The sequence below is a fragment of the Nicotiana sylvestris genome, chromosome 6 (assembly GCF_000393655.2).
Source record: "Nicotiana sylvestris chromosome 6, ASM39365v2, whole genome shotgun sequence".
Classification (NCBI taxonomy): Eukaryota; Viridiplantae; Streptophyta; class Magnoliopsida; order Solanales; family Solanaceae; genus Nicotiana; species Nicotiana sylvestris.
In genome coordinates this window covers 192,783,225-192,855,313 of record NC_091062.1, presented here as the reverse complement: position 1 = coordinate 192,855,313, position 72,089 = coordinate 192,783,225, and the positions used below count along the sequence as shown (strand labels likewise).

Here is a 72,089-nt window from a genome sequence, read left to right as displayed (position 1 = left end):
TTATCTTGAGTTGAGTAACTTGAATGATGTTTTGTATAAGATCATTGTAGGTACACCTTGATCACATTACTTAAAGTGATGTGAGCACTTTAGTTGGTCAGAGAATAAGTGGGCGCTAGAAATAGTGCAGTGCGGCAGAATCTTCGTTTCCAGCTGTGTCCAATTGACTTTGTACTACCATGAGGAACCCACGAGAGTATCAAGTCCTTGTTTGGGTTCCTACCTCCTGAAGCTGTAGCAAGTTCACATTTGGCTGGAATCCGTTAGATGCAGTGTAATCCAAATGAGTCAAGTTCCCTATCTGTTTCTTGACATTAAGTTTGTTAGATCATCAAAACACAAGGCAAAGATATTGAAAACCTATCAATTTTCCCCTTTTTGATGATGACAAACTTAGCATTGAATACGAGGAGTTAGAGTTCAGAGAACCATATTGAATAACAGGAGACCATATGTTCCCCCTAACTTTATGCCCTTACCTACACATGTTTTCCCATATGTTCCCCCTGACGTTTTACTATCATTATTAGTCTTTTATCTGGTTCCATACAGAAAGTTTGCTAGATCATCAAAACATAGCTTAAAAAACCTTAAACCCATCAATTTCCCCCTTTTTGATGGTGACAAACTTTTAACATTGATGACTATTTGACTTAACCAGATAAGGTACCAGCAACTGCATATGTTCCCCCTGAGTCTATTCTTCCCCCTGACATATGTCTGTATATGTTCCCCCTGACTCTATTCTTCCCACTGACATATGTCTTCATATGTGCATATTTTTCCCCTGATTATATTCTTCCCCCTTTTGGCATCAACAAAAAGACACAGTTAGACAAAAAGGTATAAAGAAGTCCAACAAAGCTATTCATGCCATATATGTGCACACAATTATGATAGAAAAGAGAAGCAAAAGGGAAAACAAGCATTGTACAAGCAAAAGAAGAGCTATTTTATTGATAAGAAATTTGACTGTTTCAACAGGAGTAGCAACGGTGAAATCCAACATGCCATCACAAAAAGACAACAAAAAAGAAAAACAACAACCACAAAATCATCAGAGCAAAAGATAACTGGCCACTGAGAGGAGGCAATAGAAGAGAAAGGATTAGAATATGAGGCAGCAATTGTTTTGAGAGCCAGGTCCATGCGAGCATTTGCAGACAACTATTAGTCAAGCAGTTTCTCCCGCAAGTTCTCCACTTGTTGCGTAAGTGCAGAACTTGTATCATAACTGCCATCTCTTAGATTGTCAGGTGAGCGTGCGACCCCACAAGACTTTTCTTAGTTAGCTCTCCTGCCCAAGGCCACTAGCACTTGGAATGGTCTTCATTGAACCAGGTCCTCCTACAATTTACCACTTTTGTTTTTCTAGACATTTCAACAAACTTCCCATTCCTGTTTGCAACAGCCACAATGTCACCTTCAAACAAATCTTTCTCAACCACAAACTTTTGTAGATCTTTTCACTAAGGAAATAGGTTCCTTCACAACATCTTTATCAATCTCAACCACTAAAATGTGTTTATCAGCCACAGTTTCCCCCTATTTCATCAACCTCTTCTTCTTTTTCTTAATACTCTGCTTACTCTTCTGCAAGGCAGAATCAAAAGCCTCTTTCTTCTACAACCACCTGGACGCACAGTTTCAGCTAAAAGAGAATTAGGTTCTTCAATAGGGTTTTCGGTGACGGTGTCACGAACCGGAGACTCAAAGAGCACCAGAGTCCTTTCATCCCCTAAGAATGGAATTTCTTCCCCCTGAGATTCAGGAATAGATGAGAAGTAGGGTTTGCAACACATGGAAGTGAGACAGGGTTTGATGGATGAGTAGAGGTGATTGGAGATGAGGAGGAAACCGGTATGGGTACAGTAGTATCAGGGATATGGAAGAAATGGGTTTCTAGTGATGGTGTTAAGGGAGGAGGAGATGTGGGAGTGATGTTGATGGCAAGAGAAAAAGACGATTATTCGTTGGTCATGGTGAGATAAGGGGTAGAGAGTTCTGAAGGAAAAATTAAAAAGATGCAAAGGGAGACAATGATTTAGAACTGCTGGTCTTAAAATTCGGATGATGTGGCAGTTGAATTAATTTTGCTATCTTTTTTTTTTGAACAAGCATGCAAAAAATACATTACTACTAACCTGTGGTGCAGGAACTAGGTTCCTGACCTATTTTTTGTAAAAGGGTTTTTACAGCTCTCCTCCGAAGTTCAACACTGTACCTTTAGCTTCTATGATCATCATGTGTGTTTACCTGCAACGGTGTAGATATGAGTTAGACCTAGTCAGAAAATACTTTAGCTAATTTTACCTTAGTGTGACTATCATAGTCGTGTCAGCTGAACCAGGTTCTCAATTAGGTTTGAGTAATCCCAGTGCCATCTTGTTTCTCAAAGTGTTCCCTGCTCAGTGCTTTGGTGAAGATATCTGCAATTTGATCTTCTGTGCAACAAAATCTTATACAAATAAAACCCCTTTTCCACATTGTCCCTGAGAAAATGGTGTCTGACATCAATGTGATTGGTTTTCTTGTGTTGAACTGAGTTCTTTGCCATGTTGAGAGCACTGGTGTTGACACATATAAGCGGTACACAATCAATGTATACACCAAAATCTTTCAATTGTTGCTTGATCCACAGTGAATGAGCACATCACGAGGCATCTGCAACATATTCTGCTTCAGCTATTGAGAGAGCTACTGAGTTTTGTTTCCTTGTACCCCATGAGATAAAGCATGATCTAAGGGAATGATCCATTCCAGATGTGCTTTTTCTGTCCACCAGATAACCTGCATAATCAACGTCGGCATAACCAATAAGGTTGAAACTGTCACCTGAAGGATAGTACAGAACTAAGTTCTATGTGCCCTTAAAATATCTCAGAATTTTCTTAGCAGCCTTCAGATGAGATTCCTTAGAATTTGATTGGAACCTTGCACATAATCTCACGCCAAATACAATGTCTGGCCTGCTGGCAGGAAGGTAGAGTAGAGATCCAATGATTCCCATGCTTCCATGTCAAACTTTTTCATGAGTTCATTGATGCATTTCTGCTAGCTGATACACATTCCCTTTATGGAATGCTTCACTTGAAGACCCAGGAAGACATTCAGTTCCCCCATCATACTCATTTCAAACTCACTTCCCATGAGTTTAGCAAATTCTTCACATAATGAGTTACCTGTAGCTCCAAATATGATGTCATCCACATAAATCTGATCAATGAGCAAGTTCCTTCCCTATTTCTTCAAAGATAATGAATTGTCAATCTTTCCTCTTGTGAAGCCATTTTCCAAGAGAAACTTGGATAGTCTCTCGTATCAGGCTCTAAGGGCATGTTTCAATACGTACAATGCCTTATCCAATTTAAATATATGTTCGGGATGTACATGGCGTTCAAAAACCTGGAGGTAGCTTGATATAGACTTCTTCCTTGAGAAAACCATTCGGGAAGGTACTCTTCACATCCATTTGGAATAGGGTGAATTCCATATGTGAATCAAAGGTAATGTGAATCCTAATAGCTTTCATGCGAGCTACTGGGGCAAAAGTCTCATCATAATCGATCTCTTCCTCCTGATTGTATCTTTGGACAGCAAGCCTTGCTTTGTTCCTTGTAGCATTTCCATGTTCATCCAGCTCATTCCTGAATACCCACCTAGTCCCTATGATGGTTCTGTCTGAGGGTCTAGGTACCAGGTGCCATACCTTGTTTCTTTCAAATTGATGTAGTTCCTCTTGCATTTTAGTAATCCAGTCTGTATCCTTCTAGACTTCCTTGATATTTTTGGGTTCTATTTGGGATAGGAATGCTGAGAAGGCTAGGGAATTTCTGGTTTTTGATCTTGTCTGAGCTCCAGAATTAAGGGGTGATTATATTATCAAGTGGATGGGAGCTTTTGTGTTTCCAATTTGGGACTGAAGTTTGATTGGTAGAGAAACTGGGTAAGTTAAATGAATTTCCCTACACTCTTTGTTCTATTACTTGGGGAGTGCCTTGCACTGCATCTCCAACTCTTTCTTCTGCTTTAGGGGTAGTAATGGAAGTACCAGGTTCCTCTTGAGAAGTAGAAGAGGATGTTGCATTGTCTCTCACCTGTCTCCTTCATCTTACTCATCAAATCAGCCTTCCCATTTGAAACCCCAGATATTTCCCCAGGAGCTAAAAGTGGTTCATTATTTTGATCATCAGTGTTTCCTCCTTTGTCAAAAGAGGGAGTCTTGTTGAATAGCTTATGACCACTTTCTTCCATACATTGTGTCCTTTTGTTGCAGCCTTGTAGACTTTGTTTTAAGAGGAATATCCCATAAAGATTCCTTCATCACTCTTGGCATCATATTTACCAGGTTGATCCATTCTATTGTTGAGAACATAGCATTTGTACCCAAATGTTCTTAGGTGAGTCAACTTGGGTTTCCTTCCAGTCAGCAACTCATATGGGGTTTTGTTTATGAGAGGTCTGATCATGTACCTCTTTTCACTCCTGCTCAGTAGTCCCATAGGAATTGCATGCTCCGTGTTCTTTGAACTTTGAATTTGACAGACCATGGATCAGGTCCTTCTTCATCAATATCTCCAAAAGTGAGAAACTTATATCCCCCCAATCCTTTATGCCAAGTCTTCGAATCATTATCAACTGCATTAAAGCAGCTCATATCACCAGCTTAGACATGAGTTTCTACCTTGTTTTCTTCCCCATACCTAGAATGTACCCTTTCTTTCCATTTTACAAAGGGTACATCCCTTACTTGCAAGACTTTCGGTGAGAGAAAATCCATGGTATTTCCAGTCATGTGCTTTGAGCATCTACTGTCCATGATCCATTGTAGTCTGATTCCTCCCACTGTTCCCTGCATATCTAAATTATGGGTTAGATTTAGGAACCCAAACTAGTTTGGGTCCCTTGTTATGATAAAAAAGGTGGATAAGGGCTTTTCTAGTCCAAGCAGGTAATGTGTGTTTTCTGTAAAAGGAACCTGGTCCCTTTTTTGTAGTCACCTTTTCAGCAAACACCTTGTTTTCCTTTTTAACAGATTGATTCCTAGCCTGGAAATCTTCCTTGAAGTCCCCATTGTTCCCACATTGGGTACAAGGTCAGTTATTAGAGGCAATGACAGACTTGTTGTGAGGGTTGTGAGAAGTTTTCTTCCTTAGGGACCCTATTCCCTGCCTATTTTCACAATCACTAGTATGCATGGTAGTGGTAGCTTCTGATGACCAGGTCCACTTTAGGGACTTTTCAAGATCATTCTTTAATCTTTCCAGATCAGTTTGGAGTTGTTCGTTTTTCTCAATTTCAGCATACATCCTAGTTCTCATAGCAGTTATCTCATTTTCAAGCCTAATGTGTTCCTCACTAGCTATATCCTTTCCTTTTCCAGAATTTTTAAGTTTTAACTTAGTCCAAGGTTTCACTATTGTTTCCCTTAGGTCTATAATTTCTGCCAAAAGATCATTCTTTTCTTTTCTGAAAATTTCAATGGTTTTTTTATGTTCAGTAACTACAGCCACTAAGTCGTCTTCAGTTTGTTCAGATTCTGCTAATTCTAAGGTCAAAGAATCCCTATCCTCCACAAGACTATGAAAGGCATTGATTAATACATTAGCTAAAAACTTGAGTTTTCTTGGAGAATAGGATTTCAGATTTCTCTGAACATCCCTGAAATTTACCTCTTTGTTGTCATCGTCTTCATCATCATTTGATTGAGCCATTAAAGAAAAAGTTGAGTCATATTCAATCTCCTCGCCTTCAACTGCCATCATGGAACTATCACCAGTACCGGGTTCACTATCTTTCTCACTAGAGGAATCCCCCCATGCTGCAAGAGCATGTCTCAATCATATTGTCAGCTAATCTTTTTCTCTTGAAGTTCTTGGAGAATTCTTACTTCAAAATAGGACAATTTTTCATGAAGTGTCCAGCCTTTCTACACTTGTAACAAAGATCATTGTTCTTTGATATTTTAGAGTTGTCCCTTTTTAGCACTTCACCATTTATTCTGACCATCTTCTGAAACCTTTTGGTTAAGTAAGCCATGTCACTGTCTTCCTCACTCGAATCATTGTTATCGGCTTTAAGTACCAGGTATTTTTCCTTCTTTGGTTCTCTCCTTTCAAAAGTTGGTGAAGCAGCCATGAGAATCCTTCCTAGGTGTTAGCTTTTTAGAAAGGACATGCATTGATACCACTTGTCATAAACTATGTGTCCACCAGACTGTATAGAAACCGGGTTCTCTATGTGGTTCCTCTGAAAATACTGATGAATCAAACTGTATAGCGATCTGGTCCTATATCAGTTTGGTACAGTGCTAAGTTTGTGTGAGTCCACCAAATAGTAAAGTACCTGGTCTTTTATGGGGTTCTGCTGTGAATGCTAGTAAAGTTGTATGTAAATAAAGCAGAATATTTTTACGTGGAAAAATCCCACACAAAGAGATCAAAAAACCACGACCTACACTTGTAGGCTTTTAACTTCACTAACTTGCAATCTCCCTATTACAAGCAACTTTACAATAACCCTATTGCAAAGACTTAAACTAACTTGTGATGCTCTCATCACAAGCACTCTATAACTATCCTAGTTACAAAGGCTTTGACTAACTTGTGATGTTTCCACCAAAAGCCACTTTGTCACACTACGGTTACAAAGGCTTTTGCTTATGACTAAATCTAGCCACAACATAAACTCAAGGAGTTTACGGATTTAGAAAGGTTTCCTAATCAATGCTTCTAAGAAAGCCGGATAGGAGTTACAATGAAGAACACATAACAAAGACTCAACAACCCTAAGGACTTAAGATATTATCAATCTTGGATCAGGTCCTTGAGGTTGCAGCAACTTTGTTCTTGAGAGAGGTTCTTGAGCACTTGAGAGAATTTTCGTTTTCTGTATTTGCAAGTGTTGATCCAGAATCGTGTGCCTTGCATGAGGTTTATACCTCACAATACATTACCTTAGTGATGTCAATTCACAATGGTGATGTCCAATCTCAATAGAAAGTGGTTGATGCACTGTCTGTTGTATTGTTTGTTGCACTGTTGCAGGCAGTCATTTTCTGCAGTTTCTTTCCAGCTGTAGTTGACTTGTACTTCTATCAGAGAACCCTAAGGGACTAGGTCCCTGTTGTGTTCCTCTTTTTACGTTTGCATACAGTCACTTTCTGCAGTTGCGTTCCAACTGTATAGTTTACTTGTACTTATGTTAGTGGAGCACCAAGGGATCAGGTTCCTAATCTGGTTCTTGTGCACACTGCCCAGATTGTCTTGAGTGGAGTAACTTGAATGATGTTTTGTATAAGATCATTATAGGTACACCTTGATCACATCACTTGAGGTGATGTGAGCACTTTAGTTGGTCAGAGAATGAGTGGGCGCTGGAAACAGTGCAGTGCGACAGAATCTTCGTTTCCAGCTGTGTCCAATTGACTTTGTACTGCCGTGAGGAACCCACATGAGTATCAGGTCCTTGTTTAGGTTCCTACCTTCTGAAGATGTAGCAAGTTCACATTTGGCTGGAATCTGTTAGATGCAGTGTAATCCAAGTGAGTCAGGTTCCATATCTGGTTCTTGACATTAAGTTTGTTAGATCATCAAAACACAAGGCAAAGATATTGAAAACCTATCAGGCACACAAATACGACCATGTATCCTCAAAAATCCATCATCTCCAGCTGTAACCTACTTGGCACGTCCGTGCCGCACTGTGTCTTTAAGGACACACAAATAAAGGTCTTCATACTGTCGATCTCTGATACTCTCAAATAATAAAGAACGAGCGACTGCACAAGCTAACACACGGTTGGGCTCAGAAATATCCAACCTCATGAACGGATTGGCTAAAGCCTGAACATCCAAAGCAAGCGGCCTCTCACTGAACGGAATATACGCAAGACTGCCCATGCTGACTGACTTTCTACTTAAAGCATCGGCCACTATATTGGCGTTCTCCGGATGATATAAGATGGTGATATCATAGTATTTCAATAGCTCCAACCACCTTCTCTGCCTCAAATTTAGCTCCTTCTGCTTGAACAAGTACTGCAGACTCTTGTGATCCGTGAACACCTCACATGACACGCCATATAAATAGTGCCTCCAATTCTTCAGCGCATGAACAATGGCTGCTAACTCCAAATCATGAATTGGATAATTCTTCTCATGGATCTTCAACTATCGCAAAACATACGCAATGACCTTGCCATCTTGCATCAATACCGCACCAAGTCCAATACAAGATGCGTCATAATAAACTGTATATAGCCCTGAACCTGTGGGCAAAACCAACACCGACGCCGTAGTCAAAGCTATCTTGAGCTTCTAAAAGCTCACCTCACACTCGTCCGACCACCTGAATTGGGCACCCTTCTGGGTCAACCTGGTCATCGGGGTTGTAATAGATGAAAACCCCTCCACAAACCAATGGTAATAGCCCGCCAAACCCAAGAAACTCTGGATCTCTATAGCTGATGCGGGTCTAGGCCAGTCCTTGACTGCCTATATCTTTTTCGGATCTACTTGAATACCCTTTGCTGATACAACGTGACCCAAGAATGCAACTAAACTCAACCAGAACTCACATTTTGAAAACTTAGCATTTAACTGACTGTCCCTCAAAGTCTGGAGAACGGCGCGAAGATGCTGCTCATGCTTCTCTCGGTTGCGGGAATAGATCAAAATATCATCAATGAAGACTATCACAAAGGAATCCAAATAAGGATTGAACACTTGGTTCATCAAGTTCGTGAAAGCTACTGGGGCATTTATCAATTCGAATGACATCACTAAGAACTCATAATGCCCGTACCGAGTACGGAAAGCTGTCTTAGGGACATCGGATACCCTAATCCTCAACTGATGGTAGCCCGATCTCAAATCGATCTTAGAAAACACTTGGGCACCCTGAAGCTGGTCAAATAAATCATCAATCCTCGGTAATGGATACGTATTTTTGATTGTGACCTTGTTCAACTGCCGATAATCTATACACATCCTCATCGATTCATCCTTCTTCTTAACAAACAACACCGGCGCACCCCAAGGTGAGACACTAGGTCTAATAAAGCCTTTATCAAGCAAGTCTTGAAACTGCTCCTTCAATTCTTTCAACTCTGGCGGAGCCATGCGATATGGAGGAATAGAAATAGGCTGAGTGCCCGGAGCCAAATCAATACAAAAGTCAATATCCCTGTCGGGTGGCATCCCCGGCAGGTCTGAAGGAAATACCTTTGGAAACTCACGAACAACGGGCACAAAATCCATAGAAGGAACCTCGGCATTAGAATCACGAACATATGCCAAATAGGCCAAACATCCCTTCTTTACCATATGCCGAGCCTTCATATATGAGATAACCCTACGGGTGGAATGACCAGGAGTCCCTCTCCACTCTAAATGAGGTAAACCTGGCAAGGCTAAGGTCACAGTCTTGGCATGACAGTCCAAGATAGCGTGGTAAGGTGATAACCAGTCTATTCCCAATATGACATCAAAATCAACCATATCCAAAAGTAGCAGATCTACTCGGGTCTCAAGACCCCCAATCACAACTATACATGAATGATGGACACAGTCCACCACAATAGAATCACCCACCGGTGTAGACACATATGCATGAGCACTCAAAGAATTACTAGGCATGACCAAATACGAGGCAAAATAAGATGACACATAGGAGTATGTAGACCCTGGATCAAATAGAACTAAAACATCTCTACTACAAACTAGAACAGTACCTGTGATAACTGCATCAGAGGCCTCAGCCTCGGGCCTGGCTGGAAGAGCATAACATCAGGGCTGGGTCCCACCACTCTGAACTACATATCTGGGACGGCCTCCTGCTGGCTGGCCTCCACCTCTAGCGGCCTGACCTCTACCTCTAATACCTCTACTTCCACCTCTAGCACTTCTACCCCCACCTTTAGCTGGCTGAGCGGGAGGTGGAACACCCGGTGCCTGAACCATGGCACGGGAACCCTGATGCTGCGACTAAACACCCACTATCTCGGACAAGCCCTCCGGATATGGCCATACTCACCGCACTCAAAGCATCCACCTGAGTGCTGCGGCTGAGGAAACTAAGACTAACCTTGGTGGGCCGACTGACCATGATGATAGCTTTGAATATAAGGTGCTCTAATAGGGATGTCTTGAAGGAGGTACATCACAACCATGCCCCCCTGAAGCTCTATGAGATGCCCGTAGTGTTGAATGAAACGGCCTGGAAGGATGACCCCTACCAAAAGAATCCCTGCCTCCAGACGAAACACCACTGAACCTGCCAGAATGACGGGGCCTCTTGTCAGACCCCTGACCACTCCCCTGTGATAAAACCATCTCGACTCTCCTGGCCACATTGGCCGCTTCTTGAAAGGAAATATCGCTCCCCGTCTCCTTAGTCATCTGCAATCGAATAGGCTGAACGAGTCCCTCAATGAACCTTCTCTCTCTCTCTCTCTTGGTAGGAAGTATCAGAATAGCATGACGGGCTAAGTCAATGAATCTGGTCTCGTACTGAGTGACAGTCATAGAACCCTACTGGAGACGCTCAAACTGCCTCTGATAGTTCTCCCTCTGAGTGACAGGAAGAAACTTCTCCAGAAATAGCTGAGAAAACTGATCCCAAGTCAAAGCATGTGACCCGGTTGGTCTAGCCAAACAATAATCCCTCCACCAAGTCTTGGCGGATCCTGACAGATGAAAAGTAGCAAAGTCGACCCCATTGGTCTTCACTATCGCCATGTTCCATAGAACCTCATGACAGCTATCCAAATAATCCTGGGGATCCTCAGAAGATGTACCACCAAATGTGGTAGTAAAAAGCTTGGTGAATTCCAACCTCCACAAGGCATCAACAGGCATAGTTGACCCCTCACCGGTTTGTGCCACAACACACGGCTGAACTACTCTAACTGGCTGAGCTGCTGGAGTCTGATACTAGGGATCCATCTGCTCCGGAGTGCAAGTAGCGGGAGTCTGGGCTCCTCAGCATGAGAGACAGCTGGTGCTACAGGAAATATGCCCACCTGAGTGACGCTCTCCATAAGGCCCACTAGATGGACCAGAGCATCCTGAAGTACCGAGGTGGCGATGAACCCCTCTGGGACCTGAGCTGACCCTGCTGGAACGGTCTGGGCTGGAGTCTCATCCTCAAACTCTACCTGAGGCTCCGCTGCTGGTGATACTTCTCTGGGCTGAGCCCTGCCCCTACCTCGGCACCTAGCACGGCCTCGGCCTCGCCCTCTGCCCCTCGTAGGAGCTGTCATTGGGGGATCGAGCTATTGATCAGCGAATGAAGAAGCACGCATTCTCACCATCACGAAAGAACAAAGTAGAAGTTCAATTAGCATTGAGAAATCAAGTCGCACGACAAAGAAGAATAGATGTGAAGTTTTCCTAAACTTTGTAGCCTCTGGGGGATAAACACAGACGTCCCCGTACCGATCCCTCAGACTCTACTAAGCTTGTTTATGAATTGTGAGACTTAAGCAACCTAGAGCTCTAATACCAACTTGTCACGACCTAGATTTCTCACCCTCGGGAGTGGTGATGGTGCCTACTCGTGAAAGCTAGGTAAGCCGAGTGTTATAGATTTTATTACCCTTTTTCCTTAACCTTTTAACAATTTCAAATTAACATGTGATCAATAGCGGAATAATAATAATAATAAAAGAAGTGCGGAAGACGAAATATGCTAATTTAACTAAATACTAGTACAAAAATCCAAAATACAACCCTACCCAGAACTCGTGTGGACCATCTATGAGTACTACAAACAGTGGTCTGAATAGAAAAATACAAGTTTGTCTCTGAAATAAATAAAAACAAAATGGAAGGATAGAAGGGGACGCCAAGGCCTGCGGACGTCTGCAGGACTACCTCGAGTCTCTGCTAAACTGAAGGCAGCAACCTCGCTATGGTCCAAAAGCTCCAGTACCGGGATCTGCACACAAAGCAAAGTGTACTATCAGCACAACCGACCCCATGTGCTGATAATTGTCGAGCGTAACCTCAGCGAAGTAGTGACGAGGCTAGGACAAGACTACCAAATAAACCTGTGCAGTTAAATCATATACGACAAATAATGATAACAGAAACTAGCATTTAAAGATGGAAAGGGGGAACATGCTGCGGGAGATATCAAGTACTAACAGAATTTCAGTAAATAAGCATAAAGAACACCATAATTTCATATCAGCAAGAATAAGGAAAATAGTAACGAATTAATATTCACTTTTACTCTTTCTTGTTGCCGCGTGCAACCCAATCCCAAATCATATAATGATGTTGCGGCGTGCAACCCGATCCCCATATACAAATCAACACCAATCACAAAAGAATCCCGACAAGGAAACAATAGTATAACAACAATATCCCGACAAGGGAAATAATATCATAAGCAATAACATCCCCGCAAGGGAAACAATATCATAAACGATAACACCCCGACAAAGAAAACAATATCATAAATAATTACATCCCAGCAAGGGAATTAACAATATATCTCATCTCGTTTCCACAATCATTTCACAACCTAAGTCTCAACTTGAGCCAATGCTCCACAATGGTCAATTACCAAGAATACTTTCATAAGCCTTGTTCAACATTTGAAATCATCATATTAAGCATGGACAATACATAATGGAGTCACAACAATCATAGTATAAGACTCACGGGCATGCTTGATACCAACGTATAGTTACTCGTCACCACACCTATACGTCGTACTCAACACTTAACACATAGCAAATAAGACCACAACTCATATTCCCTCAAGCTAAGGTTAGACCAAACACTTACCTTGATTCCACGGACAAATTAAGCCTCAACTACCGCTTTACCCCTCGGTTCCACTTCCACTTCTCTTGTATCTGGTCACAATTTACTTAATAACATTACTATATGCTAAATAAACCAATTCTAATGCATGAAGATAGATTTCTCATTGATTTCCCCAAAAAGTCAAAAATCGACCCCGGGCTCGCTTGGTCCAAACTCAAAATTCGGACCAAAACCCGATTACCCATTCACCCCCGAGCCCGTATAGACAATTGGTTTTGGAATCCGACCTCAATTGGAGGTCTAAGTCCCCAAATTTCGATGTTCCTAAGTTCTACCCAAAATTCTCAATTCGACAATGAAAACCCTAGATTCTGGGATGAAATCTTGTAAAAAGAAGTTAAAGAGTGAAAGAAATGAGTTTAAAATCACTTATTTGTGTTTTGGGGAAGAAAGAGTGTTTGAAAAATCGCCTCTTATGTTTTAGGGTTTTGAAAAATGAAAAATGGCTGAAAGGTCTCGTTTATATATATCCCTCTCAGATTCTCATCGCTGACCGCAGATAAAGGACCGCGGCCGCGGAGCTTCACCGCGGACCGCGAAATATCGAGCGCGGCCGCGGAGATTTGGCCTTACCCACCGCTGACCGCGAAAACCCCACCGTGGCAGCGAAGTCCCCAGCGTGGTTGCGAAGATTCACCGCGGACCGCAAAGCTCAGTTCAGAGACCTGCAACTTCTCTGAACCTGCAACAGCTATTTTCTTAGTCTAAATTCATTATGTGGCCTATCCAAAACTAACCCGAGCCCTCGGGGCTCCAAGCCAATTACGCACGCAAGTCTAAAATCATCATATGGACTTGCTCGTGCGATTAAATCATCAAAACAACATCAACAACTATGAATTAAACCTCAAATTCATGAAATTATCCAAGAACGGTGAAATTTTCATTTTCTCAACTATAGGTCCGTTTTATACCCAACGAACTCCGATTCTTACCAAATTCCACAGATTCAACCAAATTATTATTTTAAACCTGTACCGGGCTCCGGAACCAAGATATGGGCCTGATACCATCAAGAAATCGCATCAATTCACTTCTAAAAGCCTTTACATTTTCTAGCAAATAATTTTCTTTAAAAATTCTTTTCTCGGGCTTGGGACCTCGGAATTCGATTCCGGGCACACGCCCAAGTCCCATATTTTTCTACGGACCCTCCGGGATCGTCAAATCACGAGTCCGGGTCCGTTTACCCAAAATATTGACCGAAGTCAATTTAAATTCAATTTTAAAGGCAAAATTAGCATTTTCCTTAAATTTTCACATAAAAGCTTTCCGGATATACGCCCAGACTGCGCATGCAAATCGAGATGAGACAAAAAGAGATTTTCAAGGCCTCAGGACACAGTTTTGATTTCTAAAACAAGAAATGACCTTTCGGGTCATCACACATTTACTATGTAAAAATATTAATTTGGAACTCAATAACTTAAAGGGATTAAAATTCTGAACTCATAAACTTGAAATCCTAGTTCCGCATCTTTTTATTTACACTGACATATATAAGAAAAATCTTTTTGCGAAAGTCCGATACCACTTACTAAAGGGATATTTTTGCTATTGAGTGCAAAAGCACTACAAAAGAGTAATTTCAGCTCAATCTTGAATATATACCTTCTAAACTCATTTCCGTACCATGTTTACAAGTTTTAGGGCGTACACATGTATAAAATGCACGAGTCATCAGCCTTACCAACTAAACATATGCTTTGAATTATTTTCAAGTAGTATTAAAATATTTGAATGCATACATATTATTTTTAGAATAAAGTTATTTACAAGCACACAAATAAGAATATGAAATTTTGAGGCAGTTGGGATAATACCCTTTACTATAGGGTGCATAAGCACTTAAAAAAAGAGTTTTGAGCTCCATATGCCATTAGATATTTACTTGCTCAGCTCATTTTCGTACAGTTTTCATCAGTTTAGGTCATAAAACATGCACAGAGAACACATAGTTAATAGAAATATCAATAAAGAAGACACAAGGATCTTAAACCAAATCAATCAACTTCATTTCAACTGCAGTTAAGTAAACTGCACGGTTCATAAATGAAATAGGAATAGTAATCAAATTCATTTAGTTGAGAAAAGAGATCCAATTCAACAGAAGTTACAAGGAAGATGGCAACTGAAATCAAATTTAAAGAACCTCAGACTATTCCATATTGACTCCCTACAATAATTACTGCAAAAACTCAGATCTTACAACACAACAAATAGCATATATAGGACAAACATCCACTTCTCAGGACTACAATCTTCACCTGAAATAATTCTATTACAGCATACAAGAGAATATACATAGGAGAAGACATCCACTTCATAGGACTAAAAAAATCACCTTCCCGTCGGAAAATCACCAGGAATTCAACATAGAGATACTAAGTTTCCTAGATTTCATGCATCTATCCTAAAATATTGTTTGCAGAGCATATAAAACAACCTGAAGCACCCCAAAAAACTAGTGTCCCAGGCTTTTGCAGCATTACACCTTAATGGCTGCCCGATTGTCCCTCATTTCTCCGATGCCTTAATGATTTCTGCCCAGTTGGTTGTTTCGTCGAATGTCCTACTAACGTTAAGCGGGACATAACATATGCCAGTAGTTCTTCGCGATGAGAAAATGTAAAATCCAAATGCGCATATTCAAACTCATTATATGATACCTCTACACCTGCATGTGTCATCAGCTCATAATGTTTCCTGACCATCGATGGCCTAATGACCTTGTCCTTCTGCCCAGCGACAAGATCTACAGGAATATCAATAAGCAAATAGAACTCCCCCAAATCCAAAGGCTGAGAGGCACCGTAGACTTCCATGTTTGCAGCTGCACTCCCATAGTCAAACATGATAAACTTACGACCGTGTTTGATCTGTGCCATGTGAAGTGCCACACGAAATGAAACAGCTGGCATATCATTCATATTGTAGTGTGGTAACCCTAAAGCTCCAATCCAGTTTGAACTGTCGCCACCAACCCCATAGCTTATCAGGGTTTGCACGAGACCTCCAACTGCAGGTAAGTTATGGAAGTCCCGAGCCAACTTATTGACCAACATGCGGAAAAACCGAGTGGGTATGTAGAAAGCTGGCACAAAGGGCATCAGCAAAGGAGATAAGACCAGGAACAAGTACTCCATCACAGTGAACACAGGATTCGAATCGTGATGGAACCCAGCAGGTGATAACAAGATTAATCTTGAAAGCCTGTGGGGTTTCTCCCAAATCCGCTGTGTTATGGCATACATCAGAATAGCAGCTCCACCCAAACTATGGGAAATTGCACAGAGTTCGTAAGGTTGATCACTGTCACACTGTTCCTCAAGGCCTGCTTGGCTAGTTTTCAATTCAGAAACTTTTATTTCATGGATCTTCGCTGTCATCGCAGGTATATCCTCTGTCCCGTGCTCATTTATGGAATACTGCCAGTATCTACAAAAAGTAATTTGAGAAAAAATTAGCAATGAAAGATATATACAAAATCAATACTATTTCGACAAAAAGATAAGGATAAATGTACTTCCAACATTAATGGGAGCTGCATGAAATTGTACACTTACTGTGTTGAGGATATATTGCTGTCAATATGTTCTCTAGAAACCAGTCCGCGAAAATTTCCAAGGAAAACGTCGTACCCTGAAGAATAAAGAGATGTATAAATCGCGTAATTATCTCAGTACAATAATAACCATAGTAACTACACCTAAAGATGTTGTCCCACAAATTCAAAGGACAAACCTTGATCATAGGCTGCAAACGCAGGAGAGCCAACAACTCCATTTGACACCCAACTGTAAAGTTAGGTCACCGTTTAAGATGTAAGATGTACTAAATATCTATGTAGCTGAGAGTAATAGCCGATCAAAATACAATTTTAGCAATTGATAAAGAAGACAAAAACCCAAAGAACCAAAAGGTTATTATGTCTCAAAATCTGGAATACATGCATAGATGCACTGATCAGTTTTCTAGCGACTTGGATGGGATACTTCAGGAAGGTACAAGGTTCATGATCCACAAGATCAAAGTGACAATAATTGTTGATCTCATGCTCAGACAATTTAATCAACTTTGGCTACAGATCTCAGAACTTTCCAAGGGCTACTGCAGAATATACACCACCATCAAAAGTATAATTTGAAATACCTTGCTTATGCAAAAGCTTGTTCAGTCACAGTAGCAAAAGTATCTTGCTTTCAAGATCTGTCAAATTTTGACAGTAGCAAGATTTAGTTAAGAAGCAGAGTAATGAATTTCAAATTTTCATAATCCAAGTCCAGTATTCCAGCTGAACTAATAAGCACATAATGCAAAGAAATGTTTGACCTACTCATACATGCTCATGCCAGCCAAATTATTAAGTAAAATAGTTTTTTTTTTTAAAAAGAAAAAACCATGGCTCTCGAACTGTTGCTAATCACATACATGTTCCAGGTCCAACAACATATCGCTTCTTAAATTCTTGTAGCCAATTGATTAGTATGCCTTCCAAAACTTCATCTATTTAAACTAGTTACCGACTTGAAGGACCTGAAAGGACAACTTAACAATTTGTCAACAATATACATCACTGGTCGTTGTAACCCCTAGATGATAAGTATAACAATATACACAACGGCACATGTGATATTAAGAGTTAAGGCAGATGTTTAGCTCACCCCATGGATGAATCAAAAACCCCATGTTGCAGATAAACAACTTTCCGAGCATCACGTCTGCAACATCAGATTTAAATCATCACGTCACACATTCATAAACATGCATCCACCCAAAAAGCTCTGGATACACAGAGACAGCGATGGTAAAACAGGAATCTAAACCTTGGAATTCTCTCCAAAAGAAGAATATATCCATCCCTAGTTACCACACGAAGAGCTTCATATGGGTACCTACAAAAGAAAGGATTCATATCTGAGAATAATTATAATGCCAAATCTCATATGAAAATATCAATTGCTTAGTTAAGAATACAAGAGTTCCTGTTGAAAGCCAATGCTTCAACTCTGTAACGAACATTGCAGTACCCCTGAACAACAAAGACTTCCCTATTTCCTAAAGAAACAGAGAACCGAAAGAGGACAGTATAAAAGAACATCTTGTCTACCACTGAACAACAATGAATTTCCTACAAAGAAAAAAAATCAAAGATGGCACTAGAAAGATCCTCTTTCCTACTTTTTGTTTATGACCGAGAAATCCATCTGGGGCCAGGGCCAACCCCTAGGACTAACCACAGACTTCGAAACTCTGAATAATGGACCTGTCTTCTCAACTTAAATACCAGGGCTTAGTTCGCATGCCGCAGGGCATGAATCTGTGACTTAAAAAAACAAGTCCCTCAACCTTTTCCTCTAGAACTAAGCCTGGGGCAAGATTCTTTTCCCACTGAACGATGATTTCCCTAAGACATAAAAAGACCAAAAGAGGACAGTACAATAAACTTGAAACTCACTGAGGTCTGAAAATATTGTAAGACATGCTTATCTACCCAAAAACAGTTGACAGAAATTCTTCAGTTTGCACAACGTCGATCAATTTACACAGTATACCAAAAGCTTAACCTGTAGAAATTAGCATTCTCTAGGCTCGATGCAGCAACTGAAATACAGATGATATGCTAGTCGTTTTCAACACATATCACACACTGAACAATTTTGTGAAATATCATCACAGTCTATGTGACGAATTTGGGAGTCTTTTAAAGAAAAGTTAAATTCAGTTGAGCAATTTATCTGTTCGGAAACATCTCAATCCAAGTAAACATGCACGTCAGATTTGATGAGTGGAATCAATTCAACATGCCTTATAACCCAAGCTCCGTTATGACATCTTGACATGTCCTAGCATCTATATTAAGGGAATGATAAAAGCTTGTCTGCCGTTCCTTAGGCGTAGGATCATTCTCTGAAAGAGTATCCACAGGTATAGATACACCTGAACCATCAGCGCGAACATCCTCACAACCACTCATATGAGAGAAGAACCATTTCACCACTTTCGTAAATGTGACTATTGGTGAAAGTAGACAATGTGCTGCCTTGCGAACAAATTCAAAGACAGCCTCAATGATGATCTCAATAGCCAGATGGAGATCCTACATAAAACAAATCAGAACAAATCATAAAAGCTGTAATGGGAGTGCAAAAGAACAATAAGATAATTACTTAACTGACCAACAAGCTGTCAAACCAGAAAACCCCGCGCAATGCCCCTTACCCCATGTCCTAAACCAAAAGGATGAACATAACGAATGCAACAGGCAGACGAAGACGAAAAATGCAGCATGTTGATCAAAAGAGAAATATGTCTAAAAATACAAAATCATATTGCATGATTTATGAATGTTAAGCCAACTGCTACTAGTTTGAGATTGAGGCATAGTTCATTGAGACTATAAGAAAAGAAAGTGAAGTTGTAAAACCTCAACAACGCCTCGCCTTCTGTCAGTGGCACGTTGGACAAAGTGGTCCCTGAGTGACCGCAATCTCTTGGTAGCTTGTATATTAGAAGGCTGGAGGCTCCCAGACGTACTAGAGGCTCCAGTACTTCTACTTGAACCATACAGATACAAAGGTATGCCCACCATAAATTTAACAGGGAAAAAGAACCACGAGAAGATGTATCCGAGCAAATGCACCCAATGGCTTCTCTGCATGGTAAAACTGCTCGCTCTGGATGCTCGAGGACTTTGTAACAGAGGAGACTTAGGACAAATGTTTTCATCACAATCTTCTTCCTTTAATGAGCACTCTAGACTTGAGGAAGCATTGGAATCAATAGAAAACTCATGGATGAATTGGTTAAAGGATGAGACGCCACTGAAATCACCAAGAAGGAGTATGTTAACCGAACTCGCAGATATAAAACATTAAGAAAAGAGTAGTAAGATTTTTTGTCATTTTGGACATACTTGAAAATTGAGTAGACTAAAATAACACATTTGTCATGCATAACCTGAGAGACGGTAAATTTTCTCAATTTTAAAGCATAGGGGAAGAGGAAATGAAGATCAAAACTTACTTTTCCATCCAGCGTGGAAGCCTAGGACCACGAAATGTTGGGCGAAGCTCCCAACCATGAATACCTTCAAGAATAGAAGAGTTCCCTGGCAATATTGTCAATAATAGTGCTGACACCCCGTTAATCAACCTCACAACATTGTTTAGTGACTCATAAGTGAATGTCTTAACTGACCTGAGAGAATTAAGAAAGAAATATAAAAATCTAATAATACATCCATTCTAGCAATTGCTGAATAGAGATGCATTTATCAATATGCATACACACAATCAATCCACCATAAAAACCTTAGAAAGGAAAATAGTTGGAATAGCTATATTGTTCTTCTCTAAGTTTTCCAAAATTCGGCAATTAACTCCGCCTCCCCCCTCCCCACACCCTACCCCCAACCGAAAAAGAAAAAGAAAAAGAAAAAAAAAGGTTAACTCCAAAATGACCATTTTACTTGTCAGCTGAACTAGCACCTTCAAAATTCACGTCATGGGCAATAAATAAAGGAACTAAATTACAGGTACAGAAACATTCAAAAAGAAAGTAGACATCCATGTATATGCACATTAATTCACATACTTGTATAATTTTATAAATACATAAACATAAAGAAGGAGAAATGAAATGAAGAAACATACTCTTTGGTAACAGCAAGGACTGTTGTTCCTCTGTACTTGTAAATAATGATTCTGGAAATTAGAACTTTAGCTTATAAACGTAAATATAAATAAAAAACAGAAATTAATTCGAGCCCACTGAATTCACAGTGTTTCCTTAAGGAATTTAATCCCCTCCTAGTACCCAAGGTTATAGATTATTTCCTCCCAGGATAGAACGAATTACACACTGGTGTAGCGGTACTTCAAACCCCAGTGTTTCAGCGAACACAAAGTTCGGCAACAAATCACACTTATGGATGCTTTGTTTGTAGTTAAAAACAATGCAGAATAAGGAGGACAACTCAGAAGTCGAATGGAAATTCTGAGAGGAAGGAATGCAAAGTATAGCCAATGTTGAATTCTTACTGAAGAGAATATCAGATTGCAATTCGTTTTTCCAGTGTATACGCAGTATATACAGAGTGTATATCCAGTATATGCATAGTGTATATCCAGTATATGCATAGTGTATATCCAGTATATACAGAGTGTATATTAAGTGTATACAGAGTGTTTCAAGTGTTTTTTCCGATGTGTTCTTCTTTCTCTCCAACTTATGCTCTATTTATAGCAGTTATTTGAGAGAAATACGCCCCTTACATGGTGCAACAAGCACTAGATCATGGAGAAAGCACTTACATGGTGGTATATACACTTGCTTGGTGGGAGGAGCACTTGCACCATTGTGGGAGGTGCACTAGGCTGCTTATTGCTTAGTGTTGCAACACAATACACGGATTGGAAAACATCTGTTACAAACACGGATTATATCACGTTAATATTCACTATTAACAAATAAATTTGGTCCAAAAAATTAATCAATTGATCGATCATTTGACCAAATCCGAATCCAAATCCCATTTCCCATTCACTCTAATTTTAAGACTATTTCATATTAAAGAAAAACTCAACAATCCCCCATATGAATGGGGAATGGTTATATCACGGAAGTATGCATGAAAAAACTTGTGTGATTTGCAAACAAAGATTAATTGCATCTGAATGAGTAGGTTTCCTTTGAACTTTCCGTAGTGAACTTATGTCGGATATACTCGATCAATCGGTAGATTTGATATCTTTGAACCGTCGAACTTTAGTGTATACCTAGACAACCATAAGTCACACAATCAACCCTTAACCGTCTTTGGTTCTCATTGTTGTGTTCGTTTCAGCCATGAACACTGCCTGGTTTCATAAGTGCGTAGAGAATTGGCCTTGCAAAATTCTCCTTGAAGCGGCTAACACTTCACACTTACATAGGTGATTCCTAAACGTGTCATCCCGTAGATACACTATTTGATATACCCTGTATCAAATTTAGAAATCATTAAAAAGCCTTAATGCTTTATCCTTGGTACTGAACATTGTCTCATCACGAGAATGGACTAAAACAAATTTTGTTGACAATGTTGAACCTTCATTAATGACTTTGTTTGATCTACTTGAACCTAGATCTTGGGATCTCCAGTCTTCTAGGTAGAGTTACCGCCACAATGACTTGTTCTTGGCCATAGTCCCATTCCCCTCGATGATTTCTCAACTACCTCTCTAGTTAGGCCTTTTGTAAGTGGATCTGACACATTATCACTTGACTTTACATAGTCAATCGTGATAATTCCTCTAGAGAGAAGTTGCCTAACGGTTTTATGTCTTCGTCGTATATGACGAGATTTACCGTTATACATAACGCTCCCAGCCCTTCCAATTGCCGCTTGGCTATCACAGTGTATGCATATTGGTGCCAACGGTTTGGGCCAAAATGGAATATCTTCCAAGAAATTCCGGAGCCATTCAGCTTCTTCACCGGCTTTATCTAAGGCTATGAACTCAGCCTCCATTGTAGAGCGGGCAATACATGTTTGTTTGGACGACTTCCAAGATACCGCTCCTCCACCAATAGTGAATACATATCCACTTGTGGACTTCGAATCAGTTGAACCGGTGATCCAATTTGCATCACAATATCCTTCAATCACCGCAGGATATTTACTGTAGTGCAAATCAAAGTTTTGGGTATGTTCTAAGTATCCCAAAACTCGTTTCATTGCCATCCAGTGAGATTGGCCTGGATTGCTCGTGTATCGACTTAGTTTACTTATAGCACAAGCTATATCTGGTCGTGTACAATTCATGATGTACATTAAGCATCCCAACACACGAGCATAATCCAATTGTGATATGCTTTGGCCTTTATTCTTTGCTAGTGCAAGATTTACGTCAATTGGAGTCTTTGCAACTTTAAAGCCCAAGTGCTTGAATTTTTCAAGTACTGTCTTAATATAATGAGATTGTGACAATGCCAGACCTTGAGGAGTCTTTTGGATCTTAATCCCCAGAATTAAATCCGCAATTCCCAAGTCCTTCATATCAAACTTGCTAGTTAGCATACGCTTAGTAGCATTTATGTTGGCAATGTTATTACTCATTATCAGCATATCATCCACATATAGGCAAACAATGACTATGTGATTTGGAACATTTTTAATGTACACACATTTATCACATTCATTTATCTTAAAACCATTTGACAACATTGTTTGGTCAAATTTCGCATGCCATTGTTTGGGTGCTTGTTTTAGTCCGTAAAGGGACTTAACAAGTCTACATACCTTATTTTCTTTACCTGGAACCACAAACCCTTCAGGTTGTTCCATGTAAATTTCTTCCTCCAACTCTCCATTTAAGAAGGCCGTTTTAACATCCATTTGATGAATTTCAAGACCATACACTGCAGCTAATGCTACTAACATCCGTATGGACGTAATCCTTGTAACTGGGGAGTATGTATCAAAGTAGTCAAGACCTTCTCGTTGTCTATACCCTTTGACAACAAGTCTTGCCTTGAATTTATCAATAGTGCCATCATCTTTCATTTTTCTCTTAAAAATCCATTTAGAACCCAAAGGTTTATTTCCAGGAGGAAGATCAACCAATTCCCATGTATGGTTGTTCAATATGGATTCTATTTCACTATTGACTGCCTCTTTCCAGAACAATGATTCCGAAGAAGACATAGCTTCTTTAAATGTTCGAGGCTCATTTTCCAATAAGAAAGTCACAAAATCTGGTCCAAACGAAGTAGACGTTCTTTGACGTTTACTACGTCTTGGATCCCCCTGATTAAATGTACTTTCTTTTGTTTCTTCCCGAGGTCGTTTAGATCCTTCACCAATCGACTCGCATTCCTTTTTATACGGATATATATTTTCAAAGAACTCAGCATTATCTGATTCTATAACCGTATTATTATGAATGTCGGGATTTTCTGATTTATGAACCAGAAATCGATATGCTTTACTATTAGTTGCATATCCTATGAAAACACAATCAACTGTTTTCGGTCCTATTTTTACCCTTTTGGGTTTAGGAACTTGCACCTTTGCCAAACACCCCCACACTTTAAAATAATTCAAGTTGGGCTTCCTTCCTTTCCATTTTTCATATGGAATGGATTGTGTTTTACTATGGGGTACTCGATTTAGTATTCGGCTGGCCGTAAGAACGGCTTCCCCCACAAGTTCTGTGGCAAACCAGAACTTATCAACAATGCGTTCATCATCTCCTTTAATGAACGATTCTTTCTTTCCGCAATCCCATTGGATTGGGGCGTGTAAGGGGCTGTTGTTTGATGAATAATTCCATATTCTAAACATATTTGTTCAAAAGGAGATTCATATTCACCACCCCTATCACTTCTTATCATTTTGATTTTCTTGTTAAGTTGCGTTTCAACTTCATTTTTGTATTGCTTGAATGCGTCTATTGCTTCATCTTTACTATTAAGTAAGTAAACATAGCAATATCGAGTACTATCGTCAATAAAAGTTATGAAATACTTCTTTCCACCGCGAGATGGTATTGACTTCATGTCACAAATATCTGTGTGAATTAAGTCTAAAGGATTTGAATTCCTTTCAACCGACTTATAAGGATGTTTAACATACTTAGATTCCACACATATTTGACATTTTGATTTTTCGCATTCAAACTTAGGCAATACTTCCAAGTTTATCATTTTTCGCAAGGTTTTATAATTGACATGACCTAAACGTACATGCCATAAATCATTTGACTCAAGTAAGTAAGAAGAAGCTGAAGTTTTATTATTAGTTTCAACAACTATTACATTCAGCTTGAAAAGGCCCTCAGTAAGGTAACATTTTCCTACAAACATTTCATTCTTACTAATCACTACCTTGTCAGATACAAAAACGCACTTGAAACCGTGCTTTACAAGAAGTCCAGTAGAGACTAAGTTCTTCCTAATCTCGGGAACATGAAGGACGTTGTTCAAAGTCATGACCTTGCCAGAAGTCATCTTGAGAAATATCTTACCGTATCCTTCAATTTTTGCTGTAGCAGCATTTCCCATAGAGAGCGTCTCTTCGGGTCCAGCAGAAGCATATGTAGAAAATGCTTCCCTCACAGCACAAACATGGCGAGTGGCTCCAGAATCAATCCACCACTCCTTTGGGTTTCCTACCAGGTTGCATTCAGAAAGCATGGCGCACAAGTCATCAACATCATCATGCTTTTCTACCATGTTTGCTTGACCCCTTTGCTTGTCTTTCTTCCGAGCACGACACTCCGTAGATTTGTGTCCGGTTTTCCCACAGTTGTAGCAGTTTCCACTGAACCGCTTCTTGCTTGGGTTGTATTTCGGACCAGAAGCCTTCTTTCTCTTTTTGTTATCTTCAACAATATTTGCTCCCATTATTGTTGAATTTCCACGGCCTCTTCTCTCAGCAGCTTTGTTGTCCTCTTCGATTCTCAATCGAACAATGAGATCTTCAAGGGACATCTCCTTTCGTTTGTGTTTCAAATAATTTTTGAAGTCCTTCCACAATGGAGGCAACTTCTCAATTATTGCTGCTACTTGGAATGCTTCATTGATGACAAGACCTTCAATGAAAATTCCGTTAGTAAAATTACTAAAAAATTTACTTTCAATATCAGTATTTATTTGAAACATACCTTCAGCAAGTAGATCATGAATAATCACTTGCAATTCCTGGACTTGGGTAATAACAGACTTGCTATCTACCATTTTGTAGTCCAAAAATTTTGCGGCGACGAATTTCTTCATCCCGGCATCTTCAGTTTTGTACTTCTTTTCAAGTGCATTCCACAATTCTTTTGACGTCTCCACGCCACTGTATACATTATACAGATTATCCTCCAGTACGCTAAGAATATAATTCCTGCACAAGAAGTCAGAATGCTTCCACGCCTCAATCACGAGAAAGCTATCATTCTCTGGAGTTTCATCTGGAAGATCAGGAACATCTTCCTTGATGAACTTCTGTAGACATAACGTAGTCAAGTAGAAGAACATCTTTTGCTGCCAGCGCTTGAAATCCATCCCGGAAAATTTTCCGGGTTTCTCTGTCGGTGCCAACGCCGGAGTTCGACTTGTCGATGCGTTGGCAGTCATCATCGGAACAGCTTGATTTCCGCCATTCGCCATTTTTACTGTAAAAATGACACATTCAAATGTTTAATAAACGTTTAAAACTGCAGTGAAAAATCACGTAGATTTTAATCTCCAACAAAATGCCACGAAGGCTTTAAAACTGGAGTAAAAATCACATAGATTTTAATCTCCAACAAACCGCCACGAAGGCTTTACTCTCCAAACGGGAGTACACAAAAAACCACAAAGGTTATAGTTTCCAGAATAATAAAAGTAACACAAATACAGAAATTAAATTATTAAATTCCTTAAGATTGTTGTTCCTCTGTACTGGTAAATAATGATTCTGGAAATTAGAACGTTAGCTTATAAACGTAAATATAAATAAAAAACAGAAATTAATTCGAGCCTACTGAATTCACAGTGTTTCCTTAAGGAATTTAATCCCCTCCTAGTACCCAAGGTTATAGATTATTTCCTCCCAGGATAGAACGAATTACACACTGGTGTAGCGGTACTTCAAACCCCAGTGTTTCAACGAACACAAAGTTCGGCAACAAATCACACTTATGGATGCTTTGTTTGTAGTTAAAAACAATGCAGAATAAGGAGGACAACTCAGAAGTCGAATGGAAATTCTGAGAGGAAGGAATGCAAAGTATAGCCAATGTTGAATTCTTACTGAAGAGAATATCAAATTGCAATTCGTTTTTCCAGTGTATACGCAGTGTATACAGAGTGTATATCCAGTATATGCAGAGTGTATATCCAGTGTATACAGAGTGTATATTAAGTGTATACAGAGTGTTTCAAGTGTTTTTTCCGATGTGTTCTTCTTTCTCTCCAACTTATGCTCTATTTATAGCAGTTATTTGAGAGAAATCCGCCCCTTCCATGGTGCAACAAGCACTAGATCATGGAGAAAGCACTTACATGGTGGTATATACACTTGCTTGGTGGGAGGAGCACTTGCACCATTGTGGGAGGTGCACTAGGCTGCTTATTGCTTAGTGTTGCAACACAATACACGGATTGGAAAACATCCGTTACAAACACGGATTATATCACGTTAATATTCACTATTAACAAATAAATTTGGTCCAAAAAATTAATCAATCGATCGATCATTTGACCAAATCCGAATCCAAATCCCATTTCCCATTCACTCTAATTTTAAGACTATTTCATCTTAAACAAAAACTCAACAAGGACGTGGTCAACGAGTCGTTGCATTTAGTTGCGATAACTAATTTGGTAATGGCAACAATATGAGAGCAGAATCTACCCAAACAAATTTACTATTTCTCAAATGCAAATATGCAATGGAAACAGAGAGAGAGAGAGAGGAGAAAAGGGTCAGAGTCAGATGCAGTCGGTTTATTTTCTCTGTCGGATACAGTAAACGACTATCGCTTTCAAAGTCCTATGCCTACTGACTCCGGGTGTACCTTTTTATTTATTTATTCCTCAAAAAAGATACACAAATGTGTGTAAATTTTTTTTTAAATTGCAAATGCACTCCCTAGATTAACCTAGAATGACAAAAGGTTCCCTTCTTTCTTTCAACTACAGAGGGAAAGTGGACACCTATTTAAAAGAATAATCCACGTTTATAAATATTTTAAAGTTTAACCGCCTCAGAATTAACTATATGAACTTTAAACTCGACAGTTTAAAGTTGACGTGAAGGTTTTAAGGAGAAAAAAAAAAAGTTTAATGATTTGACGTTTGTCAAAATTGAATAAACATTAAATATTGAAACTCCATATTGACCAAAGCTTTGAAGAAAAAGAAGAGAAGCATTAGCGATATGAAATTTGTCAAATTGAGTAATCTTTACTGAATAGTATGATTTAACTATAGGAGCTCAAACCTACTACATGGTGTTGCTCAAAACGACTACATGGTGTTATTTCTACTAAACTACACTATCACAATCCGGAAAATAGTCGGCTCATTTGACCATCTAAGCTCCTCTAGATTATAAGTCGAATCAGAGTACAATTTTTGAGACCATTAGGCATGTAACTTTTTCTAGTTATCGCTTTAACTGTATGGAAAAAGAATTATATGTTGAGAATATGTTGAAATTGATTGGAAGTATGTTTAATATAAAAGATTCTTGTTTGTGATTTTCCCTAAGTAATGACGAATGACCACAAATAACGATAAAGGTTGGTAATATAACAAAGTTATCCTTTTTAATTTGTTGAATATTAGCGAAATATTTTCATATCAATGGAGATGCTACAAGCTCAACAAGATAATGATATTGTATAGTCGCTTTCAAATAATAACTAATAAATATACATACAATATCTTTGCCCAGCATCAATTGGATTGTGACCCACCCAACACAGTAAAATGAGAATTTACGAAAATCTTTTTAACCAATTTTTTAATTGTCTTTAAGCAAGATAATGATCATATTAGCTGTGGGATCTCTCATGCCTAAACCACCTAACGTTTTCTGTTTCTTCCTCTAGAGAAGGTTCGACCCAACAAGTGATCACAATACACATTGCATCATCGAAAAGCGAATGAGACCAACTTTTGTCTGAGATATCATACAATCATTTCACCACTCGATTGGATTTGCTAGAACTTCTTGCTTCATCACTTGAGGTTGCCAGTTTTCAACCTTTAGACATAGGAATGCAGCGTGATTGACCCATCGCCAGTGTTCCCTCGGTAAACTTCCAATTGTTACAAAGGGGTCCTTGTCCACTTAGTTGTCAAACAAGGTCTTAGCAATTAGCACAAGGTGTTTAATCTAGCATTTCCATTGAACAGCTGCAGTAGTGGTACAGCTAACAGCCTACCACAAATAGCAAGTCACTCTGATTCCTACTATGTTAGTCGTCGGTGCAAGTCCGATATGGATGTACCTTGGTACTACCAGTGCATTACAGAACAATGGTATAAAGTGATACAGATTCCTAATGGTACAAGACTTGAGCAGAGCAAGTCCACTTGGAAAAACATCTTTGCTTGATGCTAGTCAAATAAATACAGAACGGCAAGAAATCATCTTAAGGACATTTTCTTTGAACGTAAGATGCCCCATGCTCTTCGTACCTGTCATCAGCATAATGAAAAGGTGTACTCATTAAAAACCACTGTAATTATGCGGCGTAGGAACAGCTGTTTTAAAGGAAACAAAAACTAGGAGTACTGTTGCTTGTCAAAACTGAAAAGTAGCATTGGTTTCAAAGAAACATGCAGAACTTACTCGGACTTTGAAAACCACATTTGTTGAAAGGAACCAAGAGATGCCAATATGCTGCCCCCTATCCAAACACTGCACAACGCCTTTGTTAGATCAGAACTGTGTGAAGAAAGCCTCCAATTGCTAAGTGCAAACCATTATTTATGGAACAACAGATATATGCTCTTCAAACTAGCATTTCAAGATTTTACTAAAAGCAGTAACAAAAAGAGTATGTTTACGTTTTCTCAAATCTGCACTTATACGGTAAGGGAAAGGGGAAAAAGGATATGCCAATAGTACTTGAAATTTTACTAGGCAAAATGCTTCAGTTATATGCTGTCAGCTTTAAACTTAGAAATAGCAAATATCGGGAGAAATCCAAACGAATCCGTGAATGTTGCATCCAGACGAGAAAAGTCCAGAAAACACACTAGACAGTTGAAAGCTTCAACCTTTACTTTATACACTCAACACCTAAAGGAACTATTACCATGAAGAGAGGCTGAGAAAGACGAAATGAGAACTACAGAGTAATAGTTTAACCTGAATCTCCTTTCTGTAGCATTTCCACTAGCCAGTACTTTGACTCTCGCTGCTTGAGGAGACTCCTGGAAAAAAGCGAAGACAGATATGAAATTAGGTATTCAAGCTAAGGAGATAAGATAAGACTGCTATCCTTGAATTTGAACAAGTGCATAAAAGGTGAGAGGGGCATAGTTAGAGTTAAATGGGAAATGGCACCTCTAGCAAGTCCTTTTCCAGACGTTCTTTGAGTTGCTGCATCGATGCTGTTCCCCCAGCAAGCTGTATTAAGCAGTGAATCAAACTAAAATCTCATCCAAAGTTTCATATTCAAACAGGCAAAATACAAGCAGTCTTCGGAAATCCATATGCTTGTGGTACGTAGGTATGGGACTTAATCCAATGATAAATTTGAAAAGCACTGGCTCTAATCTGCCATTGAATTTTCATATTGTTCTTTATATACTAATTTTTATCTACAAAGTCATAAAGAACATCATCCAGTTAGAAAAATTATAATTACTTTGTCATGCAATTTCTATTTTTTTCTCCAGAAGGAAAGCGTCCTCTCAGTTTCAGTGCTTACAATGTGAAAATGGGAATTTAAAAGAATTGACTTTTATAAAATGATCTTCACAAGTATTTAAATGTTAAAAGCAACTACAAAAATTAGGGGAAGTGCGCAAAAAGGAAACTTCAGCCTCATATTTAAAGAGATTACAAGAAGCATTGATGGCTTTACCAATATACTACTAAAAAGTTCTCTTCGGATATCCACATCGCACTTGTTAATGCTCTCGATAACCTGAAAATTTTGAGTAAATCAAATGACAAAGGAAATGCGAAAGAGGAACAAAATTTGAAGGACGAATTTCAACTGATATTATATATTTGAGCAAAGGGAGAAAGGACCAACCATTTGTGGTAGACCACGAAGAGAAGCAGCAGTCTCAGCAAAACTTTCCATACCGGGGATAGTCTGTGACGCACCAGAAAGAAAAACACCAAAGTAAAAGACTAGATAAACCAGAAAATCTGAAGCGGCTAGCTTGAGAAGGCAAGATGACAGATTCTCCAGATAATAGGTATGCTTATACAGAAACAACACCGAAAAAATACTTTATTAAAAATCATTAGAGACTGATATCTCAAATAATACATATCTTTGACAATTCAACAACTAAATCTGAATCTCAAAGGTAGAGATCATGGCAAAATAAACTGTCACCCAGAAACATCCCACTATTTTGTGACCTGAAATACTATAAACTTTGTTGAAACTTGAAATGCAAGGAAATGAGATGCAAAGTTAAAAAGGTAATATCGAACCAAATTGTGTGAGCAGTACTGGAGGTGTGTAAATTAGCACAGCCAGGTCCATTATCCTTATTTACCATCAAAATAATTCTTGAAATATAGTTCTAATCATTGCAATGCAAAGATAGGACCTTGCAGATCATACCAAGGAGTGCTTCAGCTATAAGTATACCCCATTTCTTAAGGATCAATACATAAAAAGTGAAAAATACGACAGCGGGGAGGCAGGGCAAGACGCATTACAGATTCAACATCTTTTTTGATTTGCACCGGGTGTCCGCGTCTCTTCGAGCCCCGACTAATCCCGGTGGTGCACAGGCCCTCGGCAAGGAGTTTCTCGCAAGTGCACCACGGTTAATTCAGGTTTTACCCAGTCCGATGGCCCTCAGAAATTGTTTGCACCCAGTGGGTTTCGAACTTGAGACCTTGAAAGGGAGCAAACCCCAAGGCTCAAGTCAATTGCCACCAGGCCAACCCCTGAGGGTTATTACAGATTCAACATCTTAATATAATTAAATACAGAATCATGCACAGAAGAAGATGAAAGTCACGCACAAACAACTGCTCACATACATCCATGAGACCATGACTCCCACAAGACAAGAGAACAACACAAGAAACCCGAAAATTAGGACGCTAAGCAATACCAACCTGAACTAATGATGGATTGAAAATAATATCAGGAATCTTGAATCTATCCGCTCCGACTTCTATCGTTCTGTTTCATCATGCAAAACAAAAAAATAGAAGGCATATGAAACTTAATTTTAACCATACAAAGGAATATTCCCCAATTCCAATCTAATTGACTTAATTGATTTTTTGCAGAGAGAGAGAGAATTGAATGAGTTACTATATTTGACATCGCTAGATATTTGAGTCGTATGAAAAAGTATAAAGATGTCACATCAAATTCAATTAATATAAACTTATACAGAATGTTATCTTCAGCTTGACATTGTTTAAATAATGGACTCAGCCAATTAAGGAAAGAGAATCGCATGTTTTTGAGAAGGCATAGGTTAATCAAAATAGGTTACAGGCAGCAACTCTGAACGGCTGAAGCCTAATCATCTGGGACCGAAAACCACTACCATGGGGCTTCTAGTTATACCAAGAAAGAGTAAAACTACAAACCAAGAAATAAAAGGGGTTCGATTTTTGCATTTAGCTCTTCAACCAAAGATCTAAGGAAACTCAATCACTCATTCTCCAATGAAACAGAGGAAGACTACAACACTTACTGCCCGTCAGGTAGCTCATAAGACGTCGTTGGAATGTTTGAATATGAACTGTCTGCAAGAAATAGAGTAGTAGCATATTACTTTCAAACTTCAAAAAAGGAAAATACTACATACAGAAAAACACCAAAGAAAAAAAGCATATGAAAACATACAAGAATATAGTATCACTGGAACTTGAAGCAATCTCAACTGCCATAATGAGCATAGTATATATAATAAAAGGTCTAAGACTATTGCCAAAGATATCGGTGACATTTTGTTAGATGAGGAAGATTACTTTTTTCCTTTTTCCTTCTTCTGTCAACTGCCAACGTAAGCAGCAATATATACTAAAAGGTCTAAGATTATGGCCAAAATATATCAGTGACATTTTGTTGGATGAGGATAGTTACTTTTGTTCCCTTTCCCTTCTTCTGTTTCCTTTTAGATAAGGGTACAATTTTTTTTTTTTTGATTTGCACCGGGTGTCCGAGTCTCTTCGAGCCCCGACTAATCCCGGGGGTGCACAGGCCCTCGGCAAGGAGTTTCCCACAAGTGCACCACGGTTAATTCAGGTTTTACCCAGTCCGATGGCCCTCAGAAATTGTTTGCACCCAGTGGGTTTCGAACTTGAGACCTTGAAAGGGAGCAAACCCCAAGGCTCAAGTCAATTGCCACCAGGCCAACCCCTGAGGGTTAGATAAGGGTACATTATAGCTGAGGGAATACAAAAGAAACAACTGTCATTTCTGTCAAGACATAATAGAATGTTGGCAATATCTTCAGAGTTAATATCCTTTCACTACACTTGGGTCAAGATTCAATTCCCTGTAAATATCTCCTGCATTGGATGTTAGATGATTCATAGTTTTTCAGGGCAGAGTTGGATGAGGGAAGAGGAAACAACATATATTTAATACCTATGCTAGATAAGGATCTATGACAGAAGCGGCTTTTGTTCATTATAGTACCTTGACCCAACTAAAGTAACTCGTTTTCCTGTTTGAGAGTCCAAACAGTTTTTTTTTTTTTTTTTACCAATTGCATTTTAAAAGTTTATGATAAGTTTTTATAGTATCTCAATTAAATTTCGCAGGACAAAGTAACTGTTTCCAAAATTGAACCTCAAAAAATAAAAGTGGGCATTCAATTGGGAGTGGAAGCAAGTTATTTGGAGAACTGCCTTCTCATATTTAGATACATTTGTATCTTCTAGGGATAATAAACAACAGAGTCCATGAGTCAAAAGGAGTATAAGAATATAATAGTTAAGAGGAGAAACAAACCATCATATGGAGTATCTGGGGCTCGCGAGACGCATTCTTTTATGTCACTTGCAATCGCTCTCTGCAAAAACAGAACAAGACTGAGCAGCTAAGAGAAATAAAAACTGAAGAAAGGAAATGCTAATAATGATTAACCTGGCAATACAGTTTGTAACTCTCTGTTGTATCAGGGAAGTCAAGGTCTACTGTCTGTGAAACAAAGCATAGTTGTGATCAAGAAATTCGACAAAACATCAGAAGATTAATGGTGAACAAAGCTTAAAAAGATAGTAATGAAGAAATATAAACCAAGATACTTAAAATTATATTTAGGTGAGGATTAAACAATCAGATTGGTTATGGCACTAAAAAACAAGGGTGTGTTACCTGAAATTCTCCTGGACGGATCTCCTTCCGCTTGAATGAGTACCGAGGTTTTATCTAGAAGAATAATAAGAAAAAGGGAAAAAAAAAAAAAAGTTTGTTTCAAGATAAGGCAGATCATTGTGTATGAAATCATGTCTTAAGGGGGGAAACTGACAATAAATAACTAACCGTAATGCCTTTCTGTTCCAAACTTTTTATCAAGCAATCGGTAAGAATTTCTCCCCCAATAGGAGATGTAGCAACCGCCTGTTATCAAAATAAAGAAACATAGAATATATGTTCAACGAAACCAAAAACAGAACTTTGAGAACAACAATGCACAGACCATGTGTTGAATATTTAACATCCATAGCCACTAATATTTTCCCATCCTTCAAAATATAAAAGAAAGATTGTACAAGTGCGCCAGCAACTTAGACCCTGTCTCCCCATGCAACGAGGAGGGATGATACAACTAAACATGAAATCCTTTTCCTCCTTCCACCTCCCATAGACAAAATAAACATCTAAAATTTTCATCTTGAGTGCCTGCCATCTTCAACATCTAAAGTACATGATCAATCCTGCATTGATTAATTAGCTTTTCCACCTTAAAATCCATATCCTGGGCTTGATTTCTTCTTCACTCTGGCTTACAATTTAGAAAACAGCAAGGAATATTCTATGAATGAATAGTCAGTTAACACATCTACTCGACGGAAACATGCCAGCCAAACCATTATATGATTTTTCTTAAAGAAATTCTAGCGAGATACAATTTGAGGCCCTCAGTTATTACCATGAAGGAAGTACAACAAGATAATAGATATTACTTCTTTTTTATTTTAATTTTATTTTTGAGAGTGAGAAGAGGAGGTTAGCAGATTCGGGAACAAATTCATTTGCTTCAGTGCAATTAAACAATTCCCAGACGCATGTCAGAAGTACAAACATTAATGGAGATCTCTGTTTGTCAAGTAGGAGCTCTGCTAATGCTAGGAATTGAACAAAAGAATTCCATAAGAAAGAAAAGGAAAAGAGGTCATATTCAAACTGGAAGTAGTATATTTTACAATAGATAGCTCAACTAAATAGGTAAAAGTGATCATATGTTAAACTCTTAATTAAGTGAAGACACTACAGTCATCAGGGGAAAAAAACGGAAAAAACTTAGGCAGTTGTTCTTTGTTGAGGGATACCTTTTGAAGAACATATCCATCATGAACAGGAGCAACAGTAGTCGATCCTCCACCACTGTATTAGTTCAAGAACAGCTCTTTCAGCAATATCCAATGAGCAACAGAGAAAAGATGCAAGCAGAAACTGCTAGATTCATAACAGTTAAAAAGGTAGAGTAACAAAAAGAGCACACATGCATTCAGTCTCCTAAATAGAAACAGCTATAACTTGAAAAGAAAATAGTCAGCAGATCCGAGGACAGAGAAAAATGCAAACCACTCCTTCACCAACTTCAATAAGATAAAGCAAAATACTCCAGAACTGGTAACTTGAGCTTCAATTTTGTATAAATGATTGGATGACTTTTGATGTATAGTTGATTGCATGGATGAGCATTCCAGAGAACATCTTTGTATAGCTCTCTTTGCTAGGGAAAATAGTTGTAGAGGTAAACAAATAAAGTGTGCCTTCTTTAACACCATAAACTCTTAGATAAGGTGGTGCACACATTTCAACAATAATAGCGAATTTAGCTTCTTAATTATTGAAGAATTTCATTTGTGCTCCTGGTGTCTAACCAATAGCCAATTTAACTTCAACACTATTTTGGTATCTTTTTTTTATTTTTTTGATAAGGTAAAGGTTTCATTAAAGGAGTACCAAGAAGGTACCCAAAAAAATACAAGTTACGGCATAGTTGCATCAGTTACATTCCCAAAACACCTATAAAATCTATAAACTGATCTAAGTTTTCAACTATATTTCCTTTACACCAGAAATACAAATTTTGAAGGCAACTATTCTTTACAAAAGCTAGGTGATTTCTTTGATTCTCAAAACGTCTCTTATTCCGTTCCAACCAAATGGTCCAAAAGATGCGGAGGGGTATAGTCTTCCAGATTTTTCCTGACTTTCTGGTATTGCCAACATAGCAGTAGGTCTTTCACATTCCTTGGCATCACTCAATGAACTCCACTCATGTTCAGAAAAAGATTCCAAATTTGTTGTATTTGGCTACAATGCAAAAAAAGATGTTCCAACGATTCTTGGGACCTTTCACAAAAAAAAAGTCTGCTGCACAAAGGTACTCCTCTTCTCTGTAACATCTCTTGAGTTAAACATGCCTGCCTAGCTACAATCCATCCAAAACAAGCAACTTTAAGAGGTGCTAAAGACCTCCACAACATTTTCCATGGCCAATTTAAATCCCAGTGGCCTATTTGCTTCTGCAGTAGTTTATAGCAACTCTTTACTGAAAATCTGCCATCCTTACCATCAATCCAAATTTGGGAATCCATGCTGTTAACATCGAGGATCACAGGTTCCAAAAAAATATAAAAGCTGACCAATTTCATCAACCTCCCAATCATTGAAGTTTCTTCTGAAATTAAATTTCCACTCCTACCCAGTATAACAGTCTGCTATTGTACAATTTACATTGTAGGGAATCTATTCATCAGCTTCTCTTCTCCCCGCCAAACGTCTGTCCAGGACCTGATTCTGTTACCATCACCAACTTTCAATGCAATGAACTTCTGAAATTCAGGCCACAACTTGATTATTTGCGTCCATACTCCAATTCGTGAAGGCACAGAAATTGCACCAGGTGTCCAGACCTCATTTCTACCATATCTAGTGTCGACTAATTGTTTCCATAACTCCTCTCTATTGTCATTGTATCTCCACAAGCATTTGCACAACAGACTTTTATTGTGAAGTTTCAAATTTTTCACTCCCAAGCCACCAACTTCTTTATCTTTAATAACCTCCTGCCACTTCACCAGGTGAACTTTTTTCTTTTCAGAATTCCCTTCCCAGAGGAACTTGCTTCTCATGGAATTCAACTTCTTTTCTACACTGCCAGGGATGGGAAAAAGGGACATCAAATAAGTAGGTATTCCATCTAGCACGCTATTAATTAAAGGAAGCCCTAAATAAATAGTAGGGAACTCCTCAATATTACATCCCATTAGTTCTGCCAATTCATTTATAGAGCTATCTGCATTAACATTGTATATGCAACTTTTTGCCAGATTCACTTTTAGGCCAGAAACTGCCTCAAAAGCTAGCAAATCCCCCGAAGAAGAAGAAGTTGCTCTCTATCTGCTTCACAAAGAATCAAAGTGTCATCAGCATATAATATGAGTGAGATGACTATCTCCGTATTGTTTCTTCCTTCAATCTTAAAACCTTTAATCCACCCCAAACTTTCCGCTCTTTTGATCATTAGACTAAGAATTTCCATCACAATTACAAACAAATATGGAGACAGGGCATCTCCTTGCCTTAAGCCCCTCTGTGACTTGAAGTAACCCTTAGGACTGCCATTAATCCACACCAAGAACCTGGCAGTAGAGATGCATGACTTGATCCACTCTATCCATTTATTCCCAAAATTCATCAACTGCAACAAATTCAACAAACAATTCCTGTTAACATGATCATAGGCCTTCTCCAAATCTAGTTTACATACCACTCCAACCTTTCCTTTTCTAAGATGATGGTCGATGCATCATTAGCTACCAAAGCAGCATCTGAAATCTGTCTCCCTTTTAAAAAGGCATTTTGGTTTTCTGAGATCAGTTTCCTTATCACCTTTTTTAGCCTTCCAGCCAACAATTTAGCTATGATCTTATATACACTACCCAAAAGAGTAATAAAAATGAAATCTTTGGTTTCCTCTGCACCTTTCTTTTTGGGAATAAGAGTAATGAATGTGGCATTTAGACTACTCACAAAGGTGCCTTCTTGCCAAAATGTCTCAACTGTTTTCATCACATCTTCTTTGACAGTGTTCCAACATTTTTGAAAGAAATACATGTTGAAACCATCAGGGCCTGGGGCTTTATCTCCTTCAAACATCTTAACTACAGCTTCCACTTCTTCACTAGTGAAAGGTTCTTCAAGCCAGATCTTTTCCTCCTCTGAAATTTTAATCAACTCTTCATCACTCCATTTTGGTCTCCACTTTTCTGTCTCAGTGAAAAGTTCTTTATAAAAATTGAGAATATGATCTCTGATTACATCTTCCTCCCCCACCAAATTACGATGAATTCGAATTCTATCGATAGTATTATACCTCCTGTGTGCATTGGCTTGTTTATGAAAGAATTTAGTATTTCTATCACCTTGCTAAGCCAAATACACCTAGATTTTTGTCTCCATGAAATCTCTTCAGCTTTTGCAATTTCCTCTAACTCTTTATTTATGACGTCTATTTTGGTATCTTTCTGCTCCTTAATACAACATTGGACAATTTGATAATGATAGATCATACTAAACCAACCTCTACAACCCTTACAAGGCACTTCCAAAACTCTATTGAGATCTGTCTATCCCTCATAGCTTTCCTGTTATACTCCTGTGTATCTAACTTTGTGAGTGTAGCAAAAGTTACTATTAAGAAAAGATGCATTATGCAGAAGTGGAAGTGAAGATTGATACTCAAGTCATTCCCAAAAGAGATAGTTTGTATCTTGGGTCTATAATCCAAGGCAACGGGGAGATTGACGAGGATGTTACTCATCTCATTGGAGCGGGGTGGATGAGATGGAGGCTAGCTTTGGGGGTTTTATGCGATAAGAATGTGCCACCTAGACTTAAGGGCAAGTTCTACAGGGCGGTGGTTAGACCAACTATGTTGTATGGAGCTTAGTGTTGGCCCGTCAAGAAGTCCCATGTCCAGAAGATGAAACTAGCTGAAATGAGGATGTTGAGATGGATGTGTGGACATACCAGGAAAGACAAGATTAGGAATGAAGTTATTAGGAACAAGGTGGGAGTGGCCTCTGTGGAGGACAAGTTGTGGGAATCGAGGCTGTGATGGTTTGGGCATGTGAAGAGGAGAGACATAGATGCTCTAGTCAGAAGGTGTGAGAGACTGACCATGGCGGGCTTAGAGCGTGATTTTTTTCTTCTTAGATCGAATTAGAATGAAATAGATTCATTCAGTAACTTTCACAACAATCGGAATTTGACCTCCTGTGCCTGTGAATTAAAGAAAGGAGGAGGTCAATCAAAAAAAAAAAAGAGATGTTAATTAATCAAAGGTCCAACTGATCACCACGCCTGTATTGTAAATATGCAGTTAGGAATAATCCAGCCAAAGTAATAGGAATTAGACCTAACACGATTCCAAATAGAAAAACTTCAATCATTTTTCTTTGTTTGAAAGGAGAAAAAAAAAGAGGTAATATCTATACCTAAATATTAATCCGAATTGACATGAATCTCAATGACAATGACCAAGAATTGACAATTGGTAACGTAAGTAAATATAGAATACATGTAATCCCACAGAAAGATTTCTTTTTATGAATTGTTAATTTTAAATATTCAGTTTAAATAATAAGTATCTTGCTCAGACCAATAAATAGAGCTGAGGTTCTAGTTAAAGCCGCTAATAGAAAAGCGAAATAACTAGTTATAGTAAGCATGAAAGGGCTAAATTAAATGAAAGATGTTCTTTTTATACATATGTTTAGAAAGCACTTACCTAAGTTTCCATTTTTTCAAAATAGGAGGATAGGCAAAAATCTCAATTTCAATTGAAAGAAGAAGTTGAATGAAAAGTTTTTGATTCATCTATCATTATAGGCAGACAGCACTAACAAAGATAAAGTGACAGACATATAAAAGAAATTGATTCATCAGAAGAAGATGAGAAGAAATCAGAAGAAGAAGAGAAAATCATCACATACCTGTTGCTGGAATCTCTGTTGAAGAACCCTAGTCGCAGAGACTCTCAGATGCTCTGCTGGTTGTGTTTAATAAAAGAACACTGAAAACCATTCTTTTTTAATTAAATAGGCTGGCAGCTGTTTAAAACAAAGAAGCGCTCGCTTCGGTCGCTTCTCGCTTTTTAGTGGGAAGCGGTCGCTTTTTCCTACCTGAGTCGCTTCACATGGCAGAAGCGAGGAAGGGGTCAGTTCACTTCGCTTCTCGCTTTAAGCGACCGCTTTTTCTAACACCGGAGGTGATTAGGCGGGACATGTCACTGTTTCACCTTACCGAGGACATGACTCACGATAGGAAGGTGTGGAGGTCGAGGATTAAGGTTGTAGGTTGACAAGTAGTTGTGAGTTTCTCCTAGGTTTACGAGTAGTATTAGTACTATTCTTGTATTCTTTTATTCCTGGTTCTATATTACTTGTTATGTCACTCGCTTCCATTACCGTATTACATTACTGCTTCTATTGCTTGTTGCTTTATTTTTATTGTTCCTTAAGCCGAGGGTCGATTTGACACAACCTCTCTGCCTTTATAGGGTAGGGGTAAGGCTACGTACACACTACCCTCACCAGACCCCACGTATGGGATTAAGCTGGGTTTGTTGTTGTTGTTGGGATATCACAAAGAATTAAATAAGGATGATTGAAATGGAAGAGTACTACGGGTGTACTATGCAATAGTAGAGATTGAAAAAGAATAAAAAATTACAGAATACCATCTACCTAATCTAAGCGAAAGTTTTATATCATTACTACAATTCTCACATATCCTTAATATAATTATAAAGTTTGATATCATATCTCCATATTCTCAAACATAATTCTTGCAAGATTCTTAAAAGTTAAGACGCTAACCTACTTGAAGAGCTCTAATTTTTCATCATTCGCTCATCATACAGTTATGAATCAAACCAGACGCTACTGATGTAAATGTGTAGAAACTTAACAATTCAAGATGAAGAGAAACTTAACAATTCAAGATGAAGAGAAACTGAAACTAATATGCCATCATGCACCAGAAATCATGAAATCTTTCCAATAATTTATATTCACTAAAAAGGAAGGTACAGAAGCACGCAATGCAGATAATATGAATGCTATTATCGCTGGGAGGTTAAATATCTCTGCAAAAGAACTTTATTGACAAGACAAGTCAAAGAAGCAATTCAAGGCTGATAGCCAGTTAGTAAATAAGCTCCTACCTGTCAACGACCAAAGAAGTCGCACGTCCTGATGCAAAAGATGTGAGAACCTAGCAGTAACAGTATCCTGAGATAATTAGCAACCAGAGTGGAATGATCTTGTAACATTATGAAGATACAGTATTTTTCTTTTTCGTAATCAGGTAAAAGTGAAAGTTTCATTACTGAACAGCACAATGAAGGTTCTGTTAAGATGCTAAAAATTAAAATTTCAAGAATTGAGAAAGGCACTTACAGCATTTTTGGCCAAAAACAATGCAGGAACTTGGTACTTTTCAAACATTATCTCTGCAGCCCTGTCAATTAAATTATCAGTCCACTGTAATTTTCAATTTGCATTCAGATGACATAATAATGCAGGCACCAGATTGCCTTAAGAGAAAACATCTAAATGATAATGTTCTCTCAATAGTTAAACTTCATTTTTAGCTTTGAACAATAATTTCTTTACTTTATTCCAGTTCACGATGGACAAAGTCTTTCACAGTAGACTCTTCTCATTAAGGGGAAGAAACATTTCGAATAGAGTAATTTCACAAGGTATTACACATTAAAAAAGGTAAGGCTTCTATCTTGAGACTTGGGATCCATTCAGCGGCAAATGAGCAGTTCATCAGTAAACCAGCCATTACTTGACAATCCTCACTTAAGAGACAACCATGATAGGAATTTCAGGCATAGCTATGAGGACTACAGTGACCTCACAGAAAAGGTCAAGGTGGAAGGACCTAGCTTTGACCAAAAACTTGACCCAAATTTGTTCTTTAACTGTGCAGAAAGCTCAGAGGGCTATTTTGAGAGGTCAAAATGCTCAATCAACGCCACAAGAATCACTCTAAAAAGATTTTACAGATGAACTACTTGTAAAATCTCTCTTTTGCGGATTCTTCAATTCTTCTTTCTCTCTTTCAGTTTTTCTCTCCTTCTCCCCTTTCTCATATTTTCCCCTTCTCTTCCACCTTACTCCCTTTCTGGTGCTACATCACTGGTATCAGCCGCTCGGGTTCTTATTCATCCATTGAATATCCATGACCTTCTAATAACTAATCCTCTTACAGTGTTTTGCTGTTCTTCCTCCCTTCACTCACTGCAAGCTGTGCCTTCTCGTAGAAATACAGTATAGTCACAGACTGCTAAAGTATTCTCTTTGTTTTTAGCTGAGGACAAGATTAGATTGTTTCATGGGATATATATTGTTTTCTCATTAAATTATAATAAGCTTTTGGTGCTTATGACTTTAATATGACAGGAAGCTGTTGCAGTGCTCATTGTTTGCCCTTTGAAGCAGCAAAGGCGTAGGGCCTCAGGATTAATAAATACGTAATTTTTACTTAAGAGCATGCTTCGCCCTTGTATTTTCCTAGTCTTCCAAATAAAACTTTATCACTGTAAAACAGAATTAACATAAGACGCAAAAATAGATATGCCAGCAAAAATATTTTAGAAAGGTCAAGAGTTTCATTAAATAAAATGACCAGCATATTCAGCAAAAATAAAGGCTTGAAATCTTGTACCTAATAATTATACAAGGCCCAAAAGACAAAAGGCATGATTCTTAGAATAATGTAAGGTAATGAGACTGCTAAAAGACAGATTGGATTGCTCACTTTTCCCTTTGCTGCTGAGTGTTCGAACAGGGCTCTGCAAGTAACATTGGATGCTCCTTTGGATCGATCAGTAAGCATTCCCTGTAAGTGAATGTAAGTATACAGGGTAAAAAGGTTCTTTCAACAGTCTAAGAGCCACATCAACTTAACCAAATGACAAAGGACGGGAAAAAGCAAAAAAGATGTCGCAGGAAAAGCATATAAAGAAGACAGTTTTTACCTTTCTACAAAATGAACAAGTAATATAACATCATCCTTATTTTATTTTTATTTTTTTGATAAGTAAATACAGCATCATCTTTATATAAAGCAGGTATTTTCAGTGATCAAAGAAAGTGAAAAACAATGCAGCCCCATCTACAAAAATACAGTGCCAGTGTCTGTAGAATAAGCATGTTCCGTTTTGGGGTGAATCACTAATACAGCTAATTTACATTAATACAGAAGCTATATCGCCCGGATACAGGTGCAAGTGTCTGACACATGTATGGATTTAGAGGTCAGATCGTCATCTCATAAATTCTAATATTCCGGATATGGATAACAGTAGGGGTGCACATACTGGGATACAGCTAATAAATGTTTAAATATAATATGCATAACAATTACTAGTTATTTAGAACATACAAAAATAACTCAACTTTTAGATAAATTTTCGCCAAAATCCATTTTTGTATAATTAAATTTAAGTTATGTTGAATAATAATTTGTAAGTACTGTTAAATGATTAAAGTTAGCCCAATTAATGTTGTTCTTATGGATCTTGTCTATGAATATACAATGAACTGAGTTTGTGACCAAGTTAAATCACAGTATTTTTGTGGAATACGTTTTTCCAGGTGTTTTTGTAAAGGCCCAGTCCACCAGTAATTGGCAAAGATACCCTCCTAGGGCATTTCCTCCTTTGAGTTCAGTGGCGGCTTCAGCAGACAGTAACCCTAGCATGCACTCCTCTGTTTGAGTTGAATGGTGGCTTCAAATGATGTCTCCAACTGTTCTTTACTGTTTTTTTCCTCTTCTCCTTGGTGCTTCATCTCTGTCTTCTTGGTTTTCAGTTTCACCTTTCCTTTGTAAAAGTATCCACCAAATGTTGACAGAACCAAGTACGAACCCTGTAACTGTACTGGTCTGTCCTGTCGTGCCGACTCCAGTGCCGACTCCAGTGCCGTCGATAATTGAAGGTTCCGAGCAACATAGTATAAAAGAGGACAGTGCCAGTAATCCAAGTAGTAAAACTAAAAGAAGGGGAAAAAAGTAATGAAGTCCAATCTTGAAAGCTAATGGTGGTCTGGGGGCCATTAGGAATAATTTCTTAAAACAACCCTGCAACAAACTCTACAATGTCCTAGATATTATTAATTGCCTAAAACTATCCTTTCAGCTATTAGGAAAATTGTGAAATGGGCCAATATCAACTAAACTAAATGAGATTAAAAGGAAATTATTTAGATTTTGTCTGTCTCACATAATAATTGTACAATATGTTTCATAGCACTCGGTAATCAAAAGCAAACGTGCCAGAGCAACAAGATCAGCGGTATATCACCTTAAGGTGGTAAGATCCCTCAGTGAGGGTCTCCAGGGTACTCCCAGACTAGGAGGGGAGGATGTGACATACACAGAACGACCATGCAACAATAAGCAAAGTGTATGCCACTACATACTAGCCGCTATATATAAACAGTCACTTTGCAGTCTGAAAGAAAATCCACGAACTATATTGTGCTGCAAATATCCCTGGCAACTGGGTAGTAGACTTCTTCTGCCTTTTTTTTTTTTTGGATAAGATTTGGAGACTGAGAAATATAATACTGCATACTCATGCAATTGTGCCATATTGCTTCGAGTTGAAAATCCCCACTTAGCTAAGTTGAAAAAATTTAGAGTAGCATTGTTGCCCTAATGTTACATGGGAAATTGTTTCAACATATCAATGAAAGGAAGGGCCAATTACCTGAAAGCATGGTCCCATATGTTCTCTACAATATCCCAGTCCACAACCATCCCATCCTTGATGGGCGATAGCACCTGCCCAAGATAACGCAATATCTTAGATGACAGAGATAAGGAAATGGCATCACAAGGCAATTCTATATAAACTTGCAAACTGACCTCCATGAGATCGCGGCGAAATCCCAAGGCTTGAGATCCAACATACAATCTCCGCTTACCCTTTGATTTAGAGTCAGGAGCAGATCCCGAATTATCCTCCGGATTATCAGGATTATCAACTTCCATTTGATCAACTGATCCAACAACCTTTAAAAGATGATAAAATCAAGACAACTTTACACAGCAATAATACAATGTAGGTGACTAGTTGAAAGAGAATCTGAATATGAGCATATATGAAGGGAAATAAATAATGATATAGACATCACAACCCAGGCGGGTTAGTTTGTGAGTGGCTAACCTGCTAATGATATTCAAGAATTCAAAAGGACACCAACAATAACGAGGAAAAGATTTGAACTAATCTTGAAAAAACAAGAGATATAGATAATTGATTATATAAAAAGAAAATAACAGGAGAGTAATCCCCAAAATAATAATAAAAATTGAATGCCAGGCAAATAGTAGCGTGCTAAAGCCATGTCAATCCATATTTACTACTACCCTATACTTTTACCTCAATTGCATCTTAAATGCCATGAAAGCTCAAAGTTGCTGCCTATGACCAAAGTTCTAAACTTTAGAAGCTTCATCTTTAGCAGTCAAATCTGGTGTTCAGACTTGCATTTCCCAAAATTCCATGGATTTAAACTATCACTCTATCAGTGTAAAATTCTTTTACATTATTTCCACAATTTCACCAGTTGTAACAAGCTATGTACTTTCTTTTCGAGGTTACCACCTCAAACTTGCTATAGACAGATGAAAGTTACCTGTAATTGTCTATTAAATAACCTGATAATGTATATAACGTTTAAAATGCTGGTACACGTAACTATAAAAAGCTACTGTTTTGTAATTATGCTTTCAAAAAATTTGAACTTTGGACCGAAAGAACTATTTGGAACATCTTACTGAAAGCTGCATTATTAATTTGCAACCTAAAAAGGACAAAAACTTTATAACTTACAGAAGGGAAAACGGCTTTAGGAGCATCTTCACCAGCGTAACCAGCTTTGCAAGTATGGCTACCCAAATCTATCACAATTGCTGATACTTCATCTGTAGACCCAAAAAATAAAAATGCAAACAAAAAAACGCGCTGAATTCTTGTGCTTATACTAAGAAAAATGTTAAAGCCGTAAATAGAAGTATTTAACACTCGAGAAAGGAAGTAACTGGTACTCACCACCGCCGTACATGATTCAGTGATTCGAATTCGGAGATTGATTGTTTGCTGCTTCAGTGAAATTCTCTAGCGAGGGCTTTAGCTGGGTTTTTGACGGGAAACCGGGTTGTGGGTCGGGTCAAATTATACAATTGTAGTGGGCGTTTGAACATAGGAATTGTAAAATTCCCCCCAAAAAAAAAAGTGAAAATGACCTTTGAAAATTAGAGTTGTGTTTGGACATAAATATTATTTTGGGTTGTTTTTGAAGTTTTGTGAGTGAATTGAGTGAAAATTTTGAAAAACAGCTCTTTTGTGTTTTTCAAATTTTCGAAAAATTTCAAAATCCATCTTCAAGTGAAAATTGGAAATTTTATGGTCAAACACTTATTTCGAAAAAAATTTGAAAAAAAAATGAATTTTTTTATGTCCAAACGGGCTCGTAGCCCTTGGTAAGTTTACCAAAGACGAAAATGATTTATTTGATATTATGGATGGCTGGTTACGGAAGGACCGTTTCATTTTTGTAGGCTGGTCCGGTCTATTGCTCTTTCCATGTGCCTATTTCGCTGTAGGGGTTGGTTCACAGGTACAACCTTTGTAACTTCATGGTATACCCATGGATTGGCCAGTTCTTATTTGGAAGGATGCAATTTCTTAACTGTCGCGGTTTCTACTCATGCTAAGATATCTTGTAATAATTATTATTAAATTAAGAATTTGAATTCTGATTACTAATTAGAAATTGTATAATATTTATTATTAATAGAATTTGAAGAATTTGAAATTCTTAGTATCTATATATCTAAATCTAACTGAGTAGGTATAATAAGTGTAAAGAATGTAGAACTGTAGAACTAAATAAATGGACTTATTCATCTCCTACCTGAGAAAGATATGTATCATATAAATTTTATTATTTTTTTTCATTTCTTTGTCTTTTGTTCTTGTCTTCTAATTTTCTAAAAATAGATAAAGAGTTTCTTACAGATTATCGAAAGATTCGTTCGAATCTGACCCAACATGAATTTTTAGCTAAAATGGTTTTTCGGGAGATAGAGAAAGATACAAAACTCTATTATCTATATTTGAATTTCCAATTATATACCTAAGACAAGAAGAAGAAATTCGTTTTATTTTCCTAATTTCAGGAAAGGAAGAACTCACTCTTGTTGATAAAGGCTTCTTGATTCGTAATCAGGAATATAGGTCAAAAAAAGAGTTATCCTCAACTTTAGTTTTGAGTCTTTCTACAATTAGATCTTCTATCACCAAAGAAAGTGCCATTATTATCTTATTTACTTTGATTCCTACAAACTAACTACTTTTTTGCTACAAACACAAATAAAATAATTGAACTTAGTGCTCTACTTGATTTTGCTTGATTTTTGATTCAAAGGAAAAAAGGCGTGGAGCTTAAATAACTCACTCAGAACGCTTTTTAAAAGATTATGTGGTACAATTAGGTCGAATAAACCCTTCTGGAATAAGTATTCAGCTGTTTGTGAACCTTCGGGTACTGTTTTATTTAATGTTTGTTCAATTACTCTTTTACCTGCAAATGCAATGTAGGCATTGGGTTCGGCAATAATGATATCCCCCAACATACCAAAACTAGTTGTCACTCCACCAGTTGTCGGAGATATAAGGATTGATACATAAAATAACTTTTTATTTAATCGATAATCATATAAAGCAGACGATATTTTAGCCATTTGCATCAAGCTCAAACTTCCTTCCTGCATGTGTCCCCCCCCCCCCAAGAAGCACACACTATAATAAGGAGTAAAATTTGATTGGCAGCGTGTTCAATCAAACGGGTGATTTTCTCTCCAACTACGGATCCCATACTACCCCCCATAAACTGAAAATCCATACTACACTTGGCTCTACACATTTACAGAGCTAACCCATGTCCAGTGCCTGGCAGAGCTAAAGGGGCTTCAATCCTTACTCTTTATCCCCATCTTCGTCCAGGCTAACGGGGCCTTACTTATTCAAGGGGGAGCCTCGAAAAGCATTGTTGAGAGGAAGACCCTTGGCCCCTCTTCATTCTCTACAGGGTTCCAAACCTTTCTTCAACATAGGTGACAACGAGTCAGGCAGTGATGGAAGAGATCAAACACGGGAATAAGATACTTCACCATAGCAGGAACCTCGCTAACCTTAGATGCTAGTTAGTCTAACCACAGGGGTCCCCTCCTGCTTTCCCACCCACCGTAAACTCTTACTACCTTCAATATTATCAAGAATATTTAGACCTTATAGCTCTCAATCAAACCTTTGATCTCATGCCAAATTTTACTATTGGGATTTCCTATACAGGCCTGGGTTGGTCGGCTGAGGAAAAGACAAATGGTATTTGAAGGAATAGACAAGGCATGATTTTCGTCTTGATGAAGTGTAGAACGGGGTTGTCTTTCCATTGAGTCGGGGAGACAATCCAAATCGTAGTTAGTGTCCATTATTTGATTGAGCACGACGTGGTCTGCTAGTCGCGTTAAACCATCCAAAGGAGTATCGTCAACCCCCAAAAGCCGTATACACGTTTACACATCCTCAAACCATCATAGGCAATAAAAAGTCTGGCAGTTGTCTCTAAACATCGTGTATGTTACATGAAAAGCTCGAAAATTCTTTAACTTTCCAAGACACTGGATAAACACTAATCATAACAACATTACCCTTACGAGGATCATGCCATAATATAGTTATTGTCAAAGAAGATGAAAATGAAAGAGGAGTTAAATTGTACGAAATAAACTACACCCAAATCAAATACAATTTCACTCAAGATTTAATTCAGTACATTAGTAAAAGACCCAAACAGGTAGGAAAAGGAATGCACACCAAGTAGTTAACCAATAAGGAAATTTCGACCAACATAACAACATACAATACAAACAACACTCAATTTATTTCATAACATGATATAAGTAAAAGAGATAAAATATAAAAGGAGAATATCGAAATGCACATATCGATATGGTTGTCCATTGTCAACAACATCCGGCACAACAGGAAGTTGTTGGTATTATTTATAATGCAAAGTCAAAATTTTCTTTTTGAAAATCCATTTACAATTAATAGTCATGAGTCTTTTTATTTTTTAAATGTTATATCTATTTCCAAGTGGTTTCTTGCATAAAGCCTTAAAGCCAAGCGTAACGACCCAGACGACCGTTTCATGAGTTATAACTCTGTTTCCCCCATTTCTGCTTCTTATTGATTTGTTTATCTGTATTAAGTGTTATCGGGTTGGTTGGCTCGAGTTCGGAGAGGTTTTGATAAGGTTTGAGACACTTAGTCTCTTTTGAGTGAGCTTAAGTTGGAAAAGTCAATCGGATATTGACTTATGTGAAAAAGGGGCTTGGATGTGAATTCTGATGGTTCGGATAGCTTTGGCAGGTGATTTGGGACTTAGAAGCATGATCGGAATGTGTTTTGGAGGTCCGGAGTAGATTTAGGCTTGAATTGGCGAAATTGAAATTTTGGTGTTTTTCGGTGGATAGGTGAGATTTTGATATAAGGGTTGGAATGTAATTCCGAAAGTTGCAGTAGGCCCGTTGTGTCATTTGTGACGTGTGTGCAAAATTTCAGGTCATTCGGACGAGGTTTGATAGACTTTTTGATCAAAAGCGAAATTCGTAAGTTTTTGGAATCTTAGGCTTGAATTCGATGCCATTTAGTTGATTCGATGTTATTTTAGGTGTTTTGGATATTGGTATAAGTGTGGATAGTAATATATGACTTGATGGCGTGTTTGGTTGAGGTCCCGAGGGCCTCAGGATGGTTGACGGAAGAGTTAGAGTTTGGGTGTAGCTGCAGATTTTCTGCTTCTATCATTTTCGCACCTGCGGATTGGGGACCGAAGATGCGGCCAAGGACGTGAAGGGCAGGAGCCGCAGATGCGGAGAGCTAAGCGCATCTGTGATAGTGCAGGTGCGGGTATTTGGCCGCAGGTGCGGTTTTGGGCGGATTAGTGACTTCCGCAGGTGTGACCCTCTGGACCGCAGGTGTGGTCACGCAGGTGCGTGTTTGAGGCCGCAGGTGCGGTATTCCTGGGCCAGAAAGTATATAAATCCTCCTTCGCAATTTTTAGCCTTTCTTCACCATTTGAAATTGATTTTGGAGCTATTTGGGGGATTTTTAAGAGGGAATCAGAGGGAACTTCATTGAGGTAAGATTTTTTTAACATAAAACTCGTTCCTATGGTGTTATTTCATTGATTAAGCTTGAAATTTATGGAAATTTGTGGGTAAATATTGAAGAAACTAGGGCTTGAGATTGGAGACCTTTTATTAAGGATTTGAGGGGTCATTTGTTGTCGGATTTTGGTACTTTTGATATGGATGAACTAATGGAAGGATAAGGAGTTTATTGATGTAATTTTTATCGAATTTCGAGAAATGGGCCCGGGGGTCAGGTTTGGTTAATTTCGGGATTTGTATTATAATTTGATTACTTTCGCATGGGCTTCGTTCCCTTAGCATATTTTGATGTCATGATTCTGATTTTGGTTAGATTTGACGTGAGTGGAGCCGAGGTGAGAGGCAAAGGCATCGCGGGCTAGAGTTTGGACCGAATAGAGATAAGTAATGATTGTAAATGTTGTCGTAAGGGTATGAAACCCCGGATTATACATCGTGGTGCTACTTTGAGGTGACACACACGCTATATGACGAGCGTGGGGTCGTGCACCGTTGGGAATTGTGACTTAGTCCATCCTGTATGACTGTTTAACCGCGTATTTGGTTGAAAACTATTTGTTAACATCATATTTTGGGTTGAATGCCATATTTGGGCCTCGTGCCAACTATTTTGGACCTTTAGGAGATTTTTGCTACTATTCCTCACTGTTTTGACTTCATATTTGTACTCGGTCATGTTGTATTCTACTATTTTCATAATTCAACCATATTTACTCTATTTTTTACATTTTAATGATATTTTGGGTTGAGCATCCTATTTTTACTGTGCCCGAGTGGCTTTGAGATATTTATGACTGAGTAAAGTCGAGGGCCTGTATTGTGAGGATACATACTGATTCATGATTATGAGGCCGAGGGCCTGATTTATTATGCCACGAAGTGGCTTATTATAAGGCTGAGTGCCTGTTTGATTATGCTATGAGATGACTTGATATTGCGCTTGGGCTGTAAGGAGCCCCTCCCGGAGTCTGTACACCCCCAGTGAGTGCGGGTACCTAGTGCGAGATGTGATATAGCCCGAGGGGCTGATGTTGTTCCATGTTATAGCCCGAGGGGCTGATACGAGTGATTGTGAGATAGCCCGAGGGGCTGATTTGTGTTTCTATCCTTTTCTCCCTGTTTTTCTGCATTCGTTTGAATTGTTAAAAGATGTTTTAAAGAGGTTTTTACTGAACTAAGGTATTTTTACAAGCTTTTGCTGCCTTATTGCATTGTTCTGGTTTTATACTGTTTTGTTGTAGCATTATGCTATGTTTTACATGTTTTTCTTATCTCTTAGCTGCCTTTACTTTTATTACTTACTGAGTTGGCGAACTCACATTACTCTCTGCACCCTGTGTGCAAATCCAAGAGTCTCGGGTCATGCTAGCGAGGGATTATTGCCTTCCAGCAGGCTGTTTGGAGTTGACTAGGTAACTGCTCGGCGTTCGCAACCCAGTGTTTCTCCTTCCTACCTTTACTTTCCTTTGTACTAGCTTTGGACTAGACTGTGTAGTCTTTTTCATACTCTTAGACGGATTTTTAGATGCTTATGACTGGTGACACCCCGATATCGGGCTGTGTTGTTTCCGCATTGTTCAGTTCTACTCTTTGTTATGGGATTTATAGCTTATTTATGACTTAAAAATAAATTATTATAATTGTCTTAATTGGTTTGGGGGTTGTATCGGCTAGCCTTATTTCATGAGAGGCGCCATCACGACCGGGTCCGGTTTAGGGTCGTGACACCAAGTGTTGAATGACTTTGACAAATGGCTATGCAAATCTATCATGTGTCTTCATGCATGGAAGACTAGGTACACTTGTTAATATTGAAGCCAAGTGGACTAATATATTTGGACAAGTGTTAAAAGGCTCTTCACATTTGTCATACATGCAACCTCCCTAATTGCCTATAAATAGGATGATCATTAGCCATTATATTCACTCAGTTCTTAACCAATAATTCATCTTGCTAATCATTATTTTCTTCCTACAATATTTTAATTTCTGTAACAACTACAGAAAATACCTTTATCTTCTCTTCTTTCTGGGCAACTATTTTAAGAAAATTCTAAACTTCCATCCACGAGTGCACGTTTTTGGGGTGTTGTGGAACCTTGGGGAGCAACCAGTCTTAACGATTTGCACTCAGTCGGGCCAAAATCGCTTTCAAGGTAGTGGCTTGCCACGACACAGTATTTTTTATAAGTTGTTCTTTCCTTCTTGTTCTTAGTCAATATTATCTACTCATTTTTCTTACAATTTGAAAGCGATTTTACGTATAATATTGACTAATGACCACTACTTTGAACAAAATACTTCATGGTCTCTCAAAGCTTGAGCCTTTAGATGGAAACAATTATAAGTGTTGGTCCTAGAAAATTTTAATTTTCTTTGAACAATTAGAAGTTGATTATATTTTGTTTAACGAACCTCCTGCTGATATTGTTGTTGATAATTCTAATTCTGCCAACATTGTTGTTGCTAATGATGCTGTTAAGAAGAAATTTAAAAAGGATAATAAAATTATGAGAAGGCATTTGCTTAACCATATGACTAACCCTCTCTTTGATTTGTTTATAAATTATAAATCTGCTAAAGTCGCATGAGATAGTTTGGAGAAGAAATATGGTACTGATGACACAGGAAAAAAAGAAGTATGTCGTTGGAAAGTGGATCAAGTTTCAGATGGTTGATGATAAGCCAATCATGGAACAGGTTCACAAGTATGAGAACTTGACTGCTCATTCTTTGAACGAGGGCATGGAGATGTGTGGGATTCTTCAGGCTAATGTTCTGCTTGAAAAGTTTCCACCTTCCTGGAGTGATTACAGGAATCAACTGAAACACAAAAAGAAAAACTTAAATCTTCAAGAACTGATCAGTCACGTGAGGACTGAGGAAGCAAACCATCTCAAAGGCGAGGAGTCTGAACGACTTAAGGATAAGATGAAATTTCTCTCTCTTAATTCTTGTAAAACTAACCTTGTGGAATATTCTTGTACTTTTGTGAAAGATAGGTTTAAAGGAAAGTAGAAGAAAGGACATGTGAAGAAGCAGAATTACTTCAATAAGCCAGAGGGCCATATTCAAAAGTCGAAACGACCTTGCTATGTCTGCAGCAAAATTGGTCATAAGGTTTTTCAGTGCAACCAAAGGCAAGGACAAAGCTCAAATATTGGAGGAAAAGCTCAAGTCCAAGCTAACCTTACTGAGGGTGGTGATGTCATTGCTGATGTGGTTGTTGAGGCGAACATGGTGGCTAACAAGACTGACTGTATACTGGACACAAGCATTTTAAGGCACATTTGCGCGAACAAGAAACTATTTCACGACTTTGAGGAATCCGCTGATGCCGAGTGTGTCTACATGGGTAACTCCACTACAACTAGAGTTATGGGTAAAGGAAGAATTCTCCTTCAGTTAACTTCTGGAAAAACCTTAGCCTTGAACAATGTTCTGTATGTACCCTCCCTTCGTAGAAATTTAGTTTCTGGTGTGCTTCTCAACAAAGCAGGTCTTAAACTTGTTTTTGAATCTGATAAAGTTGTTATTTCTCATGGAGGAGACTTTGTTCGGAAGGGTTACCTTAGTGGGGGTTTATTTGTATTGAACTTTGCTCAAGAGATTACTAATAATTCTAGTATTTTCAATTCTGCTTATATTGCTGTGTCTAATGATTTGTAGCATGTTAGACTAGGTCATGTTAATATTGTTTCTATTAAAAGACTTAGAAAAATGGAATTAATTTTTGCAATTAATGTTGATAGTTTTTCTAAGTATCCTATTTGTGTTGAAGCAAAACATACCAAAAAGCCTTTTTAAAATGTAACTAGTAAAAAAATAGAATTGCATGAACTAGTACATTCAGATTTAGCAGATTTCAAGAATACTGTTAGTAAGGGTGGAAAGAAATACTACATCACCTTTGTAGATGACTTTTCTAGATACACTAAGGTATATCTTCTTAAGTCAAAAAACGAGGCTGAAATCATGTTTTTGAAATACAAGGCAGAAGTAGAGAATCAATTAGACAGAAAAATCAAGAGGCTTAGGTCTGATAAGGGTGGTGAATATAGTACTAATGCTCTAGAAGTCTTTTGTGAGAAAAATGGTATTATACATGATGTTAGTACTCCCTATAGTACTATTTTGTATTTTGTATTCTGTATTTCATATCTCTTATAAAACTGTTATTTTATTATGCATTTTATGGTACTAATATATCGTCTCCTGTTGCTTTTTTAAGCCGAGGGTCTCCTGGAAACAGCATCTCTACCCTTCGGGGTAGGGGTAAGGTCTGCGTATATATTACCCTCCCCAAACCCCACTTGTAGGATTATACTAGGTCGTCGTCGTCGTTGTTGTTGTTAGTACTCCCTATACTCCCCAACAAAATGGTGTAGCCGAAAGGAAAAATAGAACTCTTAAGGAAATGATGAATTCTATGCTTTTGAGTTTGGGTTTATATGATAATATGTGGGGGCTATTTTATCTACATGCTATGTTCTTAATAAAGTCCTTCACAAGAAGTTAGATAAAATCCGTTATGAGTTATGGAAAGGGTTTGCCCCTAACTTGAAAATTTTGAAAGTGTGGGGGTGTTTGTCTAAGGCTGGTCTACCTAATTTTAAATAAGTAACTGTTGGACCCAAGACTTTTGATGTTATTTTCATTGTTTATGCTCAAAATAGTGCTGCATATAGATTTATGTCATTAGATGGTAGTTCTATTTATGAATCTAGAGATGTAGAATTTTTTGAGCATATTTTTCCATTGAAAAATAATGTGCCTAGTGTTGTGCCTAATAATGTGTCTACATCTATGTCTATTAATTCTCATATTGTGACTTCTTCTAGTGTTACTGCTAATGAGTATGAAAATGAACTTAGAAGAAGTAAGAGGCATAGAATTGAAGCTAGCTTTGGTCCTGACTTTGTTACTACTTTCTTGACTAAAAATATTGATCTTGATATTTGAGTGATGAATTAGTATCAATCTATTTAATAGGAGAAGACCCTAAGACATACAATGAAGCAATAAGGTCAATAGATGCTAGTTTTTGGAAAGAGGCCATTAAAAATGGATTAGACTCTATAGTTTCTAATCACACTTGGGACTTATCTGATTTGTCCAATGGTTGTAAACCCATAAGTAGCAAGTGGATATTTAAGAAGAAATTGAGACATGATGGTACAATTGAGAAATATAAGGCCAGACTTATTATTAGGGGTTTTAGCAAAGGAAAGACAGTGATTACTTTGATACGTATTCTCATGTGACTAAGATAGCGACTATTAGAACTCTTGTTGTTTTAGCCGCTATTCATAAACGGCACCGTTCCACTTAAATGATCAATCCAGGTCGTTGATCTCATCAGATCAAACGGCCAGGATTTGTTTCCCCATCTGGTATATAAATCTAATCCCTTACCCAGCCCCCCAAGCCAAACCCCTCCACTTCGTCTCCAAGAACCAGAGACCAAACGACGCCCTGAAACCCTAGCCGCCCTTATGCCCCTTCACCTGAAACCCGGTGGCAACAACACCGCCGGCCACCCAAATAACACCCCTGAACCTTCTAGCCACCCTCTCCACGAATCCATATTCCATTTACTTCGAATCTCAACAGAACTCTTCAAATCTTCAATCAAAGATCGTCCAAAAAACCTCACCTTCTCCGATTAATCCCAAACTTACACCACTAAGCCACCTGACCTCCCTTGTTCCCAAATCACCCCTACTTTTGTTCAAATCCCATTAGAACTAGTCGAATCTTAAATCGACTAACAAACCCTAAAAAGAACAAGAATGGAACCTGTCCAAAATTTGGAGAGTTTTGAGGTTGTTAATCGACCTTAGTCGAGTGTTCTCAGTCGAGAACACTCGATTAAGGTCCATTTTTGGCCTCAGAAGTTCAAGTCGGAATTACGAAGGTCAATGAGCACGGAGTTCATTTGGTTTCTGATTTTGAGGTATTTCTCCTCTTTTCCTTTTTCTTTTTTGATTGTTGTTTGTTGTTTGCCTAATTAGGTTTCATTGCTATGTTTGTCAATTACTTCTTCCCTCCTCTTTTGGACCTTTTTCTGGTGCAAATTTTCATCACTGTATTAATTGGATTTTATAGTTAATTGGATTTAGTTGAAATCGCTCGAACCCCTATCTGTTTGGTTTCACTCTGGATTAGTTTATTCTTTACATTGTTGAGTATTTCGAGTTAGGCAAGTTCAGTGAGTGATTGTATAAAACTGTGATCGTTTGATATTACTGTTGGTTCAAATTGTCTTATTATGTTATGTTTGATTCTTTCCTCTCCGTTGCCAATCAGTTTGTTGCATATGAATTCGTGATATTACAATGTTTCATTCATTTTTGTCTAGGTTTGGTTTAGAATTGTGAATGTAGTCAGTTATTCCCATATACATGTGCATCTTAGCAGTTTAATATCAGTTTGCTATTTGATCTAATCTGTGTAGTTTGAGTTGTTGTTTGATTTTGATTAAGGAAATTGGTTATAGCTGATGAGGTACAAGGGATTGGACTAGGACAGTAAATCACAGTAATTTCAGGGGTAATTTGGGATTCAAAATTTGGAGAAATGATTTAGTTTGAGTGGGCTGTCAGTAAAGTACTTAATTAACCATTAATCTAATGTGTTAGTGGGTAACAAAACATAATGGTATGGGGAGGTTTAAAAGGCATTGATTAAAATATGTTGCCCATACCTTCTTGAACTTTAAATAAAGAAAAGACAAGGGTTAATGAAAAAAAAACATACTCTAGTGGAGTTCTAAAGGTATCATGAGCAGAATTAGTTTCTTAATTCTGCCTAGTGTTCTTACGGGCTGGCAGGGTCAGTGTTTGCGTATAAAGGGAGGAGTACGGGATCAGTCTAAAGGAGGACATTTTGGAGAGTATTGTAAGAGCATTGTTAACAGAGTCTTTGAGGCTGAAAACAGGTTGAGAATATAGGCATACACACTTGGGTTCTACTGTTCCATTCAGGCCAGGTCTTAGATAATATTCTTAAAAGTTATAGCATTTAACCCTGAAAGGAGCTACTGTTCCATATAAAAAAAATGTTGTTACATTGGTCTAGAGTTTCATGCTGAGTAATTTTGGTCAAAGTTTGAGTAGATTTTCGATTGAGTTTTGTTGTTGTCAAGATTTCAAAGGTTTTGAGACAGCTTGAGATGAGTTTGGGTGTAATGTGGCAGTAGTGTGTTTTTCTGATTTCATTTCCGAGGTGGTTTGAGTTTTTTGAGTTTGAGTGTCCTGGTTTTGACTGGTTTCAAATTTACCTGGGTTTGCTGTACATGTTACTGGGCTGTTCGTGGATGACTGTTTGTTGTTGCTGTGTTATCTGCTGCTGACTATTCCTTCTCCTCTTCTTGTATTGCCATTTCCAGGTGCACAGCTTGATCCTGGTTAATTGTGAACTGAAATGTGAAGAATGGCATAGAAACTGAAGCATGAGATTATGTGATTTAATCGTTTGATTCATGTGTCAGAATGTTTGATTTCTTAATGTATTAAGACCCTTGCTTGAAGTTGTACTAGTAGGACTGAAATTAGTTATGTAACAATAAACTGAAAAACTGTTGGTATTAGCACGGACTGTTAATTATTTCACCCTGGAATGTATGTAAGTCTTCTGCAGTTTAAGTGTTAGTTGTAATTAGGTTCATTTAAATTAGTAGAATAAGTTGGGTTAGCTTCAGCTAGTTGCCTATTATCTTGTGTTGTAAATATGTTTGAAAAAGTAAGCCAACAATAATATAAACCTTTAGTAGTTACCTTTCTTTTCAATTATCCCTAAAAAGGAATGTTGAGTACCACATTTCATATCTGCTCTAATAACAGGAAGCTGAAGGAAGAAAGTATAAATTACAAAGCAAAACGAATCCACTGTTTAAATATGTCTGATTAAATGATGAGCATATTTGTGAGCCGTTTCATGGCTTGCCCGGCTGCAAGGGTTCGCCCCCTTAGCCCCGCCTGTGCGGCTGATTTCGCCCCATCTAGCTTGGGCCCGTCCTAGGCCCAATACCACGCATTTAATAAGAACCCATGTCCATCGCCTGGATTGGGTTCCTTTGGGCCCAAAAGTTGAAATGGCATTTGGTCAACTAGTATTTAACTGATAGACTATGGGATTTCTTAATAGCAATTAATTAGGATCTTTGTTTTATTTTTAGAAACAAACAAAAATAGGAAATCATAGTCGTTTCTAGGCTGGCCTTCTAAACAATAAATGAGATGAGCCTCGCCGGACAAATTACATAATTTGTGGGGCCCTCGTTAAATGTATATGTTAAAACACTTAGATTTCGGGACGGGCCGTTTAGTGAATTTCACGGCCTTCCCCAAAAATAATAACGTGTTAGTCCTTTTTGGCGCGTATTTTAATAACGTTACCTCCCTGAACTCGGGTGCACATTTATGTGACCCAAATCCAAATCTCAACAAAGTCGGAATGTGTCAAAAATGATGGGTGCATTTATGTGGCGCAGTTTGAGACGCATTTTCACGATGTTGCAATTCTCTTTTAAAAATAATAGTAATAAAAGCGGTAAAAAGTTAAAATTTGCACATAAGTTCAGCATGAATAAAAATCAGATAAATAAGCCGAATATGACAGTCGAGCAACCGTGCTAGAACCACAGAACCCGGGAATGCCTAACACCTTCTTCCAGGTTAACAGAATTCCTTATCCAGATCTCTGGTGCGCGGATTGTAATACAGATTCATTCTTTTCCTCGATTCGGGATTCAACCGGTGACTTGGGACACCATAAATCTCCTAAGTGGTGACTCTGAATCTTTAAATAAAAATCCTATTTCGATTGTCCTTTAATTGAAAAAACTCCCTTACCTTCTTACGCCTTTGCGGGTGTAGGAAAGAGGAGGTGTGACAGCTCTGGCGACTCTGCTGGGGACAACACCCAGAATCTCTGGTTCAGGGTTCAAGAATTCGAGCTTAGAATAATTGTTATTATTTGACTTTACTTATTATCTGATTTTATTACATGTTTTGGTTTAAATGTGCAAAATGTTGCTTTTACCGCTTTGATATTATTTGAACTGTATATAAATTGTTACGAAACCCTTCTCTTCTCATCATCGGGGATGTGCTCGCTGGTCGAGACTCCTTATTCTGTTAGTGTCATACCTTGAAATAAGAAAGAGGCTCGGACAAGTTACTAAGCTAGATGGTCTTTTGGTTCCCGGTACGTAGCCCCCTCCTCGACTCGAGTTGTCCGCTCGGGTACACAGTCTAGAACAAATACCCGGGTTATAAACCTAGAATAACTCAGCTTCATGCCGGATCCCTAGTAGGAACGTTTGTTTGCATCACGTGCATTTGACTTTGGAGGCTCAACACAGGGGTTGGGTCTGTCTAGGACAGGTGTACCAAAAATGACAAAAGACCATCCTGATGCATCTTACTTGCTACTTGTGCATTTGTTTGCTTCGGACTTGCATGTTGACCGACTTTTGAATATTTTAAGGAAAGAGAGATAGAGGTACGAGGGTTGAAGATAGTTAATCGCCTGTTTTGAAAAAAAATCAATGTTCAAATAGTGTCGTAACTCTGCCGAATTTTTTAGAAAATGAAAAAAAAAGAAAAGAAAAAAAAAGAGAAAAAAAATAGTTTTATTTGCCAATGAAAAGGAGTCTCGTTTTCAAAAGAAGTTTGTTTTATCGGCCCGAACTACGCCAGTTTGATTCTCACAGGGTGTGAGATACGTAGGCAACCCCCATCGGGTCCAACTTCACTTTTGCGAAACTAGCCAAGAGACAAAAATTTTATTTGAAAATAATTAGGGTGATGCCATTCTTGCTAGAAATAGCCGAATGTCCCTAAAAGGGCGCCGGAAGGCTATTTTTGCAAGAACAGCCGCTTGTGGTCATTTTTTTAAGCTTTCACCGGCTAACCGACACAGCCTTAAAATCTTCGACCCTGAGGTGGTGAAAGGTCGTATTGGCAAAACCGGATTTTATTTTAAATGGAAAAAAAGAAGAGAGAAAAGTGCCCATGTTATCTTTGAGTCAATTGAATCGTGATTATTGCTTAACCACCCTAATAAATGTGCAGAATGAGCACAAGTCAGAATTTACACGTAACAATTGTGAACAAGATCCCTTTGGAGTTGCATATGTGGTGGGATGACTTGGGCGAATCAGGCGCGACACAATCAATCTATACCTGGGAGGCCTCACTGGGTTGCTGAAGATTAATCCTATGGGGGATATCATAAAGGCCTTGGTCGCATTCTGGGACCCGGCTCACAACGTATTTCACTTCTCGGATTTTGAACTAACCCCAACATTGGAAGAAATAGCCGGATACATCGGGAGTCCCAAAGTTCCTCTAAGACACCAGTACCTGATTGCTCCGAGGGCCGTAGCCGTACACAAGTTCCTAGACTCTTTGAAAATAAGCAGGGGGTCCACAACCCAGACTTGGCAGCTGGATTTTGTACTTTGAAGTTTATATACAATAGATATGGTCACATAGGGGGGTTCAACAAGCCAGAGAACAAAATCTGTAGCAAAGGAAACCGCCTTAAGTGGGAAGAACATAGGTGTTTTGCATTCATGGTAGCCTTTTTGGGATTCCTGGTGTTTCCTAGAAAAGACGAGAACATTGACATATGAGTATCTGGGGTTGTCAGCACTTTGCTCACTCAGGCCAACAGCACCTTCGCACCCATGATAGTAGCTGAAATCTTCCGCGCTCTCACAGCCTGCAAAACCGAGGGAAACTTTTTTGAGGGGTGCAACGTGTTGCTGCAGGTGTGGATGATCGAACACCTATGTCGTCGTCCTCAATTTATGAGTTATGGGTCAATGGAGAAAACATGCATAGAGGAATTTCCTACGAGGGTTGACGGAATCAGCTTACCAGAAGGGGTCACAGAGTGGACAATGCGCCTCCGTTCTGTCACTGCAAGCCAAATAGAATGGACATTGGGATGGTTGCCTGTGGATGAAATCATATATATGCCAGCCATTGGACCCCATTTCCTTTTGATGGGACTCAGGAGTATTCAGCCCTATGCCCCGTATCGAGTATTGAGGCAGTTGGGGAGATGCCAAATAGTTCCGAAAGATGAAGATCTTAGCGGCCAAATGGTCGAGATCGGGCTTAACGGATAATTTCATGAAGCAGTAGTCCGACAAATTTGGAGCGAGTGTCAATACTTAACAGTAAATACATGTGTACGTGATCGATCCAAAGGTGAAGTTTCGCCAAGATACTTTGCTTGGTATAGAAGAGAAATCGAGTTTGGGAGACCGGCCAAAAGACCCCATCTCCAGGAGTTCGTCAAGGCGTCGCAAGAATAATGGGATTGGTTGGCTAAAGAAGAGAGTTACAGGGCAGAAATAGGCAAGCTGAGGCAACAGATTAGAGACCTGGAATTTGAAAATAGTCTGCAAGTTGACGCCGATCAAGGAGAAAAGAACAAATTAGCCCAAGAAAATGAGGCGCTGAAAGCCCAAATCCGACAAATAAGGATAGATGTTGACAACCAACAAAGGAGTCGATCGGATGAGCGGTTAATAAAAGGGTTGAAAAAAGAAATCAGTGAGTGCCGGAATGATTTGAAGAAATCTGAGGGTAACATAGCACAACTCCAGGCACAATGGGCAAAAAGAACAAAAGAGCACACACAGTACTTACAACAAGCGAGGAAAGATTATGAAAAAACCGTTGCCAGTCTAAAAAGGAAGATGACCACCCTAGAGATCAAGGCGGCTAAACTAGCCAAGGTTTTTGAAACCGAAAGTAAACACTGCTATAATCTAATGGCCTTGATGGAAGATGAAATACAACAGTTACAGAAACAACATTTGCATGATTCTCGGGTTTTGAAGGCCAGAGGGGATCAGATAGAATGCCTACTCTTAGAGAAAGACCGAACCAAAGACAAGATTTTGACTGTTGCTCATGCTATTACCAGGAAATGTCGGGTGTATGAAAATATGACCCGCACTACTTTTTTCTCGGCGGTGATGATATTTGTGAAGCAAATCATGTATTTCTTTCGCATCAAAGTCTGTCAGAAGTTATTGAGTTCGTACTTGGTTTGGTTTTGAGTCTGTTATTTTCCTTTCCAAAAGCGTCTGGTTTGTATAGAATGTTTATTAATGAAAAATCGAAAATTTCCAAAAATTATCTCTTTGCTTTTCGCACTTATAGGACAGAACTACGCACGATTTGATTCATGCGGGAACATGATACGTAGGCAATCTCTATAGGATTCGACCACCACTAAAAGGGAAAAGGAAAAATAAAGAAGGATAGAATAAAGAAGGTTTAAAAGAAGAGGCACAATTGTGAGAGGCCGGAATGACGCACGCAACCGAAGCAAATGCATGATAAAAATGGTTAATTGCCCAAGTGCATTGCATCCCAACGTGTAATTGCATATGTGTTAAACTCTAAAAAACTAACAAGTTTGTTGATTTCCAGAGAATTCAAGCAGTTTGTTTAGTTAGAGGATACTGGCACATTATCATTACCAAACCAGATCAAAGGGACCAATACCAGAAATCATGTCTATCCCGGAGGTCGACACTAGTTGAGGTCGAGGAGTTGGACGTGAATAAAATGAAAGAGGAGATGTTCAAGCTTAAGCAACAGATGGCTGAAATGTACCAGGCCTGGTCCCAAGGGCAATCACCACCGTCTTACCCAGCCAACCCGGCCTTTACCCCACCATTAGCTCAGTCTCAGGATCATCCTGCCACCAATCTAGGTTTTCCCATTTATCAACACTACCATGACACTACTTCTCATATGCCGCAAGCTCCACCACCAAAATCGATTCCATGCCCTCCTCCGCCAGTCACCCATATCTTTGTGACATCTCCACCAGCTGCACTCTATAGATCCCTGAGTGAACCCGTGTTCCAAGCTCAGGACAACCAGTATTATCCCTCGGAACCCACCTTCAAATCTCCTGATACCTACCCCTACAATCCACGTTCTGATCTCCCGAGAGAAGCGGAGAGACCAACCAAAAATCCCGAACATGAAGAGATGTTCAGAAAAATGAAAAGCATAGAACAATCCTTCAAGGATATAAGAGGGTTAGGAGGTCAGATAAGCGTGGCTTACAAAAATCTGTGTTTATTCCCAAATGTACAACTACCGGCAGGGTTCAAAATGCCCAAATTCGACTTGTACAATGGACACGGTGATCTGGTGGCTCATTTGAAAGGTTTTTGCAGTAAGATGAGGGGAGCCGGAGGAAAGGATGAATTGCTAATGGCTTACTTCAGTCAGAGTTTGAGCGAAGCAGCATTGGAGTGGTACACCCGCCAAGATCACGGAAGATGGTACACATGGGATGATCTGGCACAAGCATTCGCTTGTCACTTTCAGTATAATCTTGAGATCATTCCAGACCGACTATCTTTGACTAAACTAGAAAAGAAGCATAGTGAAAGCTTTAGAGAATATGGTTTTCGGTGGAGGGAGAAAGCAGCAAGGGTAGATCCCCCAATGAAAGAGAGCGAGATGGTCGATTACTTTTTGCAAGCTTTGGAGCCAACTTACTTTGGTCATTTAGTGTCTGCAATTGGCAAGTCTTTTAATGAGGTTGTAAAAATGGGAGGCATGGTCGAGGAGGGGCTTAAGTCCAACAAAATCATGAGTTATTCAGCGATCAAGGCAACCACCCAGGCCATTCAAAGCGACATTGGGGGTGTACTTGGGAAGAAGAAGAAAGAAGATGTCACGACTGTTGAGTTGGGAGCCTGGTTCGGATCTAGAGGCCCGTCACCCTACTATAGTCAATCACGACCCTACCACCAAAATTACCCCCACACTTCATATAGCCCTCCACAGCACTACTACCCACTGCCAGATCCCCATTTTTCCGTCCATCATGCACAAGCCTATACCAAAACTCCGACACACACACAATGGCATACGCCGGCTCCACAAAATCCATACCCAGCTCCACAAAACACATATCCACCCCCAAGGGCCTACAGAAATTCCCCCGGGACAGGTTTCCGACCAAACCCAGCCCTCAAGAATGAGAGGTCACAGAAGCAAAAGACTTTCACTCCACTGGGGGAATCATATACCAGTCTTTTCCACAGGTTGAGGCAGTTGGGCATGTTGAATCCAATTGAGCCTAAAATGCCAAATCCTCCCCCTAGAAATCTTGACCACTCGGTGAGTTGTGAGTACTGTTCAGGGGCCCCTGGGCATGATACAGAGAAGTGTTGGAAACTAAAAACAGTTGTGCAAGAGCTTATTGATACTCATCGGATCGAGGTTCAAGCCCCAGAAGCACCAAATATCAATCAGAATCCACTGCCAGCTCACCATGAGACACACATGATTGAGTTGATATACAAATAGGGGGAGCCCAGGAAGCCCTCACAGACGATAATGATGACTCGTTCCAGCGAAACCAGCTCAAAGGAAAAAGTAACCAGTGGGAAATCAGTGGTCCAGTTGAGAGTGGTAGATGATAAGCCAGCGGTGGTAGCCGAGAGAGAGTCGTCAAGCATTGTTGCAGTGAAACCAGAGAAAGTTAAAATGGTAGTGCCAGGGGTCGCAAGTAAACCTGTTGTGGTCGTGAAGGGTGCTCGCACAGAGCCTGTTATTATAAAACCAGTAACTCAGCTTCCAGTAATCAACAACATGGCTATTCCTTGGAATTATGAACGGGTGACGGTGATTTACAAGGGGAAAGAAGTCAAAGAAGAAGTTTGTGAAGCGCAAGGTTTGACTCGCTCAGGAAGGTGTTTTACTCCCGAGGAGTTAAGAAGAGCTAAAGATAATCCAACGCCGGTAAAGAAAGCGGTAACTAAAGAAGAGGCAGAAGAATTTTTGAGGAAAATGAAAGTGCATGACTATTCTGTTGTAGAGCAGTTGAGGAAAACGCCCGCTCAGATCTCATTACTCTCGTTGCTAATCCATTCAGATGAACACCGCCAATCCCTGATGAGAATCTTGAATAAGGCCCATGTTCCCGACAAGATCTCGGTAAACCATCTGGAAAAGATAGCCAACAATATTTTTGAAGTAAACAGAGTCACTTTTTCCGATGATGAATTGCCGGTAGAGGGTACTGAGCATAACAAAGCCCTTTACCTAACAGTGAAATGCGAGGATGCCGTGGTTACCCGAGTATTGGTTGACAATGGTTCAAGTACGAATATCCGTCCTCTATCCACTCTAATCAAGCTGAAAGTAGAAGGTGAGAGGATCCATAAGAACAGTATCTGTGTGCGGGGATTTGACGGCGAAGGCAAAGACTCAGTGGAGGACATAATATTGGAGCTGACCATAGGTCCAGTAGAATTCACAATGGAGTTCCAAGTGCTGGATATAGCTGTTTCCTATAATTTGCTATTAGGGAGACCGTGGATTCACGCCGCTAAAGCAGTACCATCAACACTCCATTAGATGGTCAAGTTTGAATGGGACAAGCATGAAATAGTGGTGCACGGCAAAGATAATTTGTGCGCTCACAACAACACCATTGTGCCATTCATTGAAGTGGAAGATGACAAGGGACCATGGATCTACCAAGTTTCTGACACAATGTCAGTCGAGAAAGTTCCAGAAGGGAAATGTATCCCAAGTCCGAAGATAAACGCTGCATAATTCATGGTAGCGTATGAAATGTTGAAGAATGGTTTTGTACCAGGAAAGGGTTTGGGATTAGCGTTGCAAGGCATCATACAACCCGTGTCTCTTCCTGAAAACTTGGGAACATTTGGTCTGGGATTCAAGCCCACAGCCGCAGACATAAAAAAAGCCAGGAAATTGAAACAGAGGACATGAGTCCTTCCAAAGCCGGTCCCACGTCTTTCCAGATCATTTGTCCAGTTCGATACGAGGAGTCGCCCAGTGTCAGCAATTCCCAGTGCTATGATTAATCCTGACAAGGAGTTGATTGAAAGATTTGAGAAGTTGTTCGATAGTGTGAACATGGTGGAAAGTGGAGAGGGTTCTAGCAACACAGAAGTGCAATTTGTCGGGCTAAAAACAAAGCTTAATAATTGGAAGGCTACTCCTCTCCCTACTCGGAAGGAGTCTTGGTAGTTTGCTTTGATTTTCCTTTAAGTCTGTACGGATTATTCTAGGGTTGTAATCCAGATTTCATTTTTTCAGTCTGTTTAAGTGTGCAAACCTTGTTATCTTTTATCAATCAATGAAGTGCAATTTTCCTTTCTTCATCATTCCTGATGGTTTCCTTTTGTCTTGTTTCCTTTTCTATACAGTCCTTTTTACGCTGGTTCTAATGACATGGCATGCATAAGGAATCCTCAGTCCAGTCTTAAAAATCAATCTGATCCCGAAATGTTAGTTCAAGAAGTAGATTATGATTACGAATCAGAATATGATGATGAGGATGAAACCTTCGAAGAGATTAGTAAGGAGTTAATTCACTTAGAAGAAAAACCCAAACCAATTTGAATGACACAGAAGTTGTCAATTTAGGGGACACAGACAATGTCCGAGAGACTAAATTGTAGGAATTGATACAAATCTAGTTTCATCAAAAATTGCATCTCTTGATTCAATGACGGTATTAACCGAGTATGAATCATTTGGTTCAATGACTAAAAATCTGTAGGCTTTACTATTTTCAGCATATCCTATAAAGATGCATTCAATTCCTCTTTTACCCATCTTTTTCCTTTTAGGTTCTGGGACTTTAACTATGGCCATACATCCCCACACTTTAAGATGACTCAAATTTGGTTGTCTCTTGTTCCAAAGTTCATATGGGGTTATTTGATTTCTTTTATTAGGAACCCTATTAAGAATATAACAAGCCGTTAACATAGCTTCACCCCAATAGCCGTGACTTAACCCGAAGTTGGATAATAAAGAATTAACCATTTCTGTTAAGACTCGATTTTTCTGTTCGGCGACACCATTTTGTTGTGGTATATATGGTGCCGTTACTTGATGCACAATACCAGTGCTTTGGAAAAATGTGGGATTATAATATTCTCCTCCCCTATCGGTCCTTAGACACTTAACGTAAGATTCACATTGCAATTCCACCTCAGTCTTGTAAATTTTGAATTTTTCGAATGCTTCATCTTTAGAATTTACAAGATAAACTTTGCAAAATCTAGAGTAGTCATCAATGAATGTAATAACATATTTCTTTCCTCCAATTGTAGGAGTACTATGAAAATCACTCAAGTCACTATGAATTAATTCAAGCAACTTATTACTTCTCTGGATACTTGGAAAAGATTTCCTTGTGATCTTTGTTAATATGCAAGTTTTACATTTTCACTATCCACAATCATCACTGGTATCAAACCATATTTAGACATATCCCTCATTCTATGAAAATTAACATGTCCCAAACGGGAATGCCACAACGAAAAATTAGAGTCAAGGATGTAAATAGAAACTTCATCATCCATTGCATTGTCATTATTGATAGTTACATTTAACTTAAACATGCCATTGGCATAATACCCCTACCCAACAAATACACCACCCTTAGATAATATAAACTTATTGGCTTCAAATACTTGTTTGAAACCATGCTTGTTCAAGAGGCTACCAGAAACAAGATTTTATTCTAACACTGGGAACATAAAATACATCATTTAAAATTAATATCTTTCCAGATGTGAACTTCAATTTCACTTGTCCCATGCCCTTGACTTCCATAGTTGAAGAGTTCCCCATGTAGAGGACGATCCCATCATCAACCAATGTGAGTGAGTTAAAGAAAGAACGATCATTGCACACATGCTTGGTAACACCTATTGTCACACCTCCTTTTTACACTACACCCCCGAGAAGGGAGTATATAAGGGAATTTTTTCCAATTAAAGTGACAATCGAAACGGGATTCATTTATTTAAAAATTCAGAGTCGCCACTTGGGAATATTTTATGGTGTCCCAAGTCACCGGTTCAAATCCCGAATCGATGAAAAGATTGACTCTGTTTTACAGTCCGCAAAACACAGAAATCCGAGTAAGGAATTCTATTAACCCGGGAGAAGGTGTTAGGCATTCCCGAGTTCCGTGGTTCTAGCACAGTTGCTCAACTGTTATAATTGGCCTATTATCTGATTTTAGTACATGTTTAAATCTATGTGCAAATTTTAACTTAAACCGCTTTTATTCATTTTTTAAAGAAAATTGCAACGTTATTAAAACACGTCTCAAACCACGTCACATAAATGCACCCGTGATTTTGACATATTTTAACATCGTTGAGATTTGGATTTGGGTCACATAAATGCGCACCCGAATGCTAATTTACATGTAAGACACTGTACAACTTAACACATTAAATACTAAAAATAAGTAATCCAGTACGCTAAATACTATGCTAAATGAAAACAAGGACGATAAATTTCTTATCACCTCAATTTAATATACATCCAATGATGAGTTCAAAACAGTAGCACCTAAAGTTAATTTAAAAACCAAACTTTGACTCATGAGCTTCAACCAAATGACAACAAACTTAAATATACTCCAAAGAACAATCGGCACATGCTGTACATTTGTTTAAGCTAAAGCAAAAGGAAAAGCTAAAGCAAAAGCAAAAGCAAAAGCAAAAGCAAAAGGTTACTATTATTTTAGTCGCTTTTAATATTTTGGGAAAAATTCAAAGTTATTTAAAACACGTCGTAAGCCACGCTACATAAATGCACACGCGGTCCACGACACCTTTTGTTTAAGGTTGTTGAAAATTAGAGTCGGGTCACATGAAATACACACCCGAATTTTGGATCGTGTACACAATCAATAACATTTATTATTATAAACATGATCTCACCCAGAGTTGCGCTTATGACAAATTAAAAAGAGTAATTATTTCATGAAAAATTAAAGTAAGCCCAAAAGCAACGTATACCAAACCAATAAAAATAAATGTACAAAATTGTCCTCCTAACCTCACATCATTGCAGTCAACAAAAGTATACCAAACTCCAATATTGAATAGTCATAAAACATATGCACTCATTGACCAGATCAGTCAAAAACCTTTCTCCCCTTTGTATTGTCTGTTAGACAAAATTACGTTAATAATAGTATTTCACATTAAAGTTTAATTATAAACTCACATTTATCTCTTCTTCTCACATCAACAGTGGGTTATCGACAGAAGAGTCAGATACAGAGGAACAAGAATAGAATAGAAAATTAACTTTAAACCATTTAAGACATAGAATATCACAAAGAGGCGTAAATCATAAAACAAATCAAACCTTAATTTTATTCCCAAAGTGTAGAGTGAGATAGAGAGGGTAACAGACAGAACGAAACAGATCAACACGCAAAACTGAACTTGAAGATTCAACAAACTTTAAAAAAAAAATTAATTGAAGATAAAAGGAATTAAGGTTTTTCACCTGATGAAGAAACAGAACAAGTCGGATTCGAGACTACTGTTCTATCAACTCGGACGAACCTATATCGAGACTACTATTCCATCGATTTTTCGAACGCCACTCATCACCTCCCTTTCATTCCCGATATTTCACTGTTGTTGCCCTCCCGTTGCAGCTGTGTGCGTGTGTGCATGGTTGTGTGCTTCGAAGGGGGAGGAGCTGCTACAGTGGTGGTGGAGCTAGGTAGCTATGGAGGAGTTGGTTGTTGTGTGTCGTTGGTTTCAGAGGCTGCGTCTGGAGCTCGTAAATACGACGAGCTACTGGAGCTCGTTTTTCCGACGAGTTTCAGGCTACTGGGGTCAGCATTGTTTGCCTTTTTTCGTTATTGGGTGTTAGAGGAGTTCTAGGCGGATTTGAGAGGAGGGAGTTGGGGTGGTCTGCCGTGTATATCCAGTGTATCTCTAGTGTATATAGAATGTATACTGACTGTATGCGTTTTGGAGGGTGAGTGTATTTTCCAGCTCTCTTCGTTCCTTTTTCATGCGCAACTTTGCTGCCTTTTTCCTTTCCAGCCTTTTTCGTTATTATCATGCGCAGCTTTGCTGCTTTTTTCCTTTCCAGCCTTTTTCTTTTGCCTTTTGTCCCTTCCCCTTAGGTCTTTAGGCGTTGTTTTCTTTTTTATATTGTAGATTTTAGGTTTTTTTAGGTTAAAGGGTATGGGCCTAGGAATTATGGGCTTGGCAATTGTGGGCTAAGTCCAAAATTAGGCCTAATGATGGGTTGCTCGAGTCCAAGTTCTATCCTTTCCCCGCGAACAAGACTAAAAATACGATCTCAATTATTAATTAGTCCTACTATTCAAATAATTGTTAAAATAAAACTAACCATTAAAACAAATCTATTTTTGGTATTTTCAAATATCATATTAAAATAAAAATACGATACTATTGTTGTATATATATATATATATATATATTTAAGATTTTTTTTAGATTAAAACAGACTATAAAACATTAATGAACCTATTTTTTGTGATTTTGATTTTTTCTTGTAATACAATAAAGTAAAAGAGTCCAAATTACTTAAAATATCTATATTATGCCTAAATTAAATATTTTACGCTAATATATAAAAAATATTGGGGACGGTCAAAAATCACATGTGTACAACTGCCCCTCTTTGACTGGAAACGTATAGAGTTTTCGGACAAAGACTGACTAGACAAGTTTTTGACCCGACCCTTATTTGGAAAGACTAAAACTAAGAGAAAAGGAGAATGTGACCGAGCCCTGGTATCTGAGCTGCCTACATATCCTTGGCTATAAAGGAATCAGGTCACGTGTAGTTCAGAAGTGAATGAGAAGACAGAGTAAGCCGCGGTGGAGAGCTAGTCGAGGTGTCATTCCGCCGAGGTTCCGATCTGCTGTCCTTGTTATTACATCAAAATCAAACATGAAAAAGACTAGCTAAGCCTACCAACTACGAGTTACGGGATTCCTATCTATAAGTCTTGTGAAGCTTGATCGTGAGTCTTGAATGGTTCTTCATGCAGACTTTAGATTTGAACCTTGGCGCTTGTTAGTTGCAGGTGCTAGCTCGTTCTTCTATAGCTTTTGGGTCAGGACCGGACATGTAGTGCTTGTGACTTCCACCATGTCTTAAGCAGTTCACGTCTTCCATCAACTTCTGTATTTGGATTCACTTCTTGCCTTTTTTTTCTATTGTGACTAACTTCTATTGATCACCTCGGACTGTTTACTCGCATTCTTACCGCGAGCTTCTGTAGTTGCTGACTTGAATTGCAATCTGAGATGCTTTTCCTTTTCTTCAGGTGGACGCCTGATTGCTGAACTTGAACCGTCTTCTCTTGTTACTTGACATTGTTTTCCCCTGAAACTTGATCTATCTTCCTTTGAAACCGCTTTCCCTAGAAACTTGAGTTGTCTCCCCTTGTTCTCCAGGTGGGCGCCTGATTACAACAAAACAGACAAAACAAAGAAATCTCTGCCCCAGTTTGCACTAGGAAGATTTGTGAGTTGTTAGCAAAATTATAAACCACTTGTACTATTGATGCAATAATGAAAGTAGACTAAAGAATAGACTAGGAAAACTATAAACTAAGCTTGACTAAAGTAAAAACTGACCCTATTCTCTAGGCGTGGCCCCTGACTGCTAACTTGAAATATATTCCCTGCTCTCCAGGCGGGCTCCTGACCGCTGAACTTGAAATGTATTCCCTGCTCTCCAGGCGGGCTCTTGACTGCTAAACTTGAATGTATTCCCTGCTCTCCAGGCGGACTCCTGACTGCTAACTTGAAATGTATTCTCTGCTCTCCAGGTGGGCTCCTGACTGCTGACTTGAAATGTATTCCCTGCTTTTCAGGCGGGATCCTGACTTCAACATAGACAAAACAAAGAATTTGAAAGCTAAAATTTAAATTGTACTCCCTTATTCTCCAGGCGGGCTCCTGATTGCTGACTTGAAAGTATTCCCTGCTCTCTAGGCGGGCTCCAGACTGCTGCATTTGAAAGTATTCCCTGTTCTCCAAGCGGGCTCCTGACTGCTGCATGCTCCTGACTGTATTCCCTGCTCTCCAGGCGGGCTCCTGACTACTACATTTGAAAGTATTCCCTGCTCTCCAGGCAGGCTCCTGACTGCTGCATTTGAAAGTATTCCCTGCTCTCCAGGCGGGCTCTTGATTTCAACA

At 38.8% G+C, this 72,089-nt stretch overlaps 2 protein-coding genes across 2 annotated transcripts; both read right to left on the bottom strand.

Moving 5' to 3' along the window:
• Positions 1-15,192: 15,192 nt before the first annotated feature.
• Positions 15,193-21,376, bottom strand: LOC104220847 (uncharacterized). The gene is made up of 10 exons (XM_070149781.1): positions 21,355-21,376; positions 20,495-20,564; positions 19,866-20,039; positions 19,267-19,663; positions 18,656-18,939; positions 17,666-17,734; positions 17,504-17,560; positions 16,584-16,636; positions 16,406-16,481; positions 15,193-16,277 (listed from the first exon to the last, which is right to left on the bottom strand). The coding sequence occupies exons 1-10, from the start codon at positions 21,374-21,376 to the stop codon at positions 15,335-15,337; spliced, it is 2,145 nt and encodes a 714-aa protein (XP_070005882.1). The 3' UTR covers positions 15,193-15,334.
• Positions 21,377-28,305: 6,929 nt separating this feature from the next.
• Positions 28,306-45,947, bottom strand: LOC104224341 (actin-related protein 4-like). The gene is made up of 20 exons (XM_070147744.1): positions 45,852-45,947; positions 45,633-45,724; positions 44,663-44,809; positions 44,505-44,578; positions 42,551-42,631; positions 41,179-41,239; positions 40,944-40,993; positions 35,032-35,086; positions 34,022-34,099; positions 33,854-33,907; positions 33,623-33,676; positions 33,488-33,548; positions 32,223-32,274; positions 31,630-31,696; positions 30,578-30,640; positions 30,404-30,466; positions 29,881-29,943; positions 29,683-29,747; positions 29,161-29,229; positions 28,306-29,006 (listed from the first exon to the last, which is right to left on the bottom strand). Exons 1-20 carry the CDS (start codon positions 45,862-45,864, stop codon positions 28,961-28,963), a joined length of 1,308 nt encoding a protein of 435 aa, XP_070003845.1. The 5' UTR covers positions 45,865-45,947; the 3' UTR covers positions 28,306-28,960.
• Between the last annotated feature and the right edge of the window lie 26,142 nt (positions 45,948-72,089).

Excerpts from the sequence above, each read along its gene's own strand:
- LOC104220847 (XM_070149781.1), bottom strand. The coding sequence starts at position 21,376 with ATGGGATTTGGATTCGGATTTG. Across the intron at positions 17,561-17,665 it reads CTTTTGGAGAGAATTCCAAG|ACGTGATGCTCGGAAAGTTG; the intron begins GTTTAGATTCCT and ends CTGATGTTGCAG. Across the intron at positions 16,278-16,405 it reads AGCAATATATCCTCAACACA|ATACTGGCAGTATTCCATAA; the intron begins GTAAGTGTACAA and ends TACTTTTTGTAG.
- LOC104224341 (XM_070147744.1), bottom strand. Across the intron at positions 44,810-45,632 it reads CTAAAGCCGTTTTCCCTTCT|GTTGTTGGATCAGTTGATCA; the intron begins GTAAGTTATAAA and ends CATCTTTTAAAG. Across the intron at positions 32,275-33,487 it reads CCCAGATACTCCATATGATG|ACAGTTCATATTCAAACATT; the intron begins GTTTGTTTCTCC and ends TATTTCTTGCAG.